Source organism: Schistocerca serialis, chromosome 4, assembly GCF_023864345.2.
Source record: "Schistocerca serialis cubense isolate TAMUIC-IGC-003099 chromosome 4, iqSchSeri2.2, whole genome shotgun sequence".
Lineage (NCBI taxonomy): Eukaryota > Metazoa > Arthropoda > Insecta > Orthoptera > Acrididae > Schistocerca > Schistocerca serialis.
In genome coordinates, this window is record NC_064641.1 from 548,849,120 (window position 1) to 548,921,208 (window position 72,089).

A 72,089-nucleotide genomic window follows, 5' to 3' on the forward strand; every position below is an offset into this window, starting at 1 on the left:
TAACTATAAATTAAAATAATCTACATCAGTTTCAATGTCCAAATCTTTGGCAATTAAGGTGTTAAAATTGAAGAAAAAAGAACTGTAGCTCTGCCACTGTGAACTATTAGACCACTTCCATCATTTTATATATACATAAAGAGGTCCACAGTTTCAGTGTTATAACAGATTTGTATCAGCTGAATCTGACACACTTGATTTAACTTTTCAAATAAGGCCTGTACATTCATTGTCTTCTGAAACTCCACCATGTTTGGGCAGAGTGGAGCAACACTCATTAATAAGCAATCCTGAAGGAGATGCGAGCTCAGATTATATAAATTTCACATACAGAAATGTTTAAGGTGGTAACTGGAATAATGTTCTTATGTATTACAGTTTACTGCCAAAATCCAAGAGATTACAAAATCTTTACTTTACACACTAAAAATGTTGCATAGTACATGCAATATTCCAAATTATTTCTGTAATAAATACTCAGAAAAAAACTATCTGGTGGTTAGCAATGGCAGTCGGTGTGTACCACTTCTGTACCATATTTATAGCCAAGTATTAATACATACTTTGCACAAAGCACCCACTAATATTTAATATGGAGGATTGCGCTTCCATGCTCCGTGCAAAATCATTCTGTTCTCCATTCTTTCTATTACTATGGCAGTAATGCTTGATATTTATTGGGTACAAATATTAAGAATGCACAGCACAAACATTAACACACAAATTTTTTTTATTTGCATTGCATAATGCATCTTGAGCACACTATTTGCACATAGTCATTTAAGGTGTATATAAAATCTGTGCACAAGATACAGCTTACATATCTGACTTCATTCATCTTGACTGTTCAGCTTAACTAAGGTGCTTTTGTTTATATCACTTTGACTCAAACTTCATGTGCAGGTATCAAAATGAAAATCCATTAAAGTATGTCTATTGCTTTTTGGTTGTTTGGCAGCCCATGTTACACTCGAATCCTCTGATTTTTATGCATGGACGCTTCCATTATTATTATTATTATTATTATTATTAAATTTATTTTTATTTTTATTTTTTTTTTTTTTGCAAAATCATAAGGATGACTCAGGATCTTTATTTGATCAAAAACAGCATCTTCAATACATTTCCTCTAATCACTGTGTCCATGTAACAGCATTAAGTAGAAATCTGTATCTCCATTAATAGCACTTCAGTTGAATGAGCCGTAGAGCAACATGACTTACGGTAAACTTTCATACTTTAATTCACTCCCAAGTAAGATGCGTTCAGATAGATAACACAAGTGTTGTAAGACAGAACAGGTTATTCAAACACTGCTCCATGTGGTGTGGGCACTCCCTAGCATCCTTCAGCTTGCTTGCAGGCTGGCGTTGTTAGTACAGGTTACCACGAGACAGTCCATTGCACTCACTCTGTGCATACACAAGGTAACTGACCACATCTGCCCACATGCTCACAGCCAGTGCACTGTGCTACTAGTCTAGCACCTGACTGCTGTACATCAGCTGTTTGCACACCCTTTGCCACCCGTGCTGTGGGAACCCAGTTGCTAGTCAGTGGTCACACGAATTAGAATAGCCTGAGAGAGAGAGAGAGAGAGAGAGAGAGAGAGAGAGAGAGAGAGAGAGAGAGAGAGAGAGAGAGAGAGAGAAAAGAAGAAGATCGCTGAGCTAACAATTTAATTCTTTAACTCAGCATTTTTTTCTGCTAATCAGCACATTGTATGATATTTTAATTATCCATTCAGTCACCCCTGAAGGCAGTAATTACATTTTTGCTATCAGCGGTCTTGGAAAAATGCTTGCTTTTAGGATTTCTGAAAGCATACCTTTTTGTGTCTCCAGTATGGACTGCAAACGATGAGAAGTAAAATTCAGTGAGACAATCATTCACACACACACACACACACACACACACACACACACACACACACACTTCAAAAATTTCCAGCTTCTTTGATATGAATATCAGATGATGTGTACAGGTGAAAAAAAGGTGGTAATTAAATGGTTGGAACTAGCAAATTTCATTTCAAAGTATCTTGTGAACAAGCTTCATAACTACATAAAGTTACACGCTTTTATAAAGTTCATAACAAAATGTATTTTTGTATTTCATAGCAACATCATATTCTCGGCAACAGCAAGATTGAAAAGAAAATTGTCCAATGCTTGTGGAAAATTCTTCTCACGGAGTGTTTCAACTGAGACCATCATCTTCCCATCTGGTGTAGTTACAGTTGCCAGTGATCTGCAACAACACAAAAATGTCAAGCACAGGAAAAAAAATTTCTTCCCTGTCACATGCTTAGCAACAGCCTAGCTTGATGTTACTACACTGAGTGAAACTGCAAGCGGGCTCTGTTCACACACAAATTTAGCTAACATGTAGACTGTGTGTTAAACATGATCGACAAAAATTCACAAAATATAAGTTTTTTTCTGTTCTGTAGGTTTTTCCATTTTTAAGTGAATTGTAATTTATACCCCAATGAAAAATTAAAATAATATGCTTCTAGTGAAAGTTAAGTGTTTCAATCTCATTTGTATTGTACCTTAGATTCTGTAGAAGATCTCTCGTCTTTTCAGCAAGCTCTCTGATCATCTGTGCTTCTGTAATATTAGGCTGGTCTGCCAGCTGTACCATGAAGACTGCTATGTCTTTGTGTGTTTTAGTCATAGCCATACTTTCTGTAACAATTATTTAAAACAGAAAACTTGATACCATGATTAACGATATCATGAAGAATTGAGTAATTACTAGAGGACATAAAACTGATGACACTATTCATCTAATATAACAACTTAGCAATGAAAATAATTTTTAACAAATCTACTCACCAAGCAGTGGCTGGAGAAAACAGACACATATGCAAGGATTCGGAGCCAGTGACTCCTCTTGGCAGAAGGGTTGCAGAGGAAGGAAGAAGGGTGAAGGAAAAGAACTGGAGAGGTTTAGGAAAAGGAGTCTTTCCTTCTCATCCGATCCAGTTAGTCTCACCTGATCTGGTGTTTTGGGTGACTTTCCCAAACACTAACCCTTTTAATAAAGCTCACTAGTCCTTTTCCTTCACCCCTCTTCCTTCCCCTTCAAGCCTTCTGCCAGAAGAAGGGGCCACTGACTCCGAAAGCTTGCATACATAAAACCTTTTTTTGTGTGTGTGCTCTCTCATCATCACTTGGTGAGTAGATACGTTATGTAATGTAATTGGATAAATAAACAAACAGTTTGATATTTTAAAAAGGAAATCAACATAACTACAGCATCACTCATTCTGTCATCAGCACTAATAATAAAACTGTGAAAATGTCATGTCTGTCTGAAGACACAAAACTACTCATGAATTTTCATGAGGTTTTCGCAGGCAACTTCAGCGTACCTTGGGGCACTGTACAGGCCTTATTTCACAAAAATCTGATCATGGAAAAAAGATATATTAGTTGAAAGTTTTAGTTTTATCCTTACTAATATTAAAAATGTGAAAGGAACTTTGTCTGTTATGTTTTCAAGATCGACTTGCTGAAACGATTTTGATGAAATTTGGAATGGAAATAGCTTGAATCACGAGGAAGAATATACGCTACTTTATGAGGTGTGTAGTACAAGATATTTATTGATTTGAAGAATATTACCTAAATTAGTGAAAGAAATTTACTCGTTCAAATAGCTATTTACACTTTGACTTTTGATCTTTCTCATATTTGTGAAAATGCTTTTATTGGTTGATATGTGCTATGTGATACGATTCAAAGTAATGAATACAATTCCCCTACAATCTTCAATGTGTTTAATCCATACTTCCATACAATTTGTTCCATAATGTACGAGGGTAATCCCAAAAGTAAGGTCTCCTATTTTTTTTATAAGTACATAAACCTGTTTATTTCTACAATGGTTTACATCAGTTTACAGCTTGAACATTTAGCTACTTTTCGACATAATCACCACTTCTGTCGATGCATTTTTGTAGACGCTGTGGCAGTTTTTGTATGCCCATGTCATACCAACTCGCCGCCATGCTGTTCAGAAAGTTATGAACCTCTTCTTTCCCCTTGTCATCGGAGCTGAATCGCTGGGACCACAATTAATGCTGACAGGTATGTGAGACTGAAAAACCTCAAACGGGCAATTTTCTCTCTCTCTCTCTCTCTCTCTCTCTCTCTCTCTCTCTCAGGCTATTCTAATTCGTGTGACCACTGTTAAAACAAGTCAGATGTGGTTGCAGGTCATGCAAAAAGTTGTGCTCCGCTCTCAACTTTGCTCACAAATTATAATGGTGACAACCAGCCATGAAAGCACTACTATTCTGTATCAAAGGTGGGAACATATCCCACTTATGTGACACCAGTTTGTGCAGGATGGCGGGAGTGGGTTAGATGTGGGGTGTCCAGATCAGTAGGGTTCCTCGAAGTAACCAAGTTGTAGATTCAAACAACAATGCCAGAGGGTTTATTCATGATAAAAGGGGTCCAACGGAGGTGTCTGGGGAAGCAATCAACAACTTGGAAAAGTGGCCACTATAGCCAAAGTCCCGGGATGGCATGGGAGTGTGGAAGAGGACCATGTTAGCATGTCAGAGGCTGGTGTGGTTGAGAATGAAGTGATCATGTTATATCCCCTGGCTATCCACATCCGGCCCATCATGTGATTTCCCTCTCACACATCTATTGGCCAGGGAGTGTGAATGACATCCACCTAATGCACACCCCAATCAGAAATCCTTACCATGTGAGCAACAACAGGTCAGCAGCATGTGCTGAAGCCATGGGTGGACTGTGAACAGTTTCCACAGCATCTCAACTTGAAGTAAAGGAATGTTGAGCAACGGTGTGCACATTCTCTGTGACAACACTTGCCCACAGATCGCTTGGCAAACCGTTGCGCTTCTGCAACAGTTTCAGTGGAACATAATCACCCACCCGCCCACCCTATAGTCCTGACTTGGCACCCAGTGACTATAACCTGTTCCCTAGATTAAAAGAACATTTGGCTGGAAAGCGATTCAGCTCCGACAACAAGGTGAAAGAAGAGGTTCCTAGCTTTCTGAACAGCATGGCAGCAAGCTGGTATGACATGGGCATACAAAAATTGGCACAACGTCTACAAAAATGGTGATTATGTTGAAAAATACCTAAATGTTCAAGCTGCAAACTGATGTAAACCATTGTAGAAATAAACAGGTCTATGTACTTACAACAACAACAACAACAACAACAACAACAACAACAACAAAATAAATAAATAAATAAAAAAAATTGACATTACTTTTGGGATTACCCTCGTACATGTTGCGTACTGTATAGCTCCTGCTATAGTACAATGCATAGATGCGCGCTCCTGTCCATGCCCCTCTGTGTACTCTCTGCTCAGCAGCGACTCTGCACATCATGAGCTATACTTACCCGACTAGGCATGCACGCATGCACAATCATCACAAAATATTGTATGGGTGCCCTTGATTAACATAATATCAGACTGATCAAACATTTAGAAGAAACCTGTTGCATTTTGCTCTCACACAGGAAGCAATGAAAGTGAAGTTATAGACTCACCTTTTGCATGAGGCGCTACTGTAATCTCTCTAGCTGGGAGATTCACTAACAAATCAAACAAATCCAGTCGGGAACATACAGCACTATCTTTGCATCCAGCTATATAGTAAGTGTTACTCTGCAAGATAATAAAAGTGCATACTTTATTATTCTGGGAGAGAATCCAGTTCCGAATTCATAAAACTGATGTGCTACAAAAATTAATGCAGATTTTGTGAAACTGAGTTTAACTATGAGCACATAAGAGATTTCACCCATTTATGTATCATTTGCACTATGCATTAACATTTATATTTATATCCAATAACTCATCCTAAAATGTGTACAATTTTGTATTTGCGATAATCATGAGAAATGCTGGCTGCAAGAAGAAGAAAAATGTGATCAACAATTATATTTGCAAAGAGGCTGCCAACAGTCAGCTGAACAGGAATTAAAATAATAGCCAATCTTTAATAATAACCACTAATTCACACATCCAATACAATTACCATGCAGGAATTACAGACACACATCTGCCAACAAAAATACATGTACGTTGTTAGTGTAATTGGAAACAAAACAAAAAAAACTCTGTTCTGGCCCACAAAGTGCAAACCCAAGTAATATCAATGTAATCAGTGTCATCTGCTTTGGAGCTCAAAGTATGCATTAGTAAAGTGTTGTAACTTACAAATTCTGTAATTTATTCTGACAAAATTCTCAAGTAATTTAATCCCTGCTGACTGCACAACATGTTGGGCAGGAATTCAGATGATTAATAAGCAGCAATTTTTAGTTTTCTTGATCAGATAAATGCCTTTAAATGCAGATCTTTCCACTTTTCGAGTTACCTACATGATTAGACTCTGTATATCATACATCATATACATATATCATATACTGCAATTGTTCGTTTCTGACACGTCACTTCTTCTGTTATCGATGGTTTTCTCAATTATAAATTAGCACATTTTTCACTTCCAGTCTGGCATTAAAGCAATGCTTGTTGTATCCATAAAATTTGCAAGTTCTGAGTTACTACATGTTTTATATTGATGCATCATCCACTATATTACAAATCACAAGTGAAGTCATGTCATGATCTACTCAAATGAAGTCAATATTAAGGAGGATGTTCACTTAATAGTGCAAAAGTTACTCACCAACACAACATGCATTATTACACCTGGTATTTCACAGGAAAGAAATGTTCCAAAGGCTCATTGATACTGTACTACCAATGCCTTATTTTTTAAATATCAAATCTGCTTGCAACTTCATTGTAACAAATGTAAACTTAGTCTTGCATTAATAGCAAACTTACCACACACAGGGAAGCCAGTAAAATTAGGATTTAATGCTCTATCAACAAGGTCATTGGAACAAAGCACTGTACAGGAGCCACCTGCCTGGAAGGGGTAGTGGAAGAAAAAAAAAAAAAAACACTGAAAACTTTCATTCCTTTACTTCAAGTTGAGATGCTGTGGAAACTGTTCACAGTCCACCCATGGCTTCAGCACATGCTGCTGACCTGTTGTTGCTCACATGGTAAGGATTTCTGATTGGGGTGTGCATTAGGTGGATGTCATTCACACTCCCTGGCCAATAGATGTGTGAGAGGGAAATCACATGATGGGCCGGATGTGGATAGCCAGGGGATATAACATGATCACTTCATTCTCAACCACACCAGCCTCTGACATGCTAACATGGTCCTCTTCCACACTCCCATGCCATCCCGGGACTTTGGCTATAGTGGCCACTTTTCCAAGTTGTTGATTGCTTCCCCAGACACCTCCGTTGGACCCCTTTTATCATGAATAAACCCTCTGGCATTGTTGTTTGAATCTACAACTTGGTTACTTCGAGGAACCCTACTGATCTGGACACCCCACATCTAACCCACTCCCGCCATCCTGCACAAACTGGTGTCACATAAGTGGGATATGTTCCCACCTTTGATACAGAATAGTAGTGCTTTCATGGCTGGTTGTCACCATTATAATTTGTGAGCAAAGTTGAGAGCGGAGCACAACTTTTTGCATGACCTGCAACCACATCTGACTTGTTTTAACAAGTGCTGAGAAATGTGTGGGCCCTGTCCACACATGAAGTGGATTCCACCAACACTGCACATTCAGCACATACGTGTGCTAACACGCACATCAAATGTGTATGAGCTGTCTCTGGCCTGCGCTTGTTCCCTGCAAATAGTAGCCACCACACTGCTGCCAGGCCAACACTGCCCACCATAACATTGCCTGTTGCTGCTGTTCCACTGCCCAATAAAAGGCTGCATCCAGTACTGTTGTTGCCTGGCCTTGCCATGGCCATTAGGGGCTAGGTGATGGTATGAGCTTTGTCACCATCCCATCACCACTGTCTAAAAGTCATGGTGTCCATGCCATCATGATGCACCACCACCATCTTCACATGACGCTACTAATGTGAATGTTATTAGCCACTGCTTTTGCATCCTGTCACTGATCTTCCGCTGAATTGACATTGAATGTTCTCCCTGTAAGGTTTGTTTTTCATCTCTTGCTTTGCAGACATGCTTGTGTGTGTATGTGCGGATGGATATGTGTGTGTGTGTGTGTGTGTGTGTGTGTGTGTGTGTGTGTGTGTGCGTGTGCGTGTGCGTGTGCGAGCGCGAGAGTGTATACCTGTCCTTTTTTTCCCCCTAAGGTAAGTCTTTCCGCTCCCAGGATTGGAATGACTCCTTACCCTCTCCCTTAAAACCCACATCCTTTCGTCTTTCCCTCTCCTTCCCTCTTTCCTGATGAAGCAACCGTTGGTTGCGAAAGCTGGAATTTTGTGTGTATGTGTGTCTATCGACCTGCCAGCACTTTTGCTTGGTAAGTCACATCATCTTTGTTTTTAGATATATTTTTCCCACGTGTAACGTTTCCCTCTATTATATTCATTTTTCATATTAGGTGCATTGTGCTGCCACCTACTGCCAGTTACTCCATATCAGCGACTCAGTAGATGTTAGACATCATGAGAGGGCAGAATGGGGTGCTCCATGGAACTCACGGACTTCGAACGCGGTCAGGTGATTGGGTGTCATTTGTCATGCATCTGTACGCAAGATTTCCACACTGTTAAACATCCCTAAGTCCATTGTTTCCAATGTGATAGTGAAGTGGAAATGAGAAGGGACACACACAGCAAAAAAGCATACAGGTTGACCTCATCTGTTGATTGAAAGACCGCCGACAGGCATCCACTTCTCTCCATCATGAATTTCTGTATTTCCGAAAGTGAAATTCTGTATTCATTATGTCACACGTTGCCACGACATAACCTCTTCCCCACACAGCGGTACTGACTGAAAAAATTTAATTCCTTGGTACAGCTACAGCCACTGTAACCTCCATTTCCAGATATCCCTTGCAAAGGTGCCTTTGTAAACTGCCTCAACAAATTTTACCCGAGTGTTGGCCAAAAGGCAACTACAGCAAACAGCAATCAATGAGCATGTGCCCGTGCCCCTGCCCCTGACCCCCCCCCCCCCCCCCCAGATATTTACACGCAGTTATAGCATTATTCGTATGACTTTCAACTATGAATGATGAATGTAAATTGAAGGTGAGTGTATTAGCGATTTTCAATCTAGAGAAGCAATTACTTCAAGAAAATACAATTGTACAAACCACTATACTTGTCAATGTTTGTATCAAAGTGAACTTTCCTTAATGGATCTGTTAGGTTTTATATGAGTAATTTTGTTCCTAGTGAATAAATAAGTGCTGGACAGAGTGTTGCAGTGAATAAGGAGTAGTTTCAAATACAAATGGCAAGGGATAGCTCAAGCCTAAATGACCTTTAGCCACAGTGTCACAACTTGCAGTGGAAAGGGGTAGAACTAATTTAAATCCCCATAACTTACGGTTATAGTCAAAATAAAACATTATTAAACCTCTCTTTTACTATGTGAACATTTCTCCTGGGCTCCCACTAATAAGTGCTGGACAGAATGTTGCAGTTAGAGAGACCTCCCATGGGGTGATACCAACAGGGCATACACCACCAGTCACCAAACCACTGTTGCATAGCTAAACCCTGCAGCCATACACAGTGGTGGGCCCTGCGCCACTTGCCACCAATGCATTGCAACTTTCATCCCAAATGCAATATTCAGCCCACTGCTGCAACCCACTGCACCTCCTCCCTGTCAACCAGTTCATTCATTGTATATTTTGAGTCAGGAAAATTTTTGTCAGCAACACTACCTTTAAATGATTCAAATATGTGTGATACATAAACACATTGAAACATATAACAAATCTGTACATCTACCCCTGAAACTCAATTGGATATTACACTCCCTCTGCCCCCAGCTTGTAGGGTCCACCTTCTACAAAATGGATTTCCAAACTGCAAATATGTTGCAATATCAGCTGTACGTTGTAATGTAATATACAAACACTATAGAAACATAAACATAACGTGAACCATTGGTAATCTATCTTATTTTTATTGGTAGTGGTTGTCTTAAGTAATCTATCTTATTTTTATTGGTAGTGGTTGTCTTAACTATCACTTATATTTAAAACTATTGTTCATACCCAAGATTTTCCATTATCGTATCAAACAAACACTAAGTTCTCTTCACTTCAAGACATTTAGTATAACTCCTGTTCTAGAAAAGTTTTACTATTAAAATTCAGTTTCCATAAGTGATCACAGTAGTTAAAGCATTTACCTTCAGATCAAGAATTTCTTCAGGGGTGTTATCAACCCATGGATGGAGTATATCATTTGATTTTCGATGCCACATCATAGCAGGGAAAGTACGGATCCACTGCAGCACAAAAAGAAAAATCATATACACAAAGTGTTTCTGCACAGCAGTTATGCACATGCGTGCGTGCGCGTGCACACACACACACGCACACACGCACACGCCAGAGAGAGAGAGAGAGAGCACACTTGGATGATGGGAAAAATCACATAGCAATGCATGGTCAGAAACGCTTTCCTGGTGTGGAACTGACCACACAAAACGCAAGAAAGGAAGGACATTGACAGGGTGAGAAAACTTATTTATTATGCTTAGTACAGTAGAGACCAAGCAATAAGAACCAAAATAAACTGTGGTTGCCATCAAAGAAGGTGTTCAAAGTTACAAGTACAGATCTTTATGTAGGCCTCACATCACCAGTGGGTGGAAGATCTGATGTTCTGGAAAATACCACGCATGTTCCACACTCGCCTAGCAGCTCACGGTGTGTGCAACAAGTTCCTCGGCACTGTTAATAGGGGTTTTGTACACCAGGGTCTTGACATTTCCCTAGACAAATTAGTCAAGTCCAAGTGAGGTCTGGCAATCTCACTGGCCAATGCACCAGACCACCCTGCCCAATCCAATGTTGTCAGTAAATTGCATTCAGATGGTGACTCACATCATGCCTGTAATGTGAAGGGCCTCCATAATGCTGAAACCATATAGTATATGGCATCTCAGTGGGAACATGTGCATCGTAAAATAGCTGTGGCAATACAGTGTGTTTATAAATTATAAATTAAACAATGGAAAATCTAAGATGATACAATGACAATATTATGAAAAGGATACACTGCTACTTGCCATACAGTGAAGATGTTGAGACACAGACATGCGTAACAAAAAAAGCTACTAAACACACAAGCTTTCGACCAGAAGGCCTTCTTTTTCAATAAAAAACAGACACACACACACATTCATGCAAACGCAGCTCAGCACACATGACCACTGCTTCTGGCTTTTCATAACATTGTGTGTACAAATTAGTTATACAAAAGTAACCTTTAATTGTGAAAAGGGTAAATAACTTACAGAAATGTTTGATACAGCACTCAATGCAGCACACCAAGTTTTATTCCTGCCTAACAGTCAGTTCCCAACATTCCCGCTACATGGCAAAGGTGAACGAGTTATTCCAACAATCATGGAGTCGTATAATGGTGCACAGTATGTGCAGTGCTGTTTGCGGTTTCATGAATCCAAATTTACTACTACAGCCTAGAGACAATTCAGGACTAAATATGGCAAGCCACCTCAAATAGAAACTGTTTCACTGAAATTGGCTGTGTGCCACACACAACGATGGGTCAAGGTCAGCCAGTAGTCTCTGAACCTGGGTTATTACAACACATTCGCATTTTGATCATGCAACACCAAAGGCCTCAACTTTTCCCTCAACGCTGTCATTTAGCAGAGAGACATTGTAAGACACATGATGCAATTAAATCTGGCCTGGAGGGTTGCAAACATAAACTCGCCACATTGTCTAAAATACACATTAGTTCCCTATTAAATTTATTCTTCTACTTTATGCCTAGGATACTAACAGCTGCACAGTATGAATGTCTGGATTGGACATTGGAATCTACCCCTGTTGATTCCCTTAATCCTCAGTACTCTGTAATTAAAGGCTTCGCACCCCTACGGTTCTTAGTAGTCAGCATTTGCAGGATAGTACAATTTAAAATCCATCACTATCGTCTGCCCATTCTCATTCCCATGAACTCACACATTCACAAAAAACCCTCAAATAACAAAACTGAATCTACTGTAATTGTACAAAATGTGTTGTTAAGATTCAAGGAAAATAACAATGCAGTTGCTCAAATACTGCGAGATAAAATATGTACAAAGTTCATCACATCACCACTAATGGTACAGCAGCTGGAAAATTTATTGATGGCTCTTCATGACCTTATTTGTACCATACAGATATTACTACAACACAGCACTGCTCATTGGTGGACACAATTTTTAAAAATCTGAAACCTGTGTATTGTAAAATATGTTCCTGACAAGCTGATGCATAACATTAGTGTCTTAAAATGTGACAGTCTCTCAAATGGACAGACCGGCAAACATACACTTACAATGAGCATAAGCCAACTGCACGAGTCTTTAATGAAAGAAATTCTCTCCCTATTTTTATTCAAATATCAAATCATTCATTTTAGAACTTCACAGGTTAACAGGTTGAGTTTCAAAGTGATTACAAGAGTGTCGATTATTTTTTTTTTTTTTTTTTTTTTGGGGGGGGGGGGGGGGTGCGTGCTGTGAAACAATTAGTTAAAATAAGTTGCTACTGTTCATGTTAAAAATTTATTCCTTACTATTGACTTCCAGATTAACTACTTCACAGAAGTTAGAAATGTACCAATAGTGTTGGCAATTTTTGCATTACGTGCTGCAGTTGACAACTATTTATGTGGTGAATGATAGGAAGTAAACACAATGAATTATGAGATGAACAATTAGACAAGACGGATGAACCAATGAGAAAGTAGTGTTGAATAAAGATCATCATCATAATGGGCAGAGTATGAAATAACATGGCAGCATAATGGAATATACTGTGCAGAAGGTTGTCATATAAAATAGACTATTCCATCAAATTTGAACTGCACTCTTAGTTCATGGATAACCACAATCTTGGAAGTTTGGACATTTCAAAAGAACCTCCACAAAGTTTTCTGAAACCTCATTGGGCTATGCAACAGATCAGTCCATTTCCACAGCCACTTTTCCTCCAGTCACATTTGCTGGCATCACCAACCCAGAACCAAACAATAACATTGGAATATGAAATAATATCCCAAGGAACATACAATACACGCAATACACGTGAAAACCAGTTATCAACTTTATAACCATAATAGCCACATCAAAAACCGACAGTCTCATGCTACACATGTCAAAAACAAAAGTAATCATGGCTTGGTGAGTAGATTTTTTTATGTATCCAATTATATATGATAGTTTCAAAAGTAATCAGTTCGTATCTTCTATCTAAATAAGTCATTAGATTCAGAAACTCCTGGTCTACTCCATAGTATCACCTGGTTTGCTATGACCAACAGGAACAAATTACCAATAGTAGCATGCAATGCAAGAGCCGCTGACACTGTAAGTGGACTTTGACCTCACAGAACACCTGCTGATTTTGACTTACCTTCAACAGTGCTTCCAAGCTGTGATGGTAAACAATGATCCTCTTCTTCAGCAGCAGGCCAGTATATATTAATATTGATTCTAAACCAAATGTCTGTATCAGCTCTGCAATTGAGAGAGGTAATTACAAGTTAGTGAGCACACTGTGAAAATTATTTTACTCTCATTGCAGGTCACTAAGTGTATACACAGAATGTACCAGAACCCTACCGATAAACTTTCAGAGCTTGTTCAGGGTCATCTACTAAGTGTTTTGGTACAAGGAACAAATGGTGACTGGTGGTCTCTTACATAGTAATTACATTTTGTTTGGCTTCTTGCCCCAGTTAGCTTTGAACATGTATTGCACTGAAAACAGCGCATAACATTGCAAACGCCGACGGTATGCACTATGTGTCAAGTTTACATTCACTCACAGTACCTGATGTTGACAACAATGTAGCGCTTCTATTTGAGCACAAGTTTGCATCAATTACTGCTCAGTTCTGTTGGGGATTTTGTCTTCTGGTGGTGTTAGTTGTGCATTAACAGTTATACACAGCAATATTATGGACAGGCTTACTGATGAAGAGTGGTCCGAAATGCAGCTCTTGCATGGGTTCACTGTAAACAATGGAAAAGCAGCACACCAACAATACACTGAACTGTCCCTGGATTGACAGCAACCACATCACAGTAATTTTGCATATGTATGTAGGTGCCTATGAGGAACTGGAACTTTCCACTTTAGAATGTAAGTTGCTGGCTATGTGAGGTACGCTAGAACACAACACCTAATATAGAAGAGAATGTGTTACACACAATTGGTGAGACTCCTGCCTCTAGTAGCCAGCATGTTGCATGAGCTCTGAATAAAAGCCGATAAACTGTATTGAAAGTCTGCATCTGTATCATCCACATATACATCATACAGTCTAACAGTGTGTGGCAGAGGGTATTCCTAGTACCACAAACTGATCCCCCCTTCCTTGTTCCACTCACTAATGGCATGTGGGAAGAATGACTGTTAGCAAGACTCTGTATTAGCTCTAATTTATTGAATTTTCTTGTCATGGCCATTTCACAAGGTATTTGTGGGAGGAAGTAATATGTTGTCTGACCCTTCCCTTTTTTGTGATTTTAGGTTGCACAACTATAGTGGTCATTAGCGCCCAGACTAAATTATGAATGCACTGCGAGACACAATGTTAAAACAGCAACTAAAAAGGACAACACTATAAAAGGCACATTAACAGGCAAGGGATTAAAAGAAAACAGCATAATCAAATGTCCTTAGACAGGTTTGTCAAGTGGATAAAACGAAGAACGTGAGTAGCCGCTCCTGGGTCATCCGCTAAAACTTCATACAGAGTACATGGCAGGCCAAGATCAATGCGCAGCGTATTAAAATTTGGACAGGACATTAAAATGTGGCGTACCGTCAGCAATTGCCCACATGGATAGAACGGCACCAGTGCAGCCGTCAGCAGATGGTGGTGGCTGAACTGGCAGTGTCCAATCCGTAACAGGGCCGAAACGACCTCCTCCTGCCGAGAAGGGCGTGAAGAGGTCGTCCAAGCCATGGGGAGAGGTTTCAAGGCCCGAAGCTTGTTTTCAGTAAGTGTAGACCAATCAACATGCCACAGTGATAAAATGCACTGACAAATGACCCTGTTAAAATCAGATGAAGGCACACAACAAGAAGCTGTCCGAGGCTGGAGGACCACAGCCTTGGCCGCAGCATCTGCAGATTCGTTTCCAGGGATACCGACATGGCCAGGAACCCACAGAAAGGTAACCGGAGAACTGTCATCCGCCAGCTGCTGAAGAGAGCATTGGATACGGTGCACAAAAGGGTGAACCGGATACGAATCACTGAGGCTCTGGATGGCGTTCAGGGAATCAGAGTAGATGACATAAGCAGAATGTCGGTGGCGGCAGATGTAAAGAACAGCCTGATAGAGGGCCAATAGCTCAGCTGTGAAGACCGAACAATGGCCATGGAGCCAGTATTTGAAACTGTGTGCCCTGACAATAAAAGAACACCCGACACAGTCAATGGTCTTAGAGCCATCTGTATAAATGAAGATCATATTAATGAACTGCGAATGAAGTTTGACAAACTGCGAGCGGTATACCGAAGCTGGGGTAACCTCCTTTGCTAGCGAGCTGAGTTCAAGGTGAACGTGAACCTGAGCCTGGAGCCAAGGTGGAGTCTGGCTCTCGCCCACTCTAAAGGTTGCAGGGAGCGGAAAATCAAGTTGCTGAAGGAGGCGGCGAAAGTGAACTCCAGGGGGTAGCAGGGCAGATACATACAACCCGTATTGACAGTCGAGAGAGTCGTCAAAAAAGGAACGATAAGACGGGTGGTCGGGCATTGACAATAGCCGACAGGTATACCGACAAAGCAGTATATTGCGCCAGTAGGTTAGTGGCAATTCACTGGCTTCAGCATGAAGAATCTCGAAGGGACTAGTATAGAACGCTCCGATATGACCCTTCCCGAAAAGCGTTCTCTAGACATTTCAATAGTAAATCTCTCCGTGATGCATAACACCTCTCTTGTTATGTCTGCTACTGTAGTTTGCTGACCATCTCTGCAATGTTCTCGCAATGAGTAAACAATCATGTGATGAAACGTGCAACTCTTTACTGCATCATCTCTCCCCCTCTCTCTCTCTCTCTCTCTCTCTCTCTCTCTCTCTATCCCCCATATTAGCCCTACTCAGTACGGATCCCAGACTGATGGAAATTACTCAAGAATCAATTGAACAAGACCTCATAAGCCACTTCCTTCAAGAATGAGTTACATTTCCTTAAGGTTCTCCCTATGAATCTCAGCTTAACACCTGCTTTTCCTAATATTTGTTTTATGTGGTCATTCAACTTCAGGTCATTCTGGATAGTTACTCCATGAGGTTTTAGGGCAGATGCTGTTTCCAACAATTTGTCTGCAATAGCATTTTTGTGCAGTAGTGGATTTCTTTTCCTACATGTGTGTGTATATATGTTATATTTATTTACGTTCAGGGTCAACTGCCAAGACTGCGCCATTCATTAATCCTTTGTAGGTCATTTTGCAAACTGATATTGTCTTCTGGTGTTTCTACTTTCTTATAGACTACTGCATCATCTGTGAACAGTCTTAAGGAATTCCAACATTTCTACTAGATAATTTAAATACATTACAAACAGTAATGGTTCTATCACACTTCCTCAGGATACTCCTGAAATTACTTTTACATCTGTCTATTCCATTCCATTAAGAGTGACATGTTGAGTTCTATTTGCAAGGAACTCATGAACCAAGTCACAAATCTGGTCCAATACTCAGAAAGACAGTATTTTTGTTTTTACTAAATAGCTGTGTGGGATGGTAACAAGTGCCTTCCTGAAGTCTAGGAACACAGCATCAACCTCATCACCACTGTCTACAGCGCTACGAATATCACGGAGGAGCAAAGCAAGTTGACTTTAATAAGATCTCTGTTTGCAGAATCCATGCTCATTTTTATAGAGGAGATCTTATTTTTCCAAAACAAAAGTCATAATTCTTGAGCATAATATTTGTTCCATAACTCTACAACATATAGATTTTAATGATAAAGGTGTATAATTGTGTCCATCTGTCCTACAACCCTTCTTTGAGATGGGAATGACCTGTACTTTTCTTCCAGTTGCTACGTACATATCCAGTGATCTACAATAAACTGCTGCTAGAAGGGGAGCAAGTTATTTTGCGAAATCTTTGTAGAAACTTATAGTTGTCACATGTGGACATGATGCCTTTCCACTACTCATTGTAGTTGCTTTTCCACTGTGCAATCGGTTATCTCAGTATCTACCATTTTGACTTTAGTACGATGAGTATAAGGCAGGACCATATCATGACCTTCTGCAGTGGAAGACTGAATTCAGCAGTTCGGCCTTCTCCTGTAATCTTCCATTTCTGTACCAGTTTGGTCACTGAGTGAATGAACAGACGATTTCGAACCACTTACAGATTTTATGTAAGACCAAAACCTCTTAGGGTTTTTAATTGTATCAGTTGAAAATTGTACTTTCAAAGTCATTGATTACTTCTCTCACTGCTCTCCTCCTGCTCATTTTCACTTCACTCAGCTTTTGTTCATCAGCTAGGTTTTGACTTCTCTTGAATCTGTGATCAAGTCCTCTTTCTTCATTTAGCAGTTTTCTAGCATGGTGGGCCTTCCCCAAACCCTAAGACCTTGCTCAGCCCCATACCCTAAGACCTTGCTCGGACCATACCTGTCTAAGGCGTACTGAATGATGCTTTTCAATTTTATTACATTTGTGCTCTACATATCCTCAGTGTTGAATATTTTATACTGACTACTCAGAATCTCTGAAATTTTTGCCTTGTCACTCTCACTAAGCAAAAGCATCTTCCTACCTTTCTTAACATTCCTTGTTAAACCTGTAAAGTTGCTATCACAGGTGATCCCTGATCCCTTCCTCTATGTTAACTGACTTTATAAGTTCAAGTCTGTCAGTTGCTAGGAGATCCAAGACAGTACCTTCATGAGTTGGTTCTCTAAGAATTTGCATGAAGTAATTTTCGAGAAGGAAATTCAAAATAATATCACACAAATCCCTGTCCCTGGCACCAGTTTTGAAAGCTCGACTCTTTCAATCTATACCGGGCAAGTTGAAGTCACCTGCTATTACAATGGCATGATCAGAAAAGTTATTAATGATATTCTGCACGTTCCCTCTGAAGAGACTACAGATCCTGACCCAGGAGATCTATAAAAGCATCTGATTACCATTTTTGACCAACCTTTGACACTTAACCTCATCCAGATTAATTCACATTTGGAATCCGTGATAGCCTCGCTAAATATTATCAATTTTTTTACTGCAATAATTATGCCGTTATCACTGGCTACTAACCTATCCTTATGACAAATATTCCAATCTGAACTTAGGATTTCATTGCTATTTACTTCCATTTTAAATTAACTTTCTGTTCCTAATGCTGTCTGGGCATTATAACCTTCAATACATGATACTAACCCACTGACCTGTCCTTTGACACTCTTGCAGTTTACTACCATATTAAACTTTCCCATACCTGATCCGCAAGGACGAGCATTTTCCGAGAACTATGTGGCTGATGTCTCTTTGGTTTTGGCAGACAACTCATTGCAGATTCCAAGAAGGGTTCCTCCAACCTAAAAAAGGCCCACATGCTTGCCACATGAAGTCAGCTACCCTAGAAGCTGCTTCCTGTGTGTAGTGCACGCCTGACCTATTAACGGAAAGGGAGGTCCAGCAATTTTCATCTGATACTGTCACAGAGTCACTTGAGCTTCTGGTTTAGACCTTCCATTTTGCTACAAATCAGAGAAGATCCAAACCTTGCAGCCAGTGAACTTCCCATTTTGGGTGGAGTTTGCAAATTGGTTCTTACTGAAACCCCCAGTTTCCCTGCTTCCATGTTATTTACAGACGAGGCCGTGTTTACAAGAGAGGGTATGTCTCACAGTATGAATAGCCCTGTATGGGACGGCGAAAATCCACATGCATTGGTGTTTCAATTCTATCAAAAGATGTTTGCTGTGAATGTATAAGTTAGCTAAAGTGTTGTATTGGAACCCCCAGAAATCTTGCTCGCAATGACACACGGATCTGTAACACAGCCCAAGGTCTAGGTTAGGTTGAGAGATGATACCTTGGTTGTGTTAACAGGTTGACCTGTAGCACATCCAAATGTTTATTTTTCATGCAATATTGAAATTAATTTGACATATTTAATGCAGTTTCTGTTAAAAAACTAAAGATGCATGGAAAATTCAGGAAATTTGTACCAAATAATGGACAACTCTCTGATGAGTATTTTGATGCCTATTGTGTACATATACCTTATATAAACTAAGAAAAACGCAAAAAAAGGGGGGGGGGGAGTCCATTATATAACTTTTATGATACAGACCTTTACTGTAAACAATTTTGTGACTGGACCTTAACTACTTCCAGACACAATGAACAGATTTATGTACAAAACATTCCTTCAACATGTTCTCCCTCAATTCCTAGGTGTGCCACTCAGAATTCATCAGCTCACGTGATTTCAACATGATGGAGCACCAGCACACTTTGCGCTCAATGTTATGAACCACACTGAAGTACATTTTGGATGACAATGAATTTGTCGTGATGGTTCGTGTGTGAAGGTCGGCTCGGTCACCCGACATGATGCCAATGGACTACTTCTGGGGGCATGTTTATGAGAATCTGGTCGATACTATGACAGATCTGGTTGTTAGGATTATTTGCAACCACAGAGGTAGTACGCCACACTCCTAGAATTCTTGAGCACATAAGACATTCAATAGTGTGTCACTGTACACTGCTGTGATCATGGTGGACGGCATTTTTAACAATACATGTAAGGGAACAGTTAAGCATTTGTTGCCTGCCGTAGAGTACACCAACAGACTAGATTGTACACACTGTAATAAAAGCGTATATGTTTCGTCTGAGGATTGTTGCAGTGCCCTGTGTTGTACATTTTGGTTATTGCATATCACAGGTTTCTTCGCTGTCCTTAACGTCGTTTCACAGAAACCAGGTTGATTGTGTTAACATACTCAATAAATCACGTACATTATTACTGTGTAAGGAGACAACGGAGACTGTGGAAGCCTTACAACAAAATACTCAGAAGGTAGACCTGAATCACCTCTGAAAGATGGTCAATGGAGCTCTGGCTGACCCTGAATAAAAACATAATTGCAATTGAAATGAGACTTTTTCGGTCTGCTCACACATGCCCAATAGCTACAACAGCAATTTTCAAAGTAGAAAATAAAACACTAGTTTCCAGTAACACTTCGTCCAGCTTATTCATAGTGAGACATAACTGATGGGGCTAAATGCACAATGACCAACAGTTAACAATCTAAAATACTGGCACTACGTTTCTTGTGTATAGGTATTATCTCTTTCCAGCACCAGAATGAAAATAATGCTTTGGGATAACATAAGTACATTAATCAAGATTTCTACAAGATATAAATATATAAGCAGGGCTGGTTCGAAAACATTGTTGCACACACGTGATATATCAGTTGGTAACCCCCCATCCATTTTTCTCCACAAGCGACATATCATTTGGTGCGTCCCTTCTTTCCTTCCTCTCTCATTAGTTGCCTTTTCTTGACCTCTTAGTACGGTTGTCAAAAATAAATTCAAGTTTTGCGAGTGTGGAGATGGGTTGTCTGTGCGACCAATTATGATACACCTTGTATATGAGTTTTGTTCCACAGATGCCTCTGGCACCCCCACTTGCTTGGGGCTCCAAGTGCTCACTTGTGTCTCTTGGGCCTTAAACTGGTCCAGCTCACAAGAGTTTTCACTAACAAGTGCATCTCTAATTGCTAAATACAACAGGATTAGTTAATAGTGTGGAGCATTATTTTATGAATGTATAAAGAAAGTGTCTTGGGGAACTCTTGATAGAAGTTGTTACTACTGTATTTTGTAAGACACAGTTCACATCAAGATGATACAATATGCGATATGACACATTGCAATAAAGGTCGTACAATGCAACACTTATCATTGTGACTCATTTTCTCACTGGAATGATACAATATGACAATGCGACTCACCATACCGTAAGCTACATGATAGCATGAATCACATATCACATTTCTATTTCAGCTACAATTGCGATCATGAGCTCTTCTTCAGTGGACATTATTGCGGCTTATTATTCAGAACTCAAAACTGTAAAAATAAAGGATATACTGGGTGCATTAGTTCAGTGCTATATACATCAAAACATTGTTCAGCTGTAGTTTCTTGTGGGGTCTCTCAACATGAATAATTCCACAAATTCTACAGAATGGGTCCAGACTTTCCACCTTTTTGGAGCAACTAGTATCAGTTACCCTGAAAGAGACAAATTTTCAACTTGCTATTTCTCCTGCAGAGGGGTATTCACAGCAATAGGCTAAGTTGGCAGAAGTGTGAATGGTGATAAAAATGCCATATGAAAAGTTAAACTTTTGTAAGATAATCTATTATGGTGCTTCATTCAATGTGGTGCATATGTAAACAATGACAACAAATTAATAAAACTATAACAGTATTTTTATAAATGTTCAGTTTCACAAAGTAGTATATAATTCAGTTTGAGGAGTATTGAGGAGAAACATTGCTGGATTTGAAGAGAGAGCAGTCAACCTCAACTAGGTAGCAGTGAGGGGTAGACAAAGTATGTGAAAAAATAGAAGCCCATGATAAGAAAAATCCCAGTGTCCTCCTGAGCTTCACTTAGTTGCTCTTTCAGAAGTAATAGGAGCTTGGCTGTCAGTTCTCTCTTACACAGGAAGCATTAAAAAAAAAAAAAAAACAGGGACCATCATCAGCTGATGACTCCCAGTGCATTTTCATAAGTTTTTGATTTAAGGTTTTGTTATGTTAGTTAATTTTGTATGTAGCATCCTATTACCTAAAACTCACCAAACATAAACTAGCCTGCAACTGCATTTTCACTGCAGACTTTTCAAAATATGACCAGTGGTTTACTACTTTGTGAAGGCTCATGATAACTATGTATAATAACCATAAGAAATCAGTGCATTATCAAGCTGTGATATCAGATTATGATAAAGATTGCATAATGGAGAACATGCATAAATCCCAAACAGTGATTACTAATCTTTCACTCAAAAAGGAAAAGTTATCCTTAGAAATTAACTACAGAGACAGATGTACCTCTGCTTCACTACACAAAACATTTTTTTAAGCACACTGAATGAGATGAAATTTACCTTATCGTGTACTGTACGATGACTTGCGTGGAGGAAACAGCATTGCGTATTGCACTGGGTGTCACGATAGAGGTACATGGCTATATCATATCACTGTCATCCTGATGTGCACCAGTTAAGTCACTTACGTGTATCCCTAGGCACTCTGCCAACATGGGTTGCTTCTGTGTTGTATCATAAGTCGCATTACATATTGAACCACATATTGTATCACCTCAGTGTGAACCAGAGCTCAGGCAATGTTGGGAGCACTTCGTGAAAGATGGAATGGGAACAGAAGGTGTGTCATCAGCTAGTTTTAAGTACCCAGTATGAGAATATCAGATATAATGTTTCTTATGATAAATTTATCTAATCCCATGTATCCCAACCATAATGCATCTGGAAACAAAATGGTCAGCAATATGTGACAGCTGCTGTAGAACTGTAAAACACAGTAGCTTTGGTGGCAAAAAGCTAAGTAAATTTCTCATGTTCAAGCCTCACAACTAACTCAAGATGCAAGTGTGTTTTGTAGTTCTTTGCTAGCTGTTCAATTTAAACTTTGCTTCCACAATTTCATGTAACCACTATCTCTGGCTGTGTAATATATTGAAAGGAATCGTGAAGAATAAGAAACAAACTGCTACCAACACTGAAAGCTTTGACATTCAGTACCGAAAACAAGTAGGCTAGTCAGTTTTTTTGTCTCTAACACACCTACACTGATGCACTGCCAATCTAAAGGAAGAAAATAATTATGTTTAACACTGTCTTTACACATAACTTTAGTCATGCTGTGAGCTTCTGACATTCTACTTATACTCCACAGCACTACTATAGACACTATCTCAAGCTATGAAGCAAATGTCATCCGTATGTATAACTCCGAACCAACTGAACCTATCAACCAGATAAACAGGGTACTTATAATAAAAGTGCAGCTATTTATGGAGGTCCAGTGGGGGCTTTAATTATTGTAAGGCAGCAAAACTTGGTAGATATGCTAATGAATTTTATGCAGAACCTACACTGGAAAAAAATTTGTTTCAATGTTTGCCGCCAGATGCAAATCTGGTGTTGTACACTGTATGAAGGTATGATATCGACACTGTCATTTGACAAGCCATAACATGAGTGAATGGTATGGCTTTCGAGAAGAGAGACCGTGTGAAACTGTTTTATGTGAATGGCGGCAATTACAATGCTGCAGTGAGAGTATCACCAACTGAATGTCTGAGGAGACACCAGATGTCATTAAATGACTTAAAGATGATAATGAAATTCAAAAACACAGCTGAGCTTGGTGTGGCACCTGGAACAGGGAGCTGTGCTATCGCGGTGGAAGTTAATGACTAGGTTGCTATTGCTGTAACTGACCATACAACACGTACCCTGTGTGTGCTAGTGCTTGCAGTGTCACGAGGACTGTTCATCCACTGATCAACAGTACAGAAAGTTTTGTGGTCTATTTAACCTCTACAAAATCCAAAAGCTGCAGCAACTGAAACCTCATGATCTGCAGCAACATTCTAAATTTTCTCTTGGTTTCTGGCATGGATCGAAATTGATGACGTGGCCATTCAATATCCTGTCGAGGGATGGGGCATACTTTACACTACAAGGTGCAGGGAGTACACAGAACTGCCGAATTTGTGGTACTGTTAAATCGCATGCTGCGTATGAAGATCCATTACACTCACTGTATGTGACTATGTGGTGTGGATTCATAAGAACTGTCTATTCTTCTTTGAAGAGAATACATCCAGGGGGATCTGTCAGGTGTACCGTGACATCTGCACATCACTGAGACCTACTTGTACAGAATGTGATTCCTGCTTTGTAAGAGCAAAACTGAGGAAACCACTGTTTTCATGCAAGATGGGGCAGGCAACACACTGTGTCCCTTGCCTAATGAAAGTTGTACTTACTGCAAACCTTCCATAAACGTTTTGTCTCCATAGGTTTCCCAGATGCATGCATTGCAAGATCACCTCATCTGAAGCCATGTGACTTCTGGCTCTGGGGATATCTAAAAGAATGCATTTACCCATGGCACATTCAATCTCCACCTGGTCTGAAAGCCAGTGTACAGGAACAGGTCGCTTAGATTCAACTGGAACTCCTGCAAGCAACTGCTGATCACATTGTTTTATGGATGGAGCATTTATTTTACCTTTTCTGGCCACGTCCTGTCCCTAATCCATTACGTTTGGAAACATTTATGTATGTCTTTCTTGCATTCACAGAGCCAGATTTGGACGTGGCAGCAAAATTTGGAACTAATTTTTTTTTCCAGCATGTACCATGTCTGCATTAACTCATTAGCATATCCTCCAAGTTTTGCTGCCATACAATAATTGCAGCCAACACTGGAGCTCTAAGAGTAGCTGCACTTCATTTATAACCAGCTAGTAGGTTTCATTCCACGGTAGAATGATGTGGCTTGTGATGCCTATAAGCAAACCAAAAAAAGAACAGAGTATTGATAATATTTTTTCCACCGATATCTTGAAACATAGGTTGTGATGACAGACTGGCATTATAAGAGGTATAGCATAGGCTCACAGATGACAATTTAGTTTTGAGTTGTCAGCGCTAGCGAATGAATACAAAACCTTAGTAGTTGTGAAATATTAATCTGTACTTTATCCCGAGGCCTTCATTAGATTGAAAACTGACAGTCTGATTCTAAGTTGGCGAAGTGGTATTGAAGGCTTTAGTTAATCCTAAGGTCCTTTCCAGCAACACAGCTTATTTGATTCCTCACAACTGTCGACATGGGACTACAGTATTATAACACTACCTCTCTCATGAATTATTTAACACAAAAAGAAATTACATCTTATTCAACATTTATTGTGTAAATAATGTCATTAGAGATTCAGTAAAAGCTGCGAAAGGTCAACCATGGGGAAAAAACACAACTTTGTCCATTTCAAAGTAATCAACCCACCAGTGTCATAGGCAATTTTAAGAAACCGAAATGTGAGTCATCAGACAAATATTTGAACTTCAGTCCTCTTGAATGCTAATCTGCTAACTACAGCATGAGTTGCTTGGTGACATTTTTGAAATGCTTATCTTTAATGAGCAAAGTCTGGGTATATCAATAAACAGTTAGTTGATACAAGTAGCAGCATGGACCTTGGTACAGATGTTGAAAACCATTGGCATTAATGTTCTTTCTTAGAAGTCTGTATATTCGACATTTCTGAAATAGAATACAACAAAATGTGAAGCTGTTCACTGACTTGGATGCCGCAAATACAGGTGGCAAGGTGTGAGTTTGGACAAATGCTCTTTATAATACAGAGTTCTTTCCTGATTTTAGGAGTTTTTGCTCTTATACACACCCATTTTTCTGCATGTATTAAAACAGATGGAGAATCCTGATTACTCTTCTGCAATCCCCAGAGGACAACTGCTATGTTCTACAGCTACATCAACAATAATAAGTATAGCCAAGTCTTGAGTACAGTACACAAAATCAGTGATCCTCAACATTCACTGCAGAACTATTGGCAACCTTGGAAGGGCAGACAACCAAAAGGAACTAATAGTGCAAATGAAAGCCACACTAAGGCAACCAAATGAAAGAAACTGTCTTCAAGATACAATCATGTTAACAAGAGGAAGAAGCCAGCTAAGACACTATATATTAGCTGAATCTATTGTGAACTAATTGAAAATCTTGATCACATATGCACCAGTGTGCTCATGACAAGATTTAATGTGTGCATGTAGTTTCTTTGTTTTCCCTCCCTTATTTGGAGATTGCTCATGTATGTTGTGAAGAACAGATTGTACAATACTTCTCAAACTGTTACACTGAAGAAAAAAATAGTTACAGGAGACATACAAACAAAAACCAATGTATATACTAATTGTTTTACTCTTTGACACATATACATAATTATCACATAATAAAGCTGTCCTTTTAATATCAGTCCTCCCAAACACGCATCAATAATTATTATTTTGCCTGAACCAAAATGAAAAGAAGACTGTAACACCACTGATATTTTCTGTACTTCTGGCAATCACACCTGCTGTGACTGTGCAACAGTATTTGGAGATCTTTGCAATTATGTTTATCACATTGTTATGTAGGTAATTGTTTCCAGATCCACTATATATCAACTACATTTACAGCACTCGTTGTTGCGTCTTATTTTGCTGACAGTGAGTGTTCACTGAAATCGACAAGTCTTTGAAGGGAAGGATCATTAGAGCCTAAAACACAACAACAGCAATGTCATAAGAAACTGAGCTACTACTTGCATTGGAGAAGGAAATTTACCTTGTCCTTTTCATAAGAACTGAAATTTGCTTTGCTGATTTAAAGAAACACTATAAAACACGAATCTGGATGGCTAGGCAGGGTTTCAAATCAATATCCCCAGTGCAGTACCATAATACTGCAAAACCATGATCAGTATAAGATACTGAAAAGTGCTCTTGTGGCCATATAGAATTCCCTTTAAGACATTTATTAAAAACAAAGTTAATGATATTGGAAACAACGCAGTTCTATTCAAATTATATACTAGGCCTATTTTTCTTGCCATCTATGACTAAATAGCTACCAACCTTTAAGCATGGTGTGTGGGATGTTTTTCCTAGATTCAAAATCCTTTGCCAGAAAAGTTCCATTTTCTTCCGTGGTGCAGGATCCTCTCGTGATTACAGACAAATATAGCTGTAACATGACAGCTGGATTTCCAGTCTTGCAGTAGGTTTTACTCAGTATTCTACATAATGTCTCGTATTTCTCCGGATTCAAGTCCTTAGCCCATAAGATTAAGGCAAACTGCTTCAGCTACTGGAAATAAAGAAATGCGTACGTTGATCCACGTCTCTCTGCTGAAGTACAAATAATCATGAAGCATGTTGCTTTCGGATTTTGTACCAGATCTACAAACGTCAATGAGAAAACAGACCCTTGGTAGATTGTCAGACTCGAACACTTCGGTGCAGTTGATATAATACCAGTTCTTCCCGTAACGACCGAATACAAACGGCTGCGGCGATACGTGATCGCCGTCCAGGCCACATTTTCTTATCATCAGCTGTTGCTGATGCGCGTCCGTGATGGACGGATATGTCCATGTCCACAATACATCACCGTTACTATCTCGCTCTGCAGGAAGATAAAACAGCTAAGTAGAATTATTACAGCAACTAATCACTTTATGACCTATTTCCCTCTTTGCCCCGACATCAGCCTGTATATACTTAAATCCATCGCAAAAAAATAAATACCTATAATGTTGCATGCAAGTAAATCCACGATTCCAGTCATGACAGAATAACTCCGATGACCGATACAGTCTTCAACGACACTCCTATTCTCCTACGCCTACCAATTGAGTGTTTAGACTGTTTACTTGCTTCGTATCATGTGGTTTGTGGTTTCGGCCAATCAGTGGTGCAGTATTTGACAGCAAGAAAGGAATAAAAATTACTTTGAATAAATAAATAAATATCTTAGAAATGGAAGTTTGTTTAATGGTGACGTATATATTGGCATTAGGCAAAACTTTTCCTTCTTCCTTTACTGTAGAATGATATTAACGTCCGAGCTTTTGCAACGGCCAATTCACACTGTCCGTCACGTCACGTCACGTCAATCCACTGTAAACACATGCGAACGAGCATACCGCAGAATAATTCGCCAGTGTCCACTACTCTTTACTTTAGTGGTGGGCAGGAAATCGCGTATCTGTTAGAAATCACAGTGACTGAGAAGTCGCAGATATTACAATAACAACTTTACAGAATCTAACTGCGATTTCAGTCACAGTTAGCAGTCGCAAGTAGTATTTCACATTCAAAGATGTGAGCCATCTATTGGTCGAATTTAGCACTGCTTTCTGCGATTTCAGTGACAAGTCGCAAGTAGTAACTAAAAAGCGCGGTTAACAGTGGCATCTGTTGGCCAAAGTTTGTACTACGCTCGTCTCTGCGATTCGCAGTCGAGTCACAGGCGTCTAAAGCTAGCGAAATGAGGGATGCTCAACTACCGGACCTACCGATAGATGGCTCTAGCGCGTGTCGGCAAGAGATTATATCATTGAGTGTCCGCCATATCTGAATTTACAGGCGTCTAAAGCTAGCGAAATGAGGGATGCTCAACTACCGGACCTACCGATAGATGGCTCTACCAGCTGATTACTACCGTCTGTATTGCCCGCCATATTTGAATTTGCCAAGAAGTTTCTCTCGGTCTGTACGGTGTATAAGGAATTAAGGATTATCGAAATGGTGATTTCTTGTTCCGCTTTCAATTGTGCGAAGCGATGGAGTAAGGAAAGTGACTTACCATTTCACAGGTGATAAGACTGCCGATACAATACGACAACAATACAGACTTAGTGCGTTTGCTAATTCGATGTTTTTGAACAGGTTTCCTCTAAAGCACCCAGAGCTGCTAAAGAAGTGGATTACTTCCGTGAAGCGGAAAGATTTTAAACCTAAGTCTTGCAGTTTTCTTTGCGGAAACCTTTTCCCACAAGATGATTACGTAGTGAGCCCTGGAACGTGGAAGAAACGTCTCAGATCCGAAGCAGTGCCATCAACTTTTGACTTTCCGACACATTTGATGCCACCAAATAAGCAGCCACGACGACATTTTAGGATTTTGAGTGACTACGATGCTTCTCCATTTGAGGTAGCTAATTAATTTCCTTGCTATGTGTGTGGTTTTGACTTTTGTGAATTTATTTCGTACGGACACAGATGGGCTACATAGGTCTAAGCAATGTTGTAATACAGTTCCATATTTTTGTTTTTAGCGTTCTGTCCTGGAGTCTGTGCTTCATTTGCCCTCTACAGAAGCTACTGATTGCGTGGGGAATGTTGTCAATGAGAATTCTTCCCTGGAAAGCATGTCCCATTTATCCAATGCAGAAGCTGCGAATTGTGTCGAAAACGTTAGTATAAGGATGTTTTCACATCCCCAAAGTTTTCTTATAATATTTTTCATCAAGCCTTGAGTTATTTCAATCATATATAACGAAATTATTTCTTTATTTCAGAGTGCAGTTGGTTCTCAAGTAATTGATTGTGGTATACAGTCGAAAGTAGAAATGGAAGACAAGGTATCCGAAACTTGCAATTTTTCTCAGACATTGTGCACGAATTAAAACGTAAACTGAAGTGTGTCTGTGAAAAACTTCGAAGAAGAGAGAATAAAGTGTTTTCCATGGATGACATCATAAGTTCATCGAAGGAGAAGGGGCATCTTCCTGAATAGTTACATAACTTCCTCAATCATCAGAAAGGAACATAAGTGGAATTAGTGTGCAATTTAGTGGACAACTCTCTCTCGTCAAAGGGTAATAGATACACAACAAATGTGAAAATGTTTGCGATGACTGTGTACTTTTATTCACCAGCAGCATATGAATACCTGCAAAAATTAATGCCTCTGACCCATAAATCATTGATTCCCAAAAGGGGGGCAAGTGTCGACTGTGAAACTGGCTTCTTAAAAGATGTTTTTAAGTAGGCCTACATTGATTCGAACCCAATTGTAAGGGACCAGTTCAGCAATTCATGTCTAATTGTAGACAGTGTGGCACTTAGGAAGCAAGTAGTTTGGGACCAAGGAACTAAGCAATACACAGGTTTTTTAGAGTTTGGTGGGGAAGTGCCTCAGTCAAAAGAAGTAATAGAGGCATCTGAGGCTCTGGTTTTCATGCTTGTCTCTATTAAAGGCAAATTTATATGCCCGATTGCATATTTCTTTATCAACGGTGTACAGGCAAATAATCAGGCCACACTGATAAAATCCGCTTTAGAGAGGCTGCATAGTTCTGGCATTAGGGTTTGGTGTGTTACATGTGATGGCTGCAAGGTAAATATAAGCACTTTACGTACACTTGGCTGTACTTTAAATTTTTCCAAGGGTGATTTTAAGAGCTACAATGTTTATTGTATCTTGGGCATGTCATATGATTAAGTTTGCCAGAAATGCTCTAGCAGAAGTATCTGCTATTGAGTCTCCAACTGGCATTATTAGATGGCATTTCGTTGAGCAATTGAACAAGGTACATCATCTCCAACTGGCACTATTAGATGGCCTTTCGTTGAGCAATTGAACAAGGTACACCAAGAAGAAGGTATGACATTTGCCAACAAACTATCAGGACAACATATAAGTTATGTAAATAGAAAAATGAATGTTTCATTAGCTCCACAGACTGAGTTCTAGTGTGACAGATAGTATAGAGTGTTTGAGGAGGGTTGGTGATCCAAATATTAAAGGAAGTGAAGCAACAGTAGAATTTTTGTATAATATTGATAGGATTATTGATATTCTGAACTCCAGAAATCCATTAGGTAAAGGGTATAAGAGCCCCCTGAGACTTGACAACAAATCTTATTGGCTTGGTATTTAAAAAAATATTAAATTAAAAAAAAATGGTTCAAATGGCTCTGAGCACTATGGAACTTAACAATTATGGTCAACAGTCCCCTAGAACTTAGAACTACTTAAACTTAACTAACCTAAGGACATCACACAACACCCAGTCAACACGTTGGTATTTTCAGACACACTGAAAATTATATCAAAAGCTTAAAAATCATTGGTGTTCCATTGCTGCTCCATGCAAGAAAAATTTTTGCTTTTGGGATAATTTTCAATGTGCAATCAGTAAGGCACATAGCTCTGACAAGTATGCTTCGTGTTGAATCTCCTTTGAAGTATTTGCTAACATATAAACTGTCACAAGACCACATAGAGCTTTTTTTCCCCTGCATTCGGTCCAGATGTGGTTGGAACAACAATCCAAAAGCATACCAGCTCAAATGTGCCATGAGAAAGTTGCTCTTGGGTAACAGTGTCACTGCAATGAATGGGAATTTCTCAAATTTTAATGTGTGTTGTTTGCCACCTGTTTATGATTTTCATGCAAGAAAGCATGTAGTAGAAAGTGATGAAAGTGCTGCAGAAAATGAAGTAGAGGAGTGGTGTGCACTTCTTGATGATAATATTAAGTTCTCATTTCACAAGTAAGACATACTCAATTATATTGCAGGGTATGTGTCATTGCGCCTTTCAAGGCAGATCACATGCAAAGACTGTCTTCACATACTGAAGCCACCAGTAGTTAAATCTGCATTAGAATGTGATTCTCTCTATGCTTTTCCCAATATGGCCAATAAAAATGCATTTGTAAATTTTGTTAAACGGGGAAAACTGGTTAAAACAAGTGACTGCATGTACTCTGTTGTAGAATACTCAGAAACTCTTTCAGATGATTGTGACTGCTGGGGAAATGTGACAAACATATACAGGCCAAGATTTTGCATTGTGTTAAAAATAAATTTGTAGATTACCCATTTCCTGCTCTTTATGATTACCGTTATGAAATTAGGATTGAGGACTTACATCAGACTCGACTTGTTTGTAAGATTGCATCCCTATACTCCTGCATACGCTTAAAAACATGTGGAAAAAAAGCCTGCTGAGAAAATTTTAAACAACAAATCAAGTAAAAGGCAGAAGTTAAATAAACTCATATTGTTTAATCATGTATAGTGCTCAAATTGGAAAAATTATGTAATGAGACATTCCATGCAGATGGGTGCGACATTTTGACAGATTTTTTAAAACTATTTTGTCCATAGATTTGTTGTTGTGTAATGATGAACTTCAAAAGATGAATCACATTGAAGTAAAATTAAGTCTTTACATCCTGTGTAGATATTGTAACAAAATTATAATTGTTTATTATACAAGCTTATTTTAAGATGTTTGGTGTTACAAAATATGCACTTGCATTAAAAACGGGTGATTTTTGTGAAATTAATGAAAAAAATGTGCTGAGACTTATTTGACAGATGGCTTTCAGTGTGAGAAAATATGTCCCTCAATAACTATGTTAACTTGAATTTTTCACTTTAAGAAAACAGTTTAATCACAGGATGGGTGTGATCTAATGAAGTATGCAGTGGCCCTATGTTTCAAACAGTAATGTTTGTGGATACTCTGCAACTTAAGAGCAATAAAATTGTTACTCTGTTAATTCTTGTTTTAATACTTCCTATAATGAACACAATGTTCCAGTTGATCATAAGCATTCTTATTACTTTATAACCATTCTAGAATAAGGGGACCTGAGTCAGGCAAAACCTAATTTTCTGAATTTTGTCCTTATTTTGTTAGGATGTCTTTCTATTATATTTTCCTGTGGAAAGGAGTGGTGGGGGGGGGGGGGGGAAGAGAATGCAAATAATCATATAGAATTATCTTTCTAGCATTACAAAGTACAGAATACAGTGATTACAGGTACACGTGGAAATCTAGGAAATTTCAGTATTCATGTTACATGCCTAATTTTCATCAACATTTACCTTAATTATACGGTTACACTTTTTACTGATTTGAACTGTGTACTACATGTTAAAAAGATTTTGTTTGGTCATAGTAATAAAAGCATTTCATTTTGTTAGTTCTTATGTCCCATACGGAACTGAAATTATCGAGTTATGATGACAAAGGAAGGAAATAACATTAAGGAATCTTACTTCACAGAAATTATGTAACAATGGTTACACTTTTTGCTTGTTAACTTTAACACAAACCATTTAGTTTTCCATTAAGAGTGAAAGCAGTTGCACGAGTCACATAAAGAACAAAGTTTCCCATAGGGAACTAAAGTATTTTACATTTGAATTATTGCAGACCCAAAGTATTGTGATCTTCATATTTCTATTTAAAAAAGTTTGTAACTCAAATTCACAGACATTTTGGAATCTGTACATACATGTGTGTAGCAAGGTACTTTTCATGTGCTATGTGGAACCTTTAATTTTCTGGCTTAAATATAATTTATTTCATGAATTACCTTTAATACCAGCACTGTCTGAATGCATTATTTACCATTTAGAAGAAGAAATATTAGTGTACAGAATAACAAACCTCATGAAAAATGCGAGAGATTGTTCTGTACAGAACTTGGAATGGCTCGTAATCAATAGCAGGTAAAAAAGAAGGCTTCTATTAAACGTTCAAAGAAACCAGTCAGTACCTCTTAATTCGCCATAGAGGTGATACAGTAATAAAACAATTTACTTTTTCAGAATTTCTGCTAAGTATTAAAAGTGTGAAGACGTATTCAATTAGTATTTGCTTTACCAATAACCTGTAGTACAAGCACACGTATAAGCAGATAATTATGGGAGTCGAGTTATGTTAAAATTAAAGATACTGACTATTATTACTTGCTCACAAAGCATTGTAGTTGCTGTACAATTTATGCTGTATGTGGTGTACCCAATGTGATTCCTGGAGTACATAATATTCTGTTATCCTGTGGGAGTGCACTGGTACCACACCTACTGAAAGTACGTTTTGTTGTGGAATAGTTGTATCAGGTGTCTGTACCACAAAACAGATCTCCACTGTGACACCCTCATGTTCTTGGTATGCTATTAGCTATTATTACAGGAATACTCTTCACATGGAGGAGGAAGCATAGTGAGATTTTCTTTTTCATCATTTCCAACATTGTACACAACTTTCTTGCACTTTTATGTTATCACATTTTTCCTTTGATAATCGAAAAGAGAGAGAGGGGAAAAAAATTTAAGCGAGCTTTCATAACTGAGAACTCTAATTGCGTCATTTGTTATTTTCAAAATGTTACTCTCTTTCCCAATACTGTCCTATTTCTTCAAACCAATTTTGAATTTCTCAGATTATTACATATTATTTACTGTACATTGTCCACTAATACTTCTGTTGTTACCAGATAGTTTGTAATGTGGCACTACCTTTGTGCCACTGGTATTGGCTAGTGTACTTTTGCAGATAAGAAAATCGACTGGACTAGATTGTCCTGTCAGTATAGGACAAATTCAGACAATATGGAACTTTTTACAATAAATTTGCAATATAATGTCACCCTTGTCTCACACAGATTGTAGCAGCCATTGGGGTGCCTGTCTGGCCAGCTTCTGCAGCTTTCACTTTCAGGTTTGTTTTTTGCTTGGGCCGTATACTGACAACCACTCATTCCAGTGATTGACACCATGTCAAAGACTGGAACCAAGATTCACAGAAATAGAATTCTGTGGTTGCAAGTCAAAGTGTAATTAATTTTGCTCACTGACATGTTTTGAATTCAATTTTAAATTTGTTTGGGTGTCAGACTGGAAAATTACAGTTTTAAGACACGCCAACCTTAAAATTAACAGCTGTGATCGAGGTTATTTTCAACAACTTCCTTCACTCCCTACATCATCATGGATCAGTCCAATACAAGTCATGCATTTAAGAGGAGCCTTAATGTTGGGCTTTGAGTTTATCTCATTCAAATGTATTTCTTGTCTCGTATCAAAGACTGAAGCACTGTTAAATACTGGTGCTTCTACCATATCACTCAGTTTAAATACACCGTGTCATGTACAGGCGTTAATAAAATCATGGCATTTAAATTACTGATCAAAGGGAGAGCCAAATTCGTAAGTGCATGTTGCAATTACAGTGTCAGCATGGCAATGCATCACTTCAGATAAAGAAAAATAACATTTTTTTCTGTTTATACATAAGTAATACTTTAATAGTTCAGTTGTAATTTCTGTTGTCAGTAAAGATACCCCTCAGCAAACGATGTCAACTTTTTTTCAAGAGACGTCTTCACTGTTGTCCACACTTGATTTTCCGAATTATACCAGTAGTTAAAAGTTTCGGCAAGTAAGGTAATTTGTTGACCTCCATTGAATCTTAAATAGTGTTTTAAAACGGGCAAATAAGTAAAGCACTCATAAAATGGTAAACAATTTATAGGTCCGCTTGTCGAACTTTCAAAACACACTCGAATTTAGGAATTTCATAGCAGAACTGTCACTGTTTTTTCTCGCTAGATTAGAAACACTTCATTATGTTGATGTGTAGATATCTAGAACATCCAATATAAAATACTTATGAGGGCGCAGAACGAAAAACATTTTCATCCGTGTTTTGACACTTCGTTTGTTTGCCAAATTCAGATATGGCGGACACTCAATTATACAACGTCTTGCCGGCACGCGCTAGAGCCATCTATCGGTAGGTCCGGTAGTTGAGCATCCCTCATTTCGCTAGCTTTAGACGCCTGTTCTGAATTTGGCAAAAAAACGAAGTGTCAAAACACGGATGAAAATGTTTTTCATTCTGCGCTCTCATAAGTATTTTATATTGGATGTTCTAGATATCTACACATCAACATAATGAAGTGTTTCTAATCTAGCGAGAAAAACAGTGACAGTTCTGCTATGAAATTCCTAAATTCGAGTGTGTTTTGAAAGTTTGACAAGCTGACCTATAAATTGTTTACTATTTTATGAGTGCTTTACTTATTTGCCCGTTTTAAAACACTCTTTAAGATTCAATGGAGTTCAACAAATTACCTTACTTGCCGAGGCTTTTAACTACTGGTATAATTCGGAAAATCAAGTGTGGACAACAGTGAAGACGTCTCTTGAAAAAAGTTGACATCGTTTGCTTAGGGGTATCTTTACTGACAACAGAAATTACAACTGAACTATTAAAGTGTTACTTACGTATAAACGGAAAAAAATCGTTATTTTTTCTTTATCTGAAGTGATGCATTACCAATCTGGATATATGCTGACACTGTAATTGCAACATGCACTTACGAATTTGGCTCTCTCTTTGATCAGTAATTTAAATGCCATGATTTTATTAACGCCTGTACATGACGCGGTGTATTTAAACTGAGTGATATGGTAGAAGCACTAGTTTTTAACAGTGCTTCAGTCTTTGATACGAGACAAGAAATACATTTAAATGAGACAAACACAAAGCCCCAACGTTAAGGCGCCTCTTAAATGCATGACTTGTATCATTTGGAAGTTAAGTCTAGTAATAATACTATATTGGACTGATCCATGATGATGTAGTAAGTGAAGGAACTTGTTGAAAATAACCCTGATCACAGCTGTTAATTTTAAGGTTGGGGTGTCTTAAAACTGTAATTTTCCAGTCTGACACCCAAACCATTTTAGAATTGAATTCAAAACATGTCAGTGAGCAAAATTAATTACAGTTTGAATTACAACCATAGAATTCTATTTCTGTGAATCTTGGTTCCAGTCTTTGAGTCTTCAGCAAGGTCCTGGAATCTATCCTCACCCGACGCATCCACCAGCATCTCCGCCAGCACCGCCTCCTTCCCGTTACCCAGTGTGGCTTTCAGCCGTCCTTCTCTTCCGACGACCTTCTCCTTCACCTCACTCATGTCCTTTCCGAAAACCTTAATTCCCGTCGCTTCGCAATCTTCCTCTCCCTGGACCTCGAACGTGCCTATGACCGCGTCTGGCATTCCGGTCTCCTCTTCAAGCTCCAAACCTTCGCCCTTCCCATTAACTACGTCCGTCTGATCGGCTCCTTTCTCTCCCACCGTCCTTCCTACGTCACCATCCATAACACAGATTCCTACACCTTTTTCCCCTCCGCCGGTGTGCCCCAAGGCTCCGTCCTCTCCCCCCTTCTGTACCTTTTGTACACGGCGGACTTGCCGCCTCCGTCACCCCCCGTCCACCTTCTCCAGTTTGCCGATGACACTGCCTTCCTTGCCCTTGCCCCCACCCTGCAGCGCTCCCAACACCTTCTCCAATCCCATCTTGACCAGTTCACCGCTTGGTGCAACCAGTGGTTGCTCAAGGTCAATCCCCTCCAAAACCCAGGCTATCATTGTAGGCAAAACCACCCCCTTCCTTCCGCCTCCTTGATTTCTACATCACCATCAATGGCCGTCCTATCGCCCTCACTCCCACTCTTCAGTACCTTGGCGTCACCCTCGACCGTCGCCTCTCCTGGACTCCCCACCTCCGGACAATCCAAGCCAAGGCACGCTCCCAACTCAGTCTCCTCAAGCTCCTCTCTGGCCGTACGTGGGGTCTGGACTCCTCCTCCATCCTCCACACCTATAAATCCCTCATCCGCCCTATCCTTTGTTATGCCCATCCGGCTTGGATCTCCGCCCCCCCCCCCCCCCCCCCTACCTTTTATAAATCCCTCCAAATCCTTGAACGCCATGCTCTCCGCCTCGCCTATCGCATCCGTCTCCCCTCCCCCACGCGGATCCTATATGATCTCATCCCCTTCCCCCACCTCCTCCTCTTCCTTGAAAGGATACGGATCCTGTACACCTCCCGCAAACTCGATCCTCCTCGTCTGCTTGTCTCACCCATCCTCTCCCACCCCCGCCCGCTGCCACGCCTGTATTCCCACGTCCCACCTGGTCTCCATCTCTCCACCCTCCACACCCTCTCCCAAGGTGGCTTCCGCCAGCTCCCCCTCCCTGATGATGTCCTCCTCCCCTCCTTCTACCCCTCCTATCAACGTTGATCCTCCCCCCCTCTTCCGGTGTCCTTTCCTTTAGGCACCCTCCCTCCTTTCTCTTTCCTTTTCCCCAATCCCCTCCCTCCTTCCCTCTTCCCCCGGGCTTCCCCTCCACCTTCCTCCCTTCCCCCTATCTCCCCTGCCCGTGGCATCTGCTCTCCCCTCTCCCTCTCCCACCCCCCACCCCCTCCTCTCTTGGCAGGTCCCCGGACTCGTACACGGTTAGTGAACATTAGCGCGCCGGAGATCAATGCCTCGTGTTCTGTGTGTGCCGTCGTTTTGTGCTTAAGTGCTTCAGTGTTATTCGTTTTGTGCACCTACGTTCACGTGTGCCAATTTTCGTCTCTGTCTGTGTCCAAGTGTATGCACAATTTTATCTTGGACTCTACGTCCGTGAACGGCACCTTGTATTTTAAAAAGTGTTTGTCTTCGTTTATATGTCCACCCTGTTTATTCTCGAAATGTCTTCATTTGTCTATTTGTGTTTCTCTGCGGCCCAAGAACGGCGTAGTGTGCTGCTGCAGGCCTGCCTTAGTGTAAAAAGTTCCATATTGTCTGAATTTGTCCTATACTATCCATTATAGTCCAGTCGATTTTCTTATCTGCAAAAGTACGCTAGCCAATACCAGTGGCACAAAGGTAGTGCCACATTACAAACTACCTGGTAACAACAGAAGTATTGGTGGACAATGTACAGTAAATAATATGTAATAACCTGAGAAATTCAAAATTGATTTGAAGAAATAGAACAGTATTTGGAAAGGGAGTAACATTTTGAAAATAACAAATGACACAAGTAGAATTTTTAAGTTTTTATGAAAGCTCGCTTAAATTTTTTTTCCCCCTCTCTCTCTTTTCGATTATCAAGGGAAAAATGTGATAACACAAAAGTGCAAGAAAGTTGTGTACAATGTTGGAAATGATGAAAAAGAAAATCTCACTATGCTTCCTCCTCCATGTGAAGAGTATTCCTGTAATAATAGCTAATAGCATACCAAGAACATGAGGGTGTCACAGTGGAGATTTGTTTTCTGGTACAGACATCTGATACAACTATTCCACAGCAAAACGTACTTTCAATAGGTGTGGTACCAGTGCACTCCCATAGGATAACAGAATATTATGTCCTCCAGGAATCACATTGGGTACACCACATACAGCATAAACTGTATAGCAACTACAATGGTTTGTGAGCAAGTAATAACAGTCACTATCTTTAATTTTAACATAACTCTTGACTCCCATAATTATCTGCTTATACGTGTGCTTGTACTACAGGTTATTGGTAAAGCAAATACTAATTGAATAGGTCTCCACACTTTTAATACTTCTGAAAAAAGTAAATTGTTTTATTACTGTATCACCTCTATGGTGAATTAAAGAGGTACTAATTGGTTTCTTTGAACATTTAATAGAAGCCTTCTTTTTTACCTGCTATTGATAAAGAGCCATTACAAGTTCTGTACAGAACAATCTCTCGCATTTTTCATGAGGTTTGTTATTCTGTACACTAATATTTCTTCTTCTAAATGGTAAATAATGCATTCAGACAGTGCTGGTATTAAAGGTAATTCATGAAATAAATTATATTTAAACCAGAAAATTAAAGGTTCCACATGGCACATGAAAAGTACCTTGCTACACACATGTATGTACAGATTCCAAAATGTCTTTGAATTTGAGTTACAAACATTTTTAAATAGAAATATGAAGATCACAATACTTTGGGTCTGCAATAACTCAAACATAAAATACTTTAGTTCACTATGGGAAACTATGTTCTTTATGTGACTCATGCAACTGCTTTCACTCTTAATGGAAAACTAAATGCTTTATGTTAAAGTTAACTAGCAAAAAGTGTAACTATTGTTACATAATTTCTGTAAAGTAAGATTCATTAATGTTATTTCCTTCCTTTGTCATCATAACTCGATAATTTCAGTTCCGTATGGGACATACGAACTAACAAAATGAAATGCTTTTATTACTATGACCAAACAAAATCTTTTTACATGTAGTACACAGTTCAAATCAGCAAAAAGTGTAACCGTATAATTAAGGTAAATGTTGATGAAAATTAGGCATGTAACATGAATACTGATATTTTCTAGATTTCCACGTGTACCTGTAAAGGTACGTTTACACTGGGATACATGTATCGCGACATGTATGAGCGACATGTCAATTTGACGTGTCTCGATACATCACCTCATACAAAAATTCACGGAACTTGTATGCGGACCCTCGAGCTCATACATGTCGCGTATACATTTTGTATATCGCTTTTTGGCCATATACGCGACATGTATGAGCGACATTTGAAGAACTCGCGCATGCGCAGTACTATCATTTCGTGTCGTCTTGTCGCCTGCCGCTTATTTTGACGATTAGCGCATGCGTAGTACCAGGTAGTTTTGGAGGTGCCGACTATCGTTTCGACGTTAATGTATCTGCATAGAACATCAAAAAGTTCCATATGCAACATTATTCTTCGTGTTTGCGAGGCTATTGTGCAAGTTTTATGCCAAGAAGTGAAGGTAAAAGTCTGATATATATCAGAGTATGTAATACATTCTATAATTTTTTCGTGCATTTGGCACGTATATCAATTTTTTGCTATTATTCCGGCGGCCTCGCGTGATAATGTTGACAACGGATGCCGACAATCGTGTGTGAGACGTTGGCATTAGCAATCGCGCGACAGTGCAAATGTTTTGTAATGAAATCTTCGTTTCAAGAGGAATCCCTAATGTCCAAAAAACGGAGTGTTACTGCCAACTGATCCTCTGGTGGAATCGCTTCCCGAAAGTTTGTGTTGGTTTTGGACACAAGAGGAGCCACAAGTGATAACAAACCGCGGAAATCCTCCATACTCATCCTAACATAATTTCTAAAATATGCGCCATCCTTTAGCGTTAATTCGCGAGAAACTCTCTCTGCCACCATCTACGCTTCCTCCGCCTTTTCTTCCTATTATCTTCCAAAAGAGCAAATGTACCAGCACATAAAAATGTGAAATCTTCCAAATCGTCGTCGAAAGCTCTCGCACAGTGATACATATCAACCAGTGTAAACGCACGCTCATACATGTATGAGGTTGATACTTGTCAACTCATACAAGTCGCGATACATGTCGCAAAGTCGCATATACATGTATCTCATACATGTGCCGATACAAATGGCAGTGTAAACGCACCTTAATCACTGTATTCTGTACTTTATAGGGGTCGACAGAAGCGTCCGATCCAACGCGTCGGCTTTGACCCGTGACGTAAGGGTGTTGTCGTGTGTGACATCATGACGGCGCGGAGTTTGGTTTGAGTGTGGCTGTCTCCAGTTCTGTTTTATCTTATTTTATTTACTTTTCTGATCTGTTTGTTCTATCTCGTGAGATTTTTTTTAAAATTTAAAAACACTTATTGCTTATTTTAATAATCTGTTTCCTCAAATTTCTGTTTTAGTTTATTATATTTATCTTTCTGATCTGTTCGTTCTATCCCTTGAGATTTTTTTTTTAAGACAAAAAACACTAATCAGCTACTGAAGCATCTTTATCTTCTATGGGTTGCAGGGGTTACGACCCCTGGGGAGGTGGGTGGGTATTCATGCATGGCTGTCTTCACTTACACGTTGTAGCTACGCAAGGCGTCTAAATTTGTTTATATTTAGTTTGCCCTCCACCCAAAACACCCCATTTCCCGCGCTTGTCCCGTTAGTGTCATTAGGCTTCTTGTGGGAAGTGTGTGTGTTTGTTTTTGTTTCCGCCATATTTGTGACGTCACGGGTCAAAGCAGACGGGTGGGATCAGACGCTTCCGTATTTCCCTTTGTAGTGCTAGAAAGATAATTCTATATGATTATTTGCATTCTCTTCCCCCTCCCCCCTCCCCTCAACACAGGAAAATATAATAGAAAGACATCCTAGCAAAATAAAGACAAGATTCAGAAAATTAGGTTTTGCCTGACTCAGGCCCCCTTATTCTAGAATTGTTATAAAGTAATAAGAATGCTTATGATCAACTGGAACATTGTGTTCATTATAGGAAGAATTAAAACAAGAATTAACAGAGTAACAATTTTATTGCTCTTATGTTGCAGAGTATCCACAAACATTACTGTTTGAAACATAGGGCCACTGCATACTCCATTAGATCACACCCATTCTGTGATTAAACTGTTTTCTTAAAGTGAAAAATTCAAGTTAACATAGTGATTGAGGGAAATATTTTCTCACACTGAAAGCCATCTGTCAAATAAGTCACAGAACATTTTTTTTTCATTAATTTCACACAAATCACCCATTTTTAATGCAAGTGCATATTTTGTAATGCCAAACATCTTAAAACAAGCTTATATAATAAACAATTATAATTTTGTTACAATATCTACACAGGACGTAAAGACTTAATTTTACTTCAGTGTGATTCATCTTTTGAAGTTCATCATTACACAACAACAAATCTATGAACAAAATAGTTTTAAAAAATCTGTCAAAATGTCACACCCATCTGCATGGAATGTCCCATTACATAATTTTTCCAATTTGAGCACTATACATGATTAAACAATATGAGCTTATTTAACTTCTGCCTTATACTTGATTTGTTGTTTAAAATTTTCTCAGCAGGCTTTTTTTTCCACATGTTTTTAAGCGTATGCAGGAGTATAGGGATGCAATCTTACAAACAAGTTGAGTTTGATGTAAGTCCTCAATCCCAATTTCACAATGGTAACCATGACCAAGAGCAGGAGCAGGAGAAGGAGATGGGTAATCTACAAATTTAATTTTAACACAATGCAAAATCTTGGCCTGTATATACACTCCTGGAAATGGAAAAAAGAACACATTGACACCGGTGTGTCAGACCCACCATACTTGCTCCGGACACTGCGAGAGGGCTGTACAAGCAATGATCACACGCACGGCACAGCGGACACACCAGGAACCGCGGTGTTGGCCGTCGAATGGCGCTAGCTGCGCAGCATTTGTGCACAGCCGCCGTCAGTGTCAGCCAGTTTGCCGTGGCATACGGAGCTCCATCGCAGTCTTTAACACTGGTAGCATGCCGCGACAGTGTGGACGTGAACCATATGTGCAGTTGACGGACTTTGAGCGAGGGCGTATAGTGGGCATGCGGGAGGCCGGTGGACGTACCGCCGAATTGCTCAACACGTGGGGCGTGAGGTCTCCACAGTACATCGATGTTGTCGCCAGTGGTCGGCGGAAGGTGCATGTGCCCGTCGACCTGGGACCGGACCGCAGCGACGCACGGATGCACACCAAGACCGTAGGATCCTACGCAGTGCCGTAGGGGACCGCACTGCCACTTCCCAGCAAATTAGGGACACTGTTGCTCCTGGGGTATCGGCGAAGACCATTCGCAACCGTCTCCATGAAGCTGGGCTACGGTCCCGCACACCGTTAGGCCATCTTCCGCTCACGCCCCAACATCGTGCAGCCCGCCTCCAGTGGTGTCGCGACAGGCGTGAATGGAGGGACGAATGGAGACGTGTCGTCTTCAGCGATGAGAGTCGCCCTGCCTTGGTGCCAATGATGGTCGTATGCGTGTTTGGCGCTGTGCAGGTGAGCGCCACAATCAGGACTGCATACGACCGAGGCACACAGGGCCAACACCCGGCATCATGGTGTGGGGAGCGATCTCCTACACTGGCCGTACACCACTGGTGATCGTCGAGGGGACACTGAATAGTGCACAGTACATCCAAACCGTCATCGAACCCATCGTTCTACCATTCCTAGACCGGCAAGGGAACTTGCTGTTCCAACAGGACAATGCACGTCCGCATGTATCCTGTGCCACCCAACGTGCTCTAGAAGGTGTAAGTCAACTACCCTGGCCAGCAAGATCTCCGGATCTGTCCCCCATTGAGCATGTTTGGGACTGGATGAAGCGTCGTCTCACGCGGTCTGCACGTCCAGCACGAACGCTGGTCCAACTGAGGCGCCAGGTGGAAATGGCATGGCAAGCCGTTCCACAGGACTACATCCAGCATCTCTACGATCGTCTCCATGGGAGAATAGCAGCCTGCATTGCTGCGAAAGGTGGATATACACTGTACTAGTGCCGACATTGTGCATGCTCTGTTGCCTGTGTCTATGTGCCTGTGGTTCTGTCAGTGTGATCATGTGATGTATCTGACCCCAGGAATGTGTCAATAAAGTTTCCCCTTCCTGGGACAATGAATTCACGGTGTTCTTATTTCAATTTCCAGGAGTGTATTTCTGTCGCATATCCCCAGCAATCACAAACATCTGAAACAGTTTCTGAGTATTCTACAACAGAGTACACGTAGTCACTTGTTTTAACCAGTTTTCCACAGTTAACAAAATTTACAAATGCAGTTTTATTGGCCATATTGGGAAAAGCATAGAGAGAATCACATTCTAATGCAGATTTAACTACTGGTGGCTTCAGTATGTGAAGACAGTCTTTGCATGTGATCTGCCTTGAAAGGCGCAATGACACATACCCTGCAATATAATTGAGTATGTCTTACTTGTGAAATGAGAACTTAATCTTATCATCATGAAGTGCACACCACTCCTCTACTTCATTTTCTGCAGCACTTTCATCACTTTCTACTACATGCTTTCTTGCATGAAAATCATAAACAGGTGGCAAACAACACACATTAAAATTTGAGAAATTCCCATTCATTGCAGTGACACTGTTACCCAAGAGCAACTTTCTCATGGCACATTTAAACTGGTATGCATTTGGATTGTTGTTCCAACCACATCTGGACCAAATGCAGGGGAAAAAAGGTGTATGTGGTCTTGTGACAGTTAATATGTTAGCAAATACTTCAAAGGAGATTCAACACGAAGCATACTTGTCAGAGCTATGTGCCTTACTGATGGCACATTGAAAATTATCCCCAAAGCAAAAGTATTTCTTGCATGGAGCACCAATGATTTTTAAGCTTTTGATATAATTTTCAGTGTGTCTGAATATACCAACATGTTGACTGGATGTTGTGTGATGTCCTTAGGTTAGTTAGGTTTAAGTAGTTCTAAGTTCTAGGGGACTGATGACCATAGATGTTAAGTCCCATAGTGCTCAGAGCCTTTTTTTTTAAATTTTATTTATTTTTTAATTTTTTTTAAATACCTAGCCAATAAGATTTGTTGTCAAGTCTCAGGGGGCTCTTATACCCTTTACCTAATGGATTTCTGGAGTTCAGAATATCAAAAATCCTATCCATATTATACAAAAATTCTACTGTTGCTTCACTTTCTTTAATATTTGGATCACCAACCCTCCTCAAAAACTCTATACTATCTGCCACACTAGAACCCAAAGTCTGTGGAGCCAATGAAACATTCATTTTTCTATTTACATAACTTATATGTTGTCCTGATAGATTGATGGCAAATGTCATACCTTCTTCTTGCTGTACCTTGTTCAATTCCTCAACGAAATGCCATCTAATAATACCAGTTGGAGACTCAATAGCAGATACTTCTGCTAGAGCATTTCTGGCAAACTTAATCATATGACATTTCCAAGATACAATAAACATTGTAGCTTTTAAAATCACCCTTGGAAAAATTTAAAATACGGCCAAGTGTACGTAAAGTGCTTATATTTACCTTGCAGCCATCACATGTAACACACCAAACCCTAATGCCAGAACTATGCAGCTTCTCTAATGCGGATTTTATCAGTGTGGCCGAGTATTTGCCTGTACACCTTTGATAAAGAAATATGCAATCGGGCATATAAATTTGCCTTTAATAGGGACAGGCATGAAAACCAGAGCCTCAGATGCCTCTATTACTTCTTTTGACTGAGGCACTTCCCCACCAAACTCTAAAAAACCTGTGTATTGCATAGTTCCTTGGTCCCAAACTACTTGCTTCCTAATTGCCACACCATCTCCTATTAGACAAGAATCGCTGAACTGGTCCCTTACAATTGGGTTCGAATCAACGTACTTAAAAACATCTTTTAAGAAGCCAGTTTCACAGTCGACACTTGCCACCCATTTGGAAATCAATGATTTAAGAGGCATTAATTTTTGCATGTATTCATATGCTGCTGGTGAATAAAAGTACACAGTCATCGCAAACATTTTCACATTTGTTGTGTAACTATTACCCTTTGACGAGAGAGAGTTGTCCACTAAATTGCACACTGATTCCACTTGTGTTCCTTTCTGATGATTGAGGAAGTTAAGTAACTTCTCAGGAAGATGCCCCTTCTCCTTCGATGAACTTATGATGTCATCCATGGAAAACACTTTCTTCTCTCTTCTTCGAAGTTTTTCACAGACACACTTCAGTTTACGTTTTAATTCGTGCACAATGTCTGAGAAAAATTGCAAGTTTCGGATACCTTGTCTTCCATTTCTACTTTCGACTGTATACCACAATCAATTACTTGAGAACCAACTGCACTCTGAAATAAAGAAATAATTTCGTTATATATGATTGAAATAACTCAAGGCTTGATGAAAAATATTATAAGAAAACTTTGGGGGTGTGAAAACATCCTTATACTAACATTTTCGACACAATTCGCAGCTTCTGCATTGGATAAATGGGACATGCTTTCCAGGGAAGAATTCTCATTGACAACATTCTCCACGCAATCAGTAGCTTCTGTAGAGGGCAAATGAAGCACAGACTCCAGGACAGAACGCTAAAAACAAAAATATGGAACTGTATTACAACATTGCTTAGACCTATGTAGCCCATTTGTGTCCGTACGAAATAAATTCACAAATGTCAAAACCACACACATAGCAAGGAAATTAATTAGCTACCTCAAATGGAGAAGCATCGTTGTCACTCAAAATCCAAACACGTCGTCGTGGATGTTTATTTGGTGGCATCAAATGTGTCGGAAAGTCAAAAACTGATGGCACTGTTTCGGGTCTGAGACGTTTCTTCCACGTTCCAGGGCTCACTACGTAATCATCTTGTCGGAAAAGGTTTCCACAAAGAAAACTGCAAGACGTAGGTTTAAAATCTTTCCGCTTCACGAAAGTAATCCACTTCTTTAGCAGCTCTGGGTGCTTCAGAGGAAACCTGTTCAAAAACATCGAATTAGCAAACACACTAAGTCTGTATTGTTGTCGTCTTGTATCGGTAATCCTATTACCTGTGAAATGGTAAGTCACTTTCCTTACTCCATCACTTCGTACAATTGAAAGCGGAACAAGAAATCACCATTTCGATAATCCTTAATTCCTTATACACCGTACAGACCGAGAAAAAACTTCGTGGCAAATTCAAATATGGCGGGCAATACAGACGACAGTAATCAGCTGGTACAGCCATCTATCGGTAGGTCCGGTAGTTGAGCATCCCTCATTTCGCTAGCTTTAGACGCCTGTAGTCGAGTCCAACTGCGATTACCATGACAAGTCGCGACTAAGAGTCGCAAGTAGCAACTAAAAAGCGCAGTTAACAGTGCCATCTGTTGGCTAAAGTTCGTACTACGTCTATTCCTGCGATACGATATCGAGTCTGCGATTTCCGTGACAAGTCGCAACTAAGAGTCGCAAGTAGCAATTAAAAAGCGCAGTTAGCAGTGCCATCTGTTGAGCAAAGTTTATACTACGCTATTCGCTACCGAGAAACTGCGATTTCTGTGACAAATCGCAACTAAGAGTCGCAAGTAGCAACTAAAAAGCGCAGTTAACATTCTTTTCCTAGTGCCATCTGTTGACCGACGTACGTACTTCGTTATGAGAGATCGGTGTGCTGTGTGTGCATTTTTGTTCACGTTGAGATACAAAGTCGTAAAGTTAAATGTGCGCTGAAAAATCTGCAGTTGAGATACCAGAAATATTCAAGCATATGGCTTCTTGCTAGAGATGAACCTTTATTTATGTTTGTTTGGATCATTAATTTCAGAAGCATTATAGACAGAAAAGTGGAGGTAATGGACTTGTACCACTATTGAAATAAGCCCTTCACATTATATGACGACGTGCACATTCAGCATCAGTTATGGTTGGTCAAACACAGCTGTGACTCTGAAAGTATTATATTAATAAGAAGCAACATTGCCTTTCTCTCCCGAAAATATCAAGCAACGTAACAAATGTGTTTGATTCTGCTTCCAATATGACAGTTTTGCTTAATACTCCACATGCCTACAGGACTTTGCAATGTTAACACAGAGGAACTCAGACATCTGTATAAGTGTAGTGAAATGAAAACAGTATTATTGGGTCATATGAATGCCTCACTTTTGTTCCGACACAGTTCAAGACTCGGGATAAAAGTTTTACACCTGGTGTTCTACATGGCAACTTCACACACAAGAACTTTTTGCCGACACTACTACCACCTACATAAGTAAGCTTTTCCTGTGTTACTTTCAAGTAATGCACTTAACCTATTCCTGATTTAAATGGAAGATCTGTACTTCCCACTTTCATATCAACAGCCTCAAAATGCATATTGTAGACTTTGGGATATGTTACAGGTCAGTGTCACACCAAGATTGTGGTGACGGGGAGGGGGGGGGGGGGGGGGCAAGATTGTGGCGACGGGGAGGGCGGCATGTCACTCTCCAACTAGTGTTTACCAGTAAATAAGTGGCGGTAAATTACGGGTATAGGACGGCTTAAACATGTGGAAAATGAGATTTTCATTATTCACTCACTGTATTTAACATTTATTATTCCTTTAAAATCGCACAACAACTTCAATAAAACACAGTTTAATCACTCATCTGCACACTTATTTCACAATAATGTCACTTTTAAACTGCAAAATCTTCTAAGAGCTGTCTTGAATCTTCACGAGTCTCTCTCAACAGCCTTGATGTGGATAGATACGTACAGCAACCAGTAATCAGAGTCAGAACTGTGTCTGCAAAATCGCAAGGATTATTAAACAATTTTTGCTGTCACTAATTACAAGTAATATAATTGACAGAGTAGAGTGCTAAAATTTGCTCTAATGAAAGCCACTCAATGGGGTATATTTCACATTTGCAAGAACGATCTCACTGAAGTAATTAAGTCCATCGAAACATTAGAAACTAACCTCTCGTCTGACGAAAACGGTCTAAAGACGCAGTGGCAATTTCTCCAGATCTGTTGACAATGATATTTTGAGTTATCACATTACTGAGTGACTAAAATGTAGTTCGCGTACCTGTGAACATAACAATATGGTAGAATTCATTAATTATGAACACGAACTATTACGCTACTGTATGGCTACTTACATATTAATTACACTATTAATATTTTCACAGTTGTTTCTTCAATACAAAATTAAAGCCAACGGAACAACAAACGTAAAACATACTTACCAATGACAGGTTTGTTGAGATGCAATTTTCTGTGTGGACAGATGTAACTTTTTCATACGGTGGTAAGTCGCAGAAATCGCAGGAGCAACAGAAATCGCAGAAGTAGCGGAAGTCGCAGAAATCGCAGAAGTAGCAGAAATCACAGAAGTCGCAGAAGTAGCGGAAGTCGCAGAAATCGCAGAAGTAGCAGAAATCACAGAAGTCGCAGAAATCCCGGAAGTAGCAGAAATAGCAGTGGCGGAGGGATACACGACCTAGGTTCCTTAACTGCGACAAATCACAGTTGAGAATAACAGATACTGAAAAGTAGCATCCACAGAAATCACTGATATCGGAAAATCGCAGTTTAGCCCATCACTAGTTTGTTGTATGTATGAATCTTTGCTAAATTACTTCAATATCTAGTCCTTAGGATTGCAATACAAACTGTATTTTATCTTGTAAATACCTAAACATGTCCAATATCCTTGTATATATTCTATACATGTAGGATTTGAAGGACTAAAAGGAAACCACTGACAAAATCCACAATATGGTAATGCAAGACCACCGAATAAAAATTCGTGAGATTGCTGAGACGATGTGCATCTCAACTAAGTGAGTACATAGCATCTTGTGCAGAGAATTGGCCATGAAGAAGCTGTGTGGGAGGCAGTCACTGTAATTGCTCACAGTTGACTAGAAGCACATCCAGTACAACAATTCAACATAACGTCTGGCGACATTTAATTTCAACCCACAAGGTTTCTTGCTCCAATTTGTGACTGTCGATGCAACCTGGATCCATCATTACACACCAGAGACAAGCCAGCAGTCAAAACAACGAACAAAGACTGGTGAAAGTGCACCAAAGAAGCCAAATGCCATTTAGTTGGCTGGTAGGGTGATGAATACCACTGTTTTTTAGGAATCCCAAAAAATAATCCTCATACATTACTTGGAAAAGGCAGAACCATAACTGGACACTATTATTCTTTGTGGTTGAATTTCTGATACTTTCGTTGGCAGAAAAAAGAGCAAGTTGGCGCACATAAGAATGTTCTATCACCAACCCACACATCAACTATAACAATAGCGAAAATGCATGAATTGGGCTTTTGATTGGTTCCTCATCCACCCTGTGCCCTAGCTTAAAAGTTTGGCTTGCTGGATAGAAATTTTCATCAAATGAGGAATAAACAGTTGCAGTCAACAAGTATTTTGCAGAGTTTCATAGGACATATTTTTCTGATGAGAGAAAAAGCTGGAGGATTGCTGGACTAAGTGCATATCCCTCAAAGGAGACTATGTCGAGAAGTAAAGTGAGTTGTTATGAAACAAACATTTTTTTTTGCTGTTTTTACCAGCTTATCAAACCACCCTCATAGCTGGTGTGTATCACAATTAGTAGAGAAAATTGATGCAGGTGAAAGTGTGTGAGGGAAAAGGGGGAGGTGGGAGCTTGGGGGGGGGGGGTGAATGGGGATGGGTGAATGATATAATGATATGTTGTTTGTGTGGAAGAATGTTCCCTGACCGGCCCTGCCTTATAGATAAACCGAAAGTAAGCAATGTCAAAATGTACATAACGAGGGTGATGCATGGAGCATCCAACGAATTCTAAAGTAAAATTCTATTAACAGATCTCACAGAAAATCCTGAAAAATTTTAATCTTATGTTGAGTTGACGGTGCATCTAAGCCAACTGTCCAATCACTTAGAGACCATAGTGGCACTGAAACAGAGGATGACAGGAGTACTACTGAAATACTAAATTCTGTTTTCTAAAATTGTTTCACTAAGGAACATTGTTCTGTAGTTCTTTCCTTGAGTTAGGCCACATGAACACCAATATTAGAGACACAGAGATGGTGACAGTGGGATGGCAAATCAATTTAAATCGCTCAACAGGAGAAGATGACTGGATCTGGTGGAACAATTACATAGAGTATGCAAAAGAATCTGTCCCTCATCTAGCAGCAGTTTTATTGTTAAGTCGCTGGAGGAATGAACTAAGCATGTGGCTGGAAAAATGTGCAGGTCATTCCTGTTTACAAGATCTGTCGGCGAACAGATGTACGCATCTATAGGCTTATATTTCTAACGTTGTTCACTTATGATTTTGGACAATGTTTCATACTCACCTATTATGACATTCCTGGGGACTAAAAATCTCCTCTGTAATAATCAACAAGGATCTCGCAAACAATTCTCATCTAAAACCCAGTTCACCCTAGCCATCCATGAGTCCTGTAAGGCAGAAGATATGTCCCCCTACTGGCGCCTAGGTTGGTGTCATGTTCCTGGACTTACGGAAGGCACTCAGTACAATTCCAGAGTGTCATCTAGTGAACAAAATACTACCACACAGAATGTCACAACTGCTTTGTGACTGTGCCAAAGAGTTTCCAGTACAGAGAACACTGTATATAATTCTTAATAGAGCTTCCACCATACCCCATGGGAGTGTCTTAAGGCCATTACTGCTCACAGTGTACCTAAACGACTTATTGGAATTGGATTACATCAGAAGCTGTATGAGGCTGCTTGGTGCTGCTGCTGATGATGATGCATAGAGAAACTGCAATGCCAGAAAATTGTAGCGAAATGCAGGAATGTCTACAGAGCTTCAGTGCTTGCTGCAAGGATTTGCTGCTGACTGTCAACACACAACAAATGTAATACCTTCCGACAAATAGGCTAAAAGATTACATGACTGCCAAACAATTACTGGAAACAGTTGAAACACTTACACATCTGGGTGTTTATGCACAGAGTGAACTGACCACATAAAACTAGCATAGGAAAACCAGATGACAGAATGACATTCATTAGAAGAACCCTTAGTAAGTCTAGTTAACTCATGAATGCGATAGCTCAGGTTGGTTGGTCGGTTGGTTTGAAGATTAAAGGGACCAAACTGCATAGGTCATGGGTCACTGATAGCTCAGGAAAATCCCATGCAACCAGTAGGCTCCACTTGAGTATGGGACTCTTATAAAGTAGGAGTAGTAGAGAGAACAGCCCTACAGAAGAGTGATAGAAAAGGAATGTGTTTCATTACAGGTTCATTTAGTAAGTGTCTAGGTCTCACAGATATGTTTATCCAACTTCAGTGGAAGATGCTACAAGACAGTTGTACATGATCATTTCATTTTCTATTAAATTCCAAGAATGTAGTATGCTCCTAGAAAACCCCACCAACATAAATTTCACAGAATGACCACAAAGGTAAAACCTAAGAGATTCAAGCACACATGAAATGTCACCAATAGTCGTTCTTCCCATGTACCAGTAGCAGCTGGAACAGGAAATGGGAAAGTGACAGCGGTACACAAAATGCCCTCCACTACACACTGTACAGTGTCTTGTGGAGTGTAAATCTAGATGTAAATTGTAGATGTCATGATCGAGAGTGTAATATACAAGGAACTGTGAACTGGTGAATTATATGGGGGAGTTAGAGCACCATATTCACCCACAAACTGACAGGATGTGCCTCAGCATTCCCCTACATTGCAGTTAATGTACATAAAAAAAATCCAGATTAGTTACTTAATACTATGAAACTCCAGCACTACAGGCTTAGAAGATACATTACAGTTTAATTGATCAAGTCATAGGAATGCTACAATATGCAGCTTTGTTGGTAGTAGAATAAGTGACATAACTGCCACCTCAGAATCACAAATGATGAAAGCAGCATATCCTCTTCAACACAGATTCTTTTCAGACTCAGAAACTTGGCTTAGTAGTTAGTGCACTGACTCATGTTCAAGAACAGCATACTTTAAAAGTCTGTCGTGTCATTAAAATCTAAATTTTACACAGTTCCTCTAATCTACTTAAGGTGGAAACAAGGAGAGCTGATTGGGAAAGGACTTCATCAATTTCACTAGATATAAAATGTGGCAACCAACACACATTCTGGAAACACACATTTTGCATGCAGTCCCATTTTATATCTGCTATCAGATGAATTCCAAATCAGCATCTAGCTCCTCGTATTCATTTCGATAGTAATAAAATAAAAACTGAATTTCATAAATAAAAATAAATAAAAACAACAATAAAAGTATATTTTTATCCAAATGTAAATAAAAAATCAGAAAAATAATAAATTTTAATTGAATATGAAAATAAAAGAAAATCAGTTAATCAATAATTTGTGAGAATAAATTTTAACATTTTTATTTTTCTGATATTTCTTTATTATTTGTTATTTTTCTTTTTTCTTTTTATTATTTTACTTTTTAATGAATGTTTTATCTCATAAATTATAACAACTAAGAACATGACTGTTGTGTGTGACAGATTCAAATTTGATGAAAACATCTCTAATAAACCAAAAGAGAAAAACTTAAAGGTAATATAATAAACAATACTTTAAACCATCTTTAATTATAGAATTTGAGATGTAAAAAACATAATGAGGGTATTGATATATAAAAGAATATGGTTATGAATTTATTTTTACTTATAAAGAAAATATTATATATAGTCAGGAAGAAATAGAAAAATCAAATCTCTCTTTCTTTGAGTGGAAAAAAATGTAAATTATCATAAAATAATGATAATTTATTAATACTTCTTTATTGTGATAATTATGATTTACTCAAAAACTGTTGTGATTATTGTAATTTGCCAAATATAATAATAGGTAGATCTTTTAAATTGTCCAGACGAAAGATTAAAGGTAACATTTGCTTCTAAATTTGCTAAATAGGAATCTAACAAATATGGAATTTTTATTTTAACTCCATGAGTAGACAAATGATATTTAGAAAATCTAGATCTTAATCAACTAATTAAAATTAATAAACCAAATAAAATTAAAGATATTTCCATTTTTCGCTTCTCCTTTAGAATCTAAAAAAGTTTGTTATTTTTACAATCATAATAGAGTCGCAAAATGGTTCTGTAACTGGTTTAATTTCTTCCAATATATTTTTTCCTTTTGTGTAGATGATATCTGCTAAATTTTTAATATAATATCTTTATTATTTAAATTTTCTGTTTGGTGATTTGTTTTATTTCCAAGAAGCTCTCTTACCAAATATTTTTTATTTGTAGTACACATAATATTTTTAGCACATTTCGTTTTCAGCTACCATTTAGATTAGAAAAATTTTATTATATTTTTGAAAAAGATTTAGACATAACACAAGATTTTTCATGTATTTCTACTAAAGGGAAAATGTGTGACTAACAAATAATTGTAATTTTTGTATGCAAGGACCATATAAAGAAGAAGTTATTAATAGTTAACAACGACAACACTGGAAGAGACTGTTTAAGATAGATGAATTCTAATTCTAGAGTTGAAATCTACAATAAATTTGCTTGCCAAATAACAAGTCTAAGAGTTAACAAACAACTTGGCCACAATACAAAAGACTATGAAATTATGAGCTATTTTTAATGATAAAATCCCAAGTGATACCTTAGTTTGTATAATTTTTATGGAAAAAAGAGTGTAACTTATGACATTCAATATAGAATATAAATGGAAAATTTTAAAAAAAATCTTCTTTAATTTTTATATTTATTTTTTGAGAAACTTCTAAAAATAATATATACATTTAAATCTTCGATGTGCTCATTCTAGTTCATAGTTCATAATAAGGATCACATTTAACAATAGGCACCGTAATTTCCACATTTTCAATAACATTTTAGGCTTCAATTGGTGTTGTATCTTTTATTTCGACTCCAGCATTATTTTTATCAGGTCATCTAAGAATAACATCTCCAGCACCGGAACCTAAAGTAAAAATAATAGTTAAATCTTTATATTTTTGTGTCAATGTTTTAGGAATTCTACCAGAGGGATTAAATTTTAACATTTCTAACACTACCATAGAAAAATAATCATAGGAAGGACAGGAATCTTTTAGCATTTTATTATTTACAGCCAATCATACATTTCATCAAAGGGCATCTTGGAGACAAACAAAGATTAACAAAGATCAAAGGAAAGTTAACAAAATGTCAAAAGAAAGTCAAATGAAACTTAAACAGAGGGTAAACATTTAAAAACATGGGCGTTAAATGTAAAAAATAATAGAATTTAAATTTTTTAAAAAATTATGTTTAATTTTTATATTAATTTTTCGAAAAACTTCTACAAATAATATATAAACATCTATATAATGTTTTATTATATTTGGCAAACTATAATAAACTCTATATGTTTTGAGTAAATGTCATGAAAAAGAGAGAATTTGGCTTTTCTATTTCTTCCTAAATGTCTATAATATTTTCTTTATAAGTAAAAATAAATTCATAACCGTATTCTTTCATATAATCAATACCCTCCTTTTGTTTTTTACTTATCAAATATTCTATAGTTAAAGATAGTTTACAATACAAATATTACATTCAAATTTTTCTTTCTTGGGTTATTAAAAATATTTTTATCACATTTAAATTTGTCCCACATATAAGTCATGTTTTATTTATTATAATTTACTAGATAAACATTTATTAGAAATAATAAAAAATTAATATAACAAAAAATAAAAATTTATTTGAAAAAGAAAAGTGAAAAAAAATTAAAATTTATTCTCAAGAAATTTTAATTGTTTTTCATGTGCAGGCTTTTTGATTCACTTAAAAATACTTAATTTACTTATTTTCATTTATTTTCGTATTCAGTTAAAATTTATAATTTTTCTGATTTTTTATTATTTTTATATGTGGTTGAAATTTATTTTTGTTTATGAAATTTGTTTTTGATTTTTTTTTTTTGAAATAAGTAAGATGTGCTAGATGTTGATTTGGAATTCGGCTGATAGTACATATAGAATGGAGCCGCACATGGAATGCTTGCTGGAAGATGCATTTTATAACTCCTAATTTCCATCCTCATTCTAGACCACTATGGTGTTTTCCACAGCTAATGATCTCATGAGCTTTGTCAGTCACTTTTTTCATTTCTGTTTTTATATGTATTAGTGAATGAGTAAGCTACTAATGTACTAATATAGTGACTCACTTGAGTGCATCTGTTATGAACGATATTCTTGTTTTTTTCGAGTTGACCCAGATATGAAAAGTCTTGTGCACTGTGAAGGCGTACGCCAAGGTAGTGATGAGGAATACAACTTCTTGCTGGGTCAGTAAGAAAACACCAATGTCATCTCTGAGATGAATGAGATTGCAATCGCAGTCTCATGCCAATCTAGTCATTCAGCTATCAGGTGAGGAAGCCAAGCTCATCCAAATGATAGAGATCTTTGATCTTATCTTGATCATCATGTAATTTGTTCAGAGGTTTTTGCTAATGTCTGATGTATGTTCACTGAACACCTTCCCACCAAAATATAGAACTTCACTTGGACTTTAGAAAAGAGAAGTATACGCACAAACTGATTCTGTGATTTTGTGTTGTGGTTATCTTAAATGCATCTCATTTAAAATTGATATTTATTACCAGCAACAAGTACCAACAGAAAGTAAATGCACTGAAAAGTGAGACTAAGGATTCCAAATCTTTGAAGAGGTCTCGGAAAGAAGTGCAGTTAACTTCTTAAAACAATATTTTTAATGCTCACTTTACTTGAATGAATAATTCTTTCTTTTTACATTTGTGCCATTGTGGCAGAAAACATCCAGACAACAGCAGACACCAATAATATGCTAAATCAGCTAGCATTAAGGCTTGAAATCTATACAGTGAAATACATGGAACTTCTAAGCTCGAAATAGCAATCTTACCTCCCTTAATTAGATTTTTGATATTTTGCTAAGTCAATTTGATGCTTGATACCAGTATTCTGAAGTTCAAAATTTACCTCCAGCCATCTTAAGTTTTGCATGATTTCCCTAAACTTTTTCAGACAAATGTCAAGATGATTACACACTCACAGTAAGAGTCAGTTCCCTCTCTCATTCTTATCCAACAGATCAAAGGCTACATTTCTCAGAAACTTGATGTCCAAAAGAACACAAACTTGTTGTGTTTATATCCTTCCCCATTGCACTGTATTTTCTAGGGAATCACAGTGGATTTAGTAGTACAAATCATAAAAGTAATCTTACTCTCTCCAGAAACTGAATTAGTTTCAGGAAAGACAGAATTCATTTTATTTGTATAATATGATATGTATGCCAAAGTTAGTCAACAGTAATTCATTACTGAAAGAATTACTTTAATCAATATAACAAAGGCTAATGGATAACTAAAGAAATACTGTTTTTTGACTTGTATTACAAATTTTATTATGGATATCAATATAATGGAAGGAAACATTCCACGTGGGAAAAATTATGTATAAAAACAAAGATGAGGTGACTTACCGAACAAAAGCGCTGGCAGGTCGATAGACACACAAACAAACACAAACATACACACAAAATTCAAGCTTTCGCAACAAACTGTTGCCTCATCAGGAAAGAGGGAAGGAGAGGGGAAGACGAAAGGAAGTAGGTTTTAAAGGAGAGGGTAAGGAGTCATTCCAATCCCGGGAGCGGAAAGACTTACCTTAGGGGGAAAAAGGACAGGTATACACTCGCACACACGCACATATCCATCCACACATACAGACACAAGCAGACATATTTTATTATGGTTACTTCACAACCTAGGTTTTTAGTTACAAGCCCATTTTCAAGTACATTACTAATTTAGTTAATTTATAATGTTTCACCAAGAACCTACAGTTGATTCAATGTTAATTCTAATGACTAATTCATTGCATTTTGTGTGATTATCACATTTAATATTAGGGGGTATGATATATTATGTTTATTAACTACCTACTTCAAGCAGAAAATCAGAAGTAATTTATTGGTATCATGACCTCTGCTCTAACAACTTCAACTAAGGCCTGTCTCAGAGACTTAATAACATTTTCATTGCATACTCTTTGCCAATACTTTATGAGATGATGGCTTCATTACCTAAAAACTCTAGAAGATTCATTTTCATTTGAAATTAATTCAGTTTTCTGTAATGAATTGTGTCACATTATGACTTTTTATTCCACTGCCATAAGCTTTTCCATACAATTTTTTCCAATAGCTCAGAAGTTTTTGGGCTATTTTAATTAAATTACAGAAAATACTCTTAGTCCCCTTCTCTGAGGCAAGTAAAATAAAAACAAATTGTGTAATTCAATAGCTGAAGCCCTGTTCTGAATTTCAACTTACTCTGAACATAGTGATCCATGTTTATTCACAGATATTTTAAGTGTAGTTACAATAATGCAAGTCCATTTGATGTGCCAAGGTATGGAGAGTCCAGTTTGGAATAACAACAATATTATGAAAAACGTCAAATTGCTGCTCACTATATAGAGGAGATGGTGAACCGCAGACAGGCACAACAAAAAGACTGCAATACATTTAAGCTTCCAGACAAAAGGCCTACCTCTGAAATAGAAAACTCATACATATTTACAGAGTCACAAAACACACACACACACACACACACACACACACACACACACACACACATGACCACTGTCTCTGTCTACTGTGGCCAGACTGATCTGGACCAAGGATAAGGACACCCCATCTTTATTCCCACAGAAACACTTCAATTTGTCCTTCTTAACCCAACATGCTACCTTCCTCAATCTTGACCCCTGTAACGGAACATATTAAAGGCTTTACTTTACTGAAGTATGCGATACCCTCCAAATTCAACCAGTTTAATGAGTATTTATGATAATAGAAAAGTCATTGTGTATGTTAACAATGTCTACATAAACAGTCAATCTGTGGCGGCAGCACCGTCCAACGCACGAAGGGCTGAACTACGGCACTGCCGACACAAGTAGGGGCAGCTGTACCGTTATGCGGAATTTCGGCAACGGTGCGTCGCACACCGGACCGCACGGGAACAAAGCTGCCAGCAGTTCGAGCTAGTCGGCGCGACGCGACACACGTCTCCCCAGTTCTCCCGCCGCGGACCATGTGCGTCGAGTCAACGTGACTCTGCTGTAAATGCGTACGCGCGGTCATAAACGCAGTCGCCGTTAAATTGTCTTTCGCTTCTTCGCGGACGTTACGGCGCCTCCGGTCGCGCCAAGAGCAGAACATTTTGTGACGCGGCCTTTTGTCTCGCTCGGTCCACGCGGTCGCGCCACGGCTCGTCACTGGAGTGTACACCCTCCGGGATCGGTGACCGAGCCGTGCCGCCAGTGCAACGCGCCTATATAGACGGACATAAGCGAAGTATATTATTTGTCATTTATTATTATGGCAGGAAGAATAAATGTGTCCTGTCCAGAAGCCGCTTTAGTCGTTTATTGCCACAAAGCCTCTCCCATGAGCATAGAGCGTGAGTGTGGCGATAAATGCCGGTTCACTGCACATGAGCGACTGTAAGCGGAGATACAACACGTTCCCGCTTCAAATCCATTAAATTATACTGAATAACTGACCCACACAAAAGTTAGTATCACTTGATCACTGATACAGCAAATGTAATCATGTAAAAACACTAAGTTCATCTTAAATAATTAATATGAAGCACGAAAAATAGTGACCAACTGACGTATTTTGGATCTCCTTAAATAGAAATCACCCAGTGAAACCTATTTGTTCACTAGGACCATTTTCACTCAGTATTCACGTAAACACTCCTGTTTTAGACGAAAACCAATGTAATTCTTAATAATTCATGTTATTTACTTATTTATGCAAATTAGAGAAGTCAGTTGACAAACTTCTAAAAAACGGCCTTTTTGTAACAAAGAATTATTCTGTCAAGTCAACAAATCTGTCTGTCATTTTAATAACATGTTAAATTATGTCACTCGATGCAAATTAATAAATTTTCAGCACAAATTATGATAACAGATGTACAAGTGACTTATAAACTATATCTCGTTTTAGTAGTTCTTTGACAATGTTATAAATACCAGCAGCAAGAAGGGTCAGGGGCGCAGTCGGAATGTCACTTTGGCAAAGTGTGTTTGTGTGTTATTGTTTGAGGTGGATAAACAATGCAAAGAACATGTAAAGGAAGTACTACTTTGTGTTGTGTGTGGTCTTTGGTGGACAGTGGAATTAAGATAGCCACCAGAGTAATAAATATTTGAAGTTTACATATTTGTTGGTTTCGCTCATTCTTTATCATCAAAAGCACATAAAAAACACAGGACCTCATGTTTTTAACCCTATACAACCAGATTTAGAGCCAGCATCAGCATCGAGACACAGCAGTGATCCAGCAAGCTGCAGCGATTACCACAATGCATTTTAATGGTGCCAACCTAACATCAAGTGCTAACAAGCTCCGTAAATGGGAGCAATTAGCAATATCTACGACTAGGCGACCATTACACCCCCCATCCTCAAGGATGAGTACATCAGTACCTCCCTCCATATTGAATCTACCAGCCACCAGCAATACCTCCACTTCAACATCTGCCTCCCATTCCATACCAAGAAGTCCATTCCAATTCCAGAGAATAGCCACCTATGGTTGTCATATCTGCAGTGACAGACAGTCCCTCTATAAATACAGTAGTACCCCGGATTTACATAATAGATGGGACAGAACAATAACTGTGTAAGTCTAATTTGCGTAAGTCGGGGCCCAATCTTACATATAAATACATACAAATTATGTTCAATTGTGACCATAGACTAAAGAAAAAAGTTTAATTTAGAGGAAAAAAGTTTAATAAAACGGTCAGCAAAAACAAATTACATTTCAGTACAGAATTATGCCCTGCAATAATATAAACTGAAGTTATTGTGAAGTAGAAGGCTTCATAAAATGTAACAATGTCATCTGACAAATAAATTTTTTTCTTCTCATGTAAAATTTCCTTAAAGCACACTAATAAATCTTTTGCTCCCCATTTTTTAGCAGAAATCTACATTTCATTGCAGTCGATTTTCTCTAAAACTTGTAGACCTTTTTCAATTGAACTGAGGCCTTGTGTCAAGTTTGCAACCATCTCTCATCTTCTGACTGAACTGGGTCTAAAGAAATGGGTTGCTCAATGTTTTGTTCTTGCATATCTGTAAACTCATCAATTGTCAGCTCCCGATTATGTCCATCCAACAGGTCTTGAATGTCATCCCCATCCTCCTATAAAATTTAATTATTTGGCAAGATCAAATACTTCTTCAACCATATTATCAACCTAATCAAGTCTGTGCTGATTCCCCCTGTGTTTCAGTGGCAAAAAAAGGACATAGTTTTTTTGTGAAATTTCATTGCATAATTGCGCAATAGTCCTCAAGACATCTAAAACATTGAATTGCTTCTGAAAGTCTTTTACAGAGAGCTCACTGTTTTGTCTCTTAATTTCATGAGGATGTGCATATGGCCATCTTGTGTAGTAAGCTTTAAATGTTTTAATGACTCCCTAGTCCATTGGTTAAAGAAGGCTGATTGTATTATTGTATTGAGTGGCAAAACTATGACTTTCACACATGGGTTGAAAATAATTGGAGTAACAGGTGGTTGACACAGTGTGTCCTCAATTAATAGCATTACTTTAAATGGGATTTGTATTAATTGACAATAATGTTCATTTTCAGAAATGAAGCAATGATCAAACCAGTCCTCAGAAAGGAAAACTATTACCTAAGTTTTGGATTTCAACTTCCAGATCAAAGGCAACCCAGCTGTAAATATATTTTTAAAACTCTTGGATTTTCTGAGTAAGAAACTAAGAGAAGTTTTAATTTACAATTATCTGATGCATTTGCTCCAACCAACATTGTTAGTCGATCTTCAGCCACTTTAAAACCTGGAAAGATTTTCTCTTCAAGCACCACAAAAGTTCTTTTAGACATCTTCTACCAGATCAGACCAGCTTCATCTACATTGACCATGGTTTGGTTGATATTGACACCTTCTTCCTTCATTGCCTTGAGTTTCTCTGAATAGACCACTTGCTACTTCTCCACTTTCTGGGATGCCAATTACAATGACCTCTGAATTGGATAAATCTACCATTGTTAAGTTTAAACACTTCATTTTTGGCTGCCTCCCCATTTTCTTCTTTCAGTCTCTCAAAAATCAGATTAGCTTGAGAGCACACTATGTTTTGATCAATAGGAGAATTTTTCACTCTTATTTAATTATCATACCATAGTTTTAACATTGTTTGCATGTAAGCGATAATATCATGATGTTAACAAATTATACTGAATTCAAAGCATGAGTATTTCCTCAGCTTCCAGAATTCTGTCTTTACCTTTTATACCTGTTCTGACTGTTAATTCCATTAGAACAAACTTGTTTGCCGATTTATGACTTTTAATTTTTGTACTGAAGTTTTTGATAAATATAAGTCTATGTTCTGAAGGTAGTGATTTTCTTCTCTTGTTTGATACAAATGAATCAGTTATGTTTCATTTGGATGACATAGTTAGAATCTATCAACCAAGGCAGCTCCATGGATAAACGTCTATACTTGACATGAGCCAATCATTATGTGGGCATAGTGGGGAACTAGAGGTGATCAAATAGATGAATCATTTAATTTGTGTAAAACAGTGTAGCATATATCGTGGTATTACTGCATTAACAAGGGTTCACTGAGCCTTTCACAGACTAACACCACTCTCCCTACCTTGTACAGAAACAGATGTCCCATGTTTTGTCCCTCCAGTCACCAACTGCCTCCCACGTACCCACCATCTGGCCATAAACCTATACAATTTCCTTGTCAATCCCTATTCCACACCTGCTCCCAACCCCATACCTTATGGATCATATCCCTGAAATAGACCTAGCTGCAAGACCTGTCCCATGTATCCTCTCACCACCATTTATTCCAGTCCAATCACAGGCATCTCCTAACTCACTAAGGGCAGAGCTACCTGTGAAAGCAGTCATGTGATCTACAAACTGAGCTGTAATCACTGTGCTGCTTTCTGCATGGGCATGAGAACTAAGATGCTGTCTGTCCACATGAATGACCACTGATAAACTGTGGCCAAAAACCAGCTGGACCACCCAGTTGCTGAACATGCTGCTGAACACACTGTGCTTTACTTCAATGACAGCTTCAGAACCTGTGCCATCTGGATCCTTCCCACCACCATCAGTTTTTCTGAACTGCACATTTGGTAACTCTCCCTACAATATATCCTATGTTCCTGTAACCTCCCCAGCCTCAACATTCTCTAGTCCCTGTCCTCCGCCTACCATCCCCTTCCCTTCTCTTACTCAGCACCACACAGTTGTTTATTCCACCAAAGCATCCACCCTCCTCCCCCCCCCCCCCCCCAAACCTCCCAACTGCACCTAGCATCCCTTCCCTGTCCCCACCACGTTCCTGCACGCTCCCACAAGCAGCTCTCCTCCACTCCAGCCCTGCTATACCCCCCCCCCCCCCCCCACCACCACCACACACACCAGACTGCTGGTCCCATAGCATACAGTAGCAGCCCACATTCTGGCAACAGTAGTCAGAGGCAGGTGTCATGTGTGTCTGTGAGATGTGCTTGCATGAACATGAGTATGTTTTCCACTTTGGAAGAAGATCTTTTGGCCAAAATCATGAGTGTATAGCAGTCTTTTCATTGTACCTGTCTGTGACTCACTATCTCTTCTACAAGGTGAGCAGTAATCTATCCATCTGATTTATGTTACTGTTATTAAGGATTGTTTGTTATTAGATAATAATATATCATACATACACAGTTAATAATAGTTGCTATTCTCTACTGTTGTGTTCATTGTTTCATTTCCAATTGCTGAATGTGTTCTCTCATTCTGCAGTCTAAAGATTATTTACGCTAACAGAATAGACGAATCTAATACCAACACCACCAAATCTTATTAATTACCTGAACATTCATATTTTACATTGCAATTGTAGGTTTCGGCTCTGGTTTCCATGGGAAAGATGTAGCAATGTTTTTATAAGAATTGCTTTCACATGCTTTACAATATGTTAGCCTTTTCTTAACTGTTGAACTCTCCCAGTATTTGTTGGCTTGCTTGTTCTGCATGAGTAAGAATCTATAAGGTGAGAAACTTTAGGCTGCTATTAAGCTGTGTCATTACTAATTTTAGAAATGAAACAATAACATGTGCAAAAACATTGTAGTAGCTGTTGTTGATGAATACCATATTTCATTTCATTGTGCCGTGTTCAGGCTCCACGTCCTAGAGTAAGTGATGAAGCAATTTGTGGTCTTTTGTGTGTACTACCTACCACAACTTTGTGCAAAAGGAAGCTCACTATCCACGATGAGGATGAATTCTTGGCAGCAAACAGGAAGTGCAGGACAGAGGCTACTCGGTGTCCAGGAGATGCAGTGTAGCCTGCTCCCTCCACACTACTTTTCTTCCTGTAGCAGTCTATAAGCTGTGGTAGGGCTTACTTCCTTACTTTCTGTGCCCCTTTCAATCTGCAGTCAACTAAAAGTTTACAAATAGAAATTGTTACACCTTGAAATTGTTATATTCTCTCACTTGGTATACTGGTCACTAGAAGGAATATTATTTCTGTGTCAATCTGAAGAGTGATAAATGAGCAACACATTTTTGAAACTATATTCTGACTTTTAAATACTTAAATAATCCTTGATAGTGACGCTGGATGGAACACGTGGTCTGTAACTTGCCTTCAAATGACTTTTCCTTCTTGCCACAAATCTCAAGATTAATTCCTCTGGCCCAGACAAATCCTGATAGGGAACAGTACAACAAAATATTACAAATGTTAATAGTCTAGCAAGACACAAGTTGCCAAGAAATAATGAATATTTTGAGAGGAAAGTGACTAAATCATAAACCATTCCATATGGACAACTTCATGTAAAGACATGCTCTATTTTCAGTGGTTCCTGAGATAACTTCTTTAAAACTGTCAAGAACAATTTCTGCCTAAATCAGCAAATTATTAGACAGTCACTTGTCATGTTTTATCATCAAATTCTATAACTAATAATGTTCAAAAAAATTCATCATAACTTAATTCAGTAGGATTTGCATTTTATGCAGGCAGATGTTGTTTTACTAACTGAGACTCAGTTTTTATCTTTACTGCAAGCATGTCCATTTCAACAGTGTAAGCTACTCTTCCCCTGTTTCTAAACTGCTGTTTAACCTGCTCCAGTGGTGGAGAGGAAGTTTCAAATCAGCACACATTCTGTTGCAGAGAGAAAATCCATTCTGGATTGTTATGGATGATCAAACTACCAGGGTAGGTTTCACTGAGAAACTGCACAACTGATTCTGAGAAATGTGCTGTGGATGTCCTTGGGAGTCCTTGTCCATGTCTATATCAATATCTGTACTCTAGAGGTCAATGTGAAGTGCATGGTGTAGAGAATGTCCCCCTATATTTTTCTGATTCCATTTGCATATGTAGTGTGAGTAGAATGACTGCCTAAATGTCTCTGTGTGCTGTGTAATTCATCAAATCCTATGAGAGATAGGTAGGAAGTTGTAATATGTTTCTAAAATCCTCGCTTAATAGCCCACTCTTCTTGAAACTTTGTAAGTAGGCTTTCATGAGATAGTTGGCACCTACTTTGAAGTGCCTCTCAGTTCAGGTCTTACAGCATCTCAGTAACATTCTGCCGTACCTCAAAGAAACCTGAGTCCATTAGTGCTGCCATTCTGCATACAGATTCAGTATCTACTTTTAGTTCTATTTGGTAAGAGTCTCATACGTTTGACTAACTTTCTAGAAAGAGTCGCAGGAATGTTTGTAAGTAACTTCCTTTGTAAACTCTTGCATTTTCCCAGTATTCTACCACTGAACCAAGGTCTGCCACCTGATCTCCCTATGTGGGTATTCCAATTCACATCTGTACAAACTGTTACAAACAGATATTTGTCTGAGATGACTGGCTCCATCTGCAACTCATTAATACTGTAGTCATAGAAAATTTTGTTTCGGTGTTTGTAGTTTTTTGTATCTGAATGTTTAAAATAAGCTTCCAGTCTTAAAATCACTCTCAAAGCTTATCAAGATCTAATTGAATACTTGTACAGCTGTATTCTGACAGTACTTCATTATACCTAACTGCATCATCTGCAAAAAGTCAGAGTTCACCATTTTGATCAATATGGCGGCAAGTGTACACGTAACTTTAAACCGCTCTGCAGTTTTTGAGGACTTAATTTCAATCAAGTGTATTGTTTGTGACGAAACAGTGCTAAATGGAGTTAGAATATGCGTGTTTAAACATAAATGGTGCCATTCACGCTGTTAGGCTCAAGAAGATTTACAAATACAGTGTAAATGAGACATAGAGTGCAACGGCCGCGAGATCGCTAGTGAAAAGTGCTACGCGGGAATAGAAGACAGCGTGCATGACGAACTTCAAAAAGAACTTGACATTATAAAAAAATATATAAAAACAATAGAAAATTTGATACTAACCATACGGGAACTGTCTGAATCGTCAAGGCAACAAGATCTCATTAATGCTAGCCCTAAAATTCGTAGGTATGCACAGCCAAATGTACAAAGTGTAAACAGTACGACTGTAACTAGAAATATGAATGAACTGATCACTCTAAAAGACACAAGTGAATTAAACGCAAGAAAAGAAAGTGTTAATAGTGCATCTATGGATAAAAATATGAACAAACTACCCACACAAAAATATACAAGTGGATTAAACGGAGAAAAACACAAGGTAAATATTCGTAAGGAAAAAAAAGTAAACAACCACGTTATGCATAAGCAAGGATACAAGCAACAGACATATATTTTTGCAGATAGTCATGGGAGAGGAGTTACGGAAATTATGAGAAGAAATCACCCAGACCTTAATGTAACAGGCATCATCAAACCAGGCGCGCCATTACGCGAAATTCTGAAAAACAGTGACAACATATTAACGACGGGTAACAGCTGCATCATAATAGGAGGCGCAAATGATGTTTACTGTAATGAAACTTGGCGTGCACGAGAATCCCAAAGGAAACAATCAAAAGGATGCCTCGAGTGCATTTCTACATTGTTAGTATCCCCAGGAGGCACGATCTGATGGAAAACTCGTGCGTAAACATCGAGATTGTTACAGCGAACAGGCTATTTGAGAAAATATGTAGAGGTTTCCAGAATACGACTTTCGTAGAGATAAACAGTGTTCAAAGAGAGCACTTCACAAGACATGGTCTCCACATGAACGTAAAAGGGAAAAAGATTATTAGTGCCGAAATACTTAAATTTATTAACGAGTCATCTGTAATGGAAGTGTCTCCAATCCCAATTCCGCCAAAACAAGAGTTGTCTGTAACAGTGGAACCATCATTATCTGCCGCAGAGCTACAACAAACACCAGTAGCAGCAGCAAAGGCTCAGATATTCTCAGCAGCAGTGTCAGATAAACCAATAGCAGCAGAATCACCACAATCATCAGCAGAGCTGTCGTCATCAGCAACAGCATCCAGAACAGCAGACCCCATAATGCTACCTCAAGGCAATGAAAATGCATGTGAGGAAAACATACAAAGGTCATTAGCCGCAGCAGCTAACAAAGAAGGGCAGTCACCAAGTCGGGGAGCACAGGAGCCACCAGCAACAGCAACCACACAGAAGAGGTGCCTGAGGCCTGGGAGATCAACAGCAGAAGAAGCTTCCAATCAAGACAGATGCCTGAGAACTAGGAGACCTGCTACACTAAGTGAGGATTTTTTATGGTACCGAGTAAGCAGAAAGAGAACATGGAAAAAGATGTAAGTAAAACTGTCCATCTTAAATACCAGTGTGACAATAGTGAGAGGAATATAAACACCGGACAAAGATACGATCCAGGTTTAATGACACAAACTGAAAAAAATCACTGCATAGTACCCGAAGCAAAGGGAGCAAGTGAAGTGCTTAGTATATTACAGGAAGGGGAACTATTACATTTAAAGCCAACTGTTAGAATACTTCACCAAAATGTTCAATACATAAACAATAAAACAGAGGAACTAGAGGTAATATTACAGGAGTATAGGCCAAACATTCTAGTAGTTACAGAACATGGGCTAAAAGAAAATCACATAGGAATGTACGACTTGAAGAATTATGTGAAAGTAGCCAGTTTTTGCAGAACTTCCTATAAAGGTGGTGGGGTTGCCATTTTTTCTAACTATAAATCAACTAAAGCCATAAATATAACAAAATATGCTATAGAATTGAGCTTTGAAGCTACAGCACTGGAAACTAAAATTGCTGGGAATTTATATTGTGTATTAGGTTTGTATCGATCACCAAATGGTATAATTAAAACCTTCTTTGAACAGCTGGAAGATATAATCCAACACCTCTCAAAAACATATGCTTATTTGATCATTATAGGAGATCTGAACATAGACACGAGTAAAACTACAGACAATACTAAGACCCTACTGGACTTATTGTGCATATACAATCTAAAAATAAAAATAGATAAACCAACCAGAGTAACAAAGCATAGTTAAACTATTATTGATCATGTAATAACAAATATTCCTACATGCTATTGTGACACACAGGTAATAAACTCCACATTAGCAGACCATTTTGCAATCATGATAGACATAAATATAAAGACTAGTGATTCAGTGCAGAAGATATGGGAGATGAGAAGACAGAACTACCCACATAACATAAATCTGCTAAAACAGATGTTAGAGGCAGAAAACTGGGAAACAATATATGCAGCTAAAGATGCAAACACCAAATGGAACCAGTTTTATTCTTTATTCAATTATTATGATGATGTTACATGTCCTGTTAGTAAAAGGCTTGTCAAACAGCAACAAAAAAAGAAAAGCTGGGTGACTGGAGAAGTAATCCATGCCAGAAATAATCTGAGAGTGTATTATGACCTCTCCAAACAAAAAAATAATGAGGCCTACACCACACTGCATAAAATAAAAAAGAAAGAGTACTGTAGTTTTATCAGAGAAACTAAAGCATCATTCATCAGCATGTCTATAGATAAGGGAAAGAACTACTCAAAAGGTTTATGGTCGTTCATTAATGGAGAGAGAGGAAAAGTAACAAATCGGGCAGAGGACATCTGCCCACTGATGAGTGGGAAAAGCAACGCAAACCCTCTAGAAGTAGCCAATACTTTTAACAGATATTATATTACTGTAGCAGACGAATTAATAAGTCAAAATAAAACAAATGCAGTAAGTAAATTGTTAAACCCCCCACATACAAATGATACTATGGTTTTCATACCTACAACAGATGCAGAAGTGTCAAACCTAATAAAACAACTTAAAATTAAACATTCTTCTGGCTTGGATGGTGTCACATCACATCTCATAAAGGAATGCAGAGAATGTATATTAAAACCATTGACACACATGCTGAATGCTGCGATAGAAGAAGGTATATTTCCAGATTCACTGAAAGTAAGTAAAGTGAAGCCAATATTTAAGAAAGGGAACAGGGATGAATTAGGAAATTACAGGCCTATATCATTGATCTCAACATTTGCTAAAATCTATGAAATGATAATAAAGAATAGAATTGTAAGTTTTATAACAAAGTACAGTATACTGCATTCATCACAACATGGTTTCAGAGAAGGGAAGTCAACAAAAACAGCATCAACAGATATAATTGAGCACATTCTTAATTTACTTGACAGGCAACAAAAGACTTGTGGGATTTTTATGGACCTATCTAAGGCATTTGATTGTGTGAACCGCTCAAAATTAATGATGAAATTATATCAGTATGGAATTAGAGGAAAATGCTATGACATACTTAAATGATACATTACAAATAGGAAACAATGCACAGAAATCAGACATACTAGTGGGGGAAATATAACAAACTACATATCAGAATTACAAACAGTTAAACATGGTGTGCCGCAAGGGTCTGTGCTTGGGCCAATACTATTTATACTCTACGTAAATGACTTCCCTAGCTATATAAATCAGAAACTTATAATGTATGCTGATGACACAACAATCATTTGCTCAGATGACACAAAGGAGGAGCTTGCGAAGGAAGCACTCCTGACTATTGAAAATGCAAATAAATATTTAACACAAAACAACCTGTTTATGAATCAGTCTAAAACAATGAATGTAGTATTTCAGACCAAGCGTAGTGAAAATTATAATATAAATGTTAATATAAATGGAAAGACTACTAAAGAAGTAACCAGCACAAATTTTCTAGGAACTATAATAGACAAACATTTGGCATGGGGGGGAGCACATAGATGCACTGTGTAAAAAGATAAACAAACAGATCTTCATCATGCATAAAACAGCTAAGACTGTGGATGATAAAGTCCTCAGATCAATGTATTATGGACTTGTCTTCCCACATTTGTCTTATTCAGTTCATATATGGGGAAATGCACAAGCTGGCTACCTAAAAAGAATATTCGCAATTCAGAAAAGGGCAGTGAGATGCATTGCAAAAATACCACCAAGACAGACCTGTAGGCAAGCTTTTGTACACTACAATATTATGACAGTATATTCACTGCATATATACCAAAGCATAATGGTGGTCAGGTCAAGTGATAAACACCTCCTAAATAAAGATGTACACAAACACGGTACAAGAGGAAATGAAAATTACTACATGATAAACAGAAATCTAAAACTGTCTATGACTGCCCCAGAAGAAGCAGGCAAAAGGTTTTTTAATAAACTCCCCAAAATCATTAAAAAAGAAACAGATCTAAAATGTTTTAAAAATCATTTGAAACTATATCTCACAGAGAAATGTATATACAGTTTCAGTGAATACTAAGATGGTGTTTAAATATATCATTACTGAAATGTACCTGTAAAAATTATCATTTCTGTATGTTTTTTTTTATTTGTGTGTACGTATAATCTGAAACATGTAAAACCTTTGTATGATTATGGACTATTTCTGTTTAATCATTTGTTTCATTTATATATATATTGAAATTAAGTTTGATGTTAATAGGCTATTGTATGACACACCCAATACTCTCAGCTGGATTTTCAGCTGGAGTCCATGGGCAAAGAATAAATAAATAAATAAATTAATTAATTAATACTGTCTGCTGGGCCATTAATATATAATATTAACAACAAGGGCCCCCAACAAACTTCCCTGGGGCATGATTGAAATTACTTCTAGATCTCTCATTGAGTCTCCAACCAAGATAACAAGCGGTATTCTTCCTACCAGTATTCTCCATCCTGGCAGAAATATTGTTTGATAGCCTGTATGTTCATACTTTCATTAACAGGTGCTGGAGCAGGACTGTGTCAAAAGCTTTTTAGAAATCAAGGAATAAAGCATTTACCTAGCTGCCCTGATCTACAGCTTTCAGGATGTCATGTAAGGAAAGCATAAATTTTGTTTCACATTATTAATGGTTTGGAACCCATGTTGGTAGGTGTTGATGATGTCACACTGTTTGAGATACAGTGGGTGGACAAAAATATGGGAACACCAAAAAAATTACACATTACCATACCTATTATACAGTAGGAAAACTGTCGGCATTCTAAAGAGCCTCCAGTTGTCTTACAAGGGGAGGCCATGACGTTTTGATAACATTTACTTCAAACTTTGTACCCCTTTAGGGGGCCATTAAAAAAGCATAACTTGCAAGTAGTAAGGTGCACTACTCTGGCAATTCAGAGAAAATTGCAAGAGAAGTTTTATACATCTGTTAAGTATGTGATGTATCTGAGCACAGGTGCTTGACACTAGAGTTGATGGTGGTCAAGTGGTTAGTGTTCATAAGATGAGTGTATATCAGGTGATGGTTCAGTTCATGGTAAAACTTAATGTTTAATCTATTTTTTTCATCACTGGTCATATTATTTAATTTATATGACATCTAAGAGGTAATTTAATAAAAAAAAGTGTTTGCACGAAGTTTTAGTGAATTTCTTGTTATTTGACTACTTACTATTTTGAATTAACTTTAATTATTAGAAGAAACATATTTATAACTATCGACAAGCAAAGGAAGAAATGCATAGAGTTTTCCTGAAAGTGTATACCTGTCATGATTTGTGAAATGCTTTATACTTGCAATCTGTTAAGGTACCCAGAACTACTTTGCAACTTGAAGCTTTGAGCTGTGGGCACAGAGGCAGGCCCCATTTGGCAGTAAACCTGTGTAGTGCTGAGACGTTACTAAATTTGCAATAAAAAATAGTGCAGATGCAAATTTTTTGAATATTGTAGAACTTACACTTGTACTACAAAAATGAAGGTTTGATTAGGAGACAAACCATCGCCTCATACATGTTCGTCTTACGAAGCTCGAAGGCTAACTACTTGACCACCATGAACTCTAACACCCA

General features: G+C 38.4%; 1 protein-coding gene and 1 long non-coding RNA gene across 2 annotated transcripts; both read right to left on the minus strand.

Moving 5' to 3' along the window:
• Window positions 1-2,002: 2,002 nt before the first annotated feature.
• LOC126475275 (putative DENN domain-containing protein 10 B) lies at window positions 2,003-27,961 on the minus strand. The gene is made up of 8 exons (XM_050103024.1): window positions 27,522-27,961; window positions 27,200-27,399; window positions 26,850-27,078; window positions 13,496-13,599; window positions 10,246-10,344; window positions 5,553-5,670; window positions 2,555-2,690; window positions 2,003-2,250 (listed from the first exon to the last, which is right to left on the minus strand). The coding sequence occupies exons 1-8, from the start codon at window positions 27,559-27,561 to the stop codon at window positions 2,115-2,117; spliced, it is 1,062 nt and encodes a 353-aa protein (XP_049958981.1). The 5' UTR covers window positions 27,562-27,961; the 3' UTR covers window positions 2,003-2,114.
• Window positions 27,962-48,278: 20,317 nt separating this feature from the next.
• Window positions 48,279-49,218, minus strand: LOC126475229 (uncharacterized). Its single transcript, XR_007586679.1, has 3 exons — window positions 48,917-49,218; window positions 48,646-48,756; window positions 48,279-48,468 (listed from the first exon to the last, which is right to left on the minus strand). It is a non-coding gene; the product is annotated as an uncharacterized LOC126475229 (long non-coding RNA).
• Window positions 49,219-72,089: the final 22,871 nt, after the last annotated feature.

Coding starts and splice junctions, on each gene's coding strand:
- LOC126475275 (XM_050103024.1), bottom strand. CDS start 27,561: ATGACTGGAATCGTGGATTTACTTGCATGCAACATTATAG. Junction 27,400..27,521: donor ACTTGCATGCAACATTATAG/GTATTTATTTTT, acceptor ATCTTCCTGCAG/AGCGAGATAGTAACGGTGAT. Junction 5,671..10,245: donor AAGAAATTCTTGATCTGAAG/GTAAATGCTTTA, acceptor ATTATCTTGCAG/AGTAACACTTACTATATAGC.